We start from the raw sequence: 55,000 nt of genomic DNA, 5'->3' as shown, positions 1-55,000 counted from the left end.
GTTAGCATTAGGGTTAGTATTAGGGTTAGGGTTAGGGTTGGAGTTAGGGTTAGGGTTAGCATCAAGGTTAGCATTAGCATTAGGGGTAGCATTAGCATTAGGGTTGGGATTCAAGTTGGAGTTAGGGTTAGGGTTGGAGTTAGGGTTAGGGTTAAGGTTAGCATTAAGTTTAGGGTTAGGGTTATCATTAGGGTTAGCATTAGCATTAGGGTTAGTATTAGCATTAGGATTAGCATTAGGGTTAGGGTTAGGGTTGGAGTTAGGGTTAGCATTAGCATTAGGGTTAAGGTTAGCATTAGGGTTATGGCTAGCATTATGATTAGGGTTAGGGTTAGTATTAGGGTTAGGGTTAGGGTTGGAGTTAGGGTTAAGGTTTGGGTTACGGTAAATAAATGGACAGTGTGGAGGGACTCGCCTCCTGAAGGACTCAGTAAAGGCCACCTCAGGAGCCTTTTCTGGGCCCCCCAGTCAGGCTGGAGAACCTTCAAACAGCCCAAAATGAGCTGGATCTTTGCTGCCATCTCACCCTGCTGCACCTCAGTGCTCCACCTGAGCTGAGGGGCAGCTGGGAGAAGGTTCCCTGAGCCTCCCTGCTGAAGTAACCAGGAGGGTTAGGGTTAGGGTTAGGGTTGGAGTTAGGGTTAGGGTTAGGGTTAGAGTTAGAGTTAGGGTTAGGGTTAGGGTTAGGGTTAGAGTTAGGGTTAGGGTTAGGGTTAGAGTTAGGGTTAGGGTTAGGGTTGGAGTTAGGGTTAGGGTTAGGGTTAGCATTAGGGTTAGGGTTAGGGTTGGAGTTAGGGTTAGGGTTAGCATTAGGGTTAGGGTTAGGGTTGGAGTTAAGGTTAGAGTTAGGGTTAGGGTTAGGGTTGGAGTTAGGGTTAGGGTTAGGGTTGGAGTTAGGGTTAGCATTAGGGTTAGGGTTAGCATTAGGGTTAGGGTTAGGGTTGGAGTTAAGGTTAGAGTTAGGGTTAGAGTTTGAGTTAGGGTTGGAGTTAGGGTTAGCATTAGGGTTAGGGTTAGTATTAGGGTTAGGGTTAGCATTAGGGTTAGGGTTAGGGTTGGAGTTAAGGTTAGGGTTGGAGTTAGGGTTAGGGTTAGCATTAGGGTTAGGGTTGGTGTTAGGGTTAGCATTAGCATTATGGTTAGGGTTAGCATTAGCATTAGGGTTAGGGTTAAGGTTAGCATTAGGGTTAGCATTAGCATTAGGGTTAGCATTAGGGTTGGAGTTATTATCAGGGTTAGCATTAGGGTTGGGGTTCGGGTTGGAGTTGGGTTAGGGTTGGGGTTCAGGGTTTGGGTTACAACTTTCTGTGCACTGGCCTACTGATCGGACTGATGGCAAGGTGTGCAGGTCAGAGTTGTCTCTCAATAGGAGTCAGGGTTCGAGGCCGGGTGTGGGTGGGGAGGGGGAGAGGGGGAGGAGGAGAGCAGGTTAATCCAGTCAGATTATAAATAAAATTAAAATTAATATAAATAAAAATAAATTAGAAATAAAATAGAGAAAACGAAGTTGTGTAATAAAAGCAGGGTAGAAGATAAATAAGTCGATCAATAGGTAGATAAGAGACTGGTTCGGCTTGTAAGAATATTAAGTTGTTTAAATTGGCTGACTGGGAAAGATGAGTTCTATGGGTGTTCATTGAGGCCATGTGGTGTCTTTGTGCCTAATTTGTTGATCCATATGCGTTCCGCTCTCCTCCTCTGTCCCACTGTCCAGCAGTTATTGGTTTCCAGCGCCGAGATAATAAGGTGGCTGACTGGATGTTCTTGGAAGTGCCGGACAAGGGTGGTGCCAAGTCGACTTCCTGCTATATTGTACAGGTGCTGTGTTAAACGGGTATGTATGGAATTTTGTGTTTCACCTATATAATGTTTGTTGCAGAGGGTGCATGTGATGATGTAGACTACGTTGGTGGAATGGATGGAAGTGAGGCCTAGCGTGGGGAACCCTGTACCAGTGTATGTGTTTTGAATGAATTTTCTGTTTCGGTAGTGTTGGCTATGTCTGGGTCGGGGTGTGATGAATTGGTCCGGGAATTTGGATGTGGTGAGTATGGAATGGAGGTTTCTGTTTTTTCTGTGTGCTAGGATGATCTTGTGGTTATGGAAGGCCGGATGTTGGTGTAGTATGGTTGAAAAGTTTTGTTTAATGGTGTACTGTAGGGTTGTGGTTCTATGTGAAAAAGTAGAAATGAATGGTATGATTTGTGATTTCTGTGGGAAGGCTGAGGTCTGTGGGTCCGGGACTCCCCCTGAATTGTCCTCTATGTTTGTGGGTGTGTTAGGGTTAGGGTTAGGGGTAGGAGGGGGGTTGGGGTGAGGGTTGGGGTTAGGGTTAGGGGGGTTGGGGTTAGGGTTAGGGCTGGGGGGTAGGGTTAGGGTTGGGGTTAGGGTTGGGAAGAAGGTGGGGGTTGGGGTTAGGGTTAGGGTTGGGGGTAGGGTTAGGGAGAAGGTTAGGTTTAGGGTTCAGGTTAGGGTTAGGGTTAGGGAGAAGGTTGGGGTTAGGGTAAGGAGGGGTGTTGGGGGTTAGGGTTAGGGAGAAGGTTGGGGTTAGGGTAAGAAGGGGTGTTGGGTTAGGGTTAGGGAGAAGGTTGGGGTTAGGGTAAGGAGGGGTGTTGGGGTTAGGGGTTAGGGAGAAGGTTGGGGTTAGGGTAAAGAGGGGTATTGGGGTAGGGGTTTGGGTTGGGGTTTGGAGGAAGGTGAAGGTTGGGGTTAGGAGTGGTTTTGGGGTTGGGCTTGGGGGTAGGGTTAGGGTTAGGGAGAGAGTTGGGGTTAGGGTTAGGAGGGGGGTTGGGGTTAGGGTTAGGGTTGTGAAGAGGGTGGGGGTTAGGGTTAGGATTGGGATTGGGGTTGGGGTCAGGAGGAGAGGTGAGGTTAGGTTTATGGGAAGTGATTGTGATGAGGTCAGTGACTGAGTGTAGTGGTAGGGAGATAGGTGTTGTAGTGAGGTGTCCAGAATGAGTGGGAGCGAGAGAGGCCAGTGTGTCGTACTTAGGGTTAGGGTTAGGGTTAGGGTTGGAGTTAGGGTTAGGGTTGGAGTTAGGGTTAGGGTTAGCATTAGGGTTAGGGTTAGTATTAGGGTTAGGGTTGGAGTTAGGGTTAAGGTTTGGGTTAGGGTTAGGGTTGGAGTTAGGGTTAAGGTTTGGGTTAGGGTAAATCACTGGACAGTGTGGAGGGACTCGCCTCCTGAAGGACTCAGTAAAGGCCACCTCAGGAGCCTTTTCTGGGCCCCCCAGTCAGGCTGGAGAACCTTCAAACAGCCCAAAATGAGCTGGATCTTTGCTGCCATCTCACCCTGCTGCACCTCAGTGCTCCACCTGAGCTGAGCGCCAGCTGGGAGAAGGTTCCCTGAGCCTCCCTGCTGAAGTAACCAGGAGGGTTAGGGTTAGGGTTAGGGTTAGGGTTAGAGTTGGAGTTGGAGTTGGAGTTGGAGTTGGAGTTGGAGTTGGAGTTGGAGTTGGAGTTAGGGTTAGGGTTAGGGTTGGAGTTAAGGTTAGGGTTAGGCTTGGAGTTAGGGTTAGGGTTAGGGTTGGAGTTATGGTTAGGGTTAGGGATGGAGTTAAGGTTAGGGTTAGGCTTGGAGTTAGGATTAGGGTTGGAGTTATGGTTAGGGTTAAGGTTAGCATTAAGTTTAGGGTTAGGGTTAGTATTAGGGTTAGGGTTTGGGTTAGGGTTGGGGTTAGGGTTGGGGTTGGAGTTAGGGTTAGGGTTTGGGTTTGGGTTGGGGTTGGGGTTAGGGTTGGAGTTAGGGTTAGCATTAGGGTTAGGGTTGGAGTTAGGGTTAGGGTTAGAGTTAGGGTTAGGGTTAGGGATGGAGTTACGGTTATGGTTAAGGTTAGCATTAAGTTCAGCATTAGGTTTAGCATTAGGGTTAGGGTTAGCATTAGGGTTAGGGTTAGGGTTGGAGTTGGGTTAGCATTAGGGTTAGGGTTAGGGTTGGAGTTGGGTTAGGGTTGGGGTTCAGGGTTTGGGTTACAACTTTCTGTGCACTGGCCTACTGATCGGACTGATGGCAAGGTGTGCAGGTCAGAGTTGTCTCTCAATAGGAGTCAGGGTTCGAGGCCGGGTGTGGGGGGGGGGGGGGGAAGAGGGGGAGGAGGAGAGCAGGTTAATCCAGTCAGATTAAAAATAAAATTAAAAATAAATTAGAATTAAAGTAGAGAAAACGAAGTTGTGTAATAAAAGCAGGGTAGAAGATAAATAAGTCGATCAATAGGTAGATAAGAGACTGGTTCGGCTTGTAAGAATATTAAGTTGTTTAAATTGGCTGACTGGGAAAGATAAGTTCTAGGGATGTTTTCATCGAGGCCATGTGGTGTCTTTGTGCCTAATTTGTTGATCCATATGCGTTCCGCTCTCCTCCTCTGTCCCACTGTCCAGCAGTTATTGGTTTCCAGCGCCGAGATGATAAGGTGGCTGACTGGATGTTCTTGGAAGTGCCGGACAAGGGTGGTGCCAAGTCGACTTCCTGCTATATTGTACAGGTGCTGTGTTAGACGGGTATGTATGGAATTTTGTGTTTCACCTATATAATGTTTATTGCAGAGGGTGCATGTGATGATGTAGACTACGTTGGTGGAATGGATGGAAGTGAGGCCTAGCGTGGGGAACCCTGTACCAGTGTATGTGTTTTGAATGAATTTTCTGTTTCGGTAGTGTTGGCTATGTCTGGGTCGGGGTGTGATGAATTGGTCCGGGAATTTGGATGTGGTGAGTATGGAATGGAGGTTTCTGTTTTTTCTGTGTGCTAGGATGATCTTGTGGTTATAGAAGGCCGGATGTTGGTGTAGTATGGTTGAAAAGTTTTGTTTATTGGTGTACTGTAGGGTTGTGGTTCTATGTGAAAAAGTAGAAATGAATGGTATGATTTGTGATTTCTGTGGGAAGGCTGAGGTCTGTGGGTCCGGGACTCTCCCTGAATTGCCCTCTATGTTTGTGGGTGTGTTAGGGTTAGGGGTAGGAGGGGGGTTGGGGTGAGGGTTGGGGTTAGGAAGGAGGTTGGGGGTGGGGTTAGGGAGGAGGTGGGGGTTAGGTTTAGGGGGGTTGGGGTTAGGGTTAGGGCTGGGGGTAGGGTTAGGGTTAGGGTTAGGGTTAGGGTTAGGGTTAGGGTTTGGAAAAGTGCTGGGTTTGGGGTTAGGGTTGGGCTTGGGGGTAGGGTTAGGGAAAAGGTTGGGGTTAGGGTTAGGAGGGGTATTGGGGTTAGGGTTGGGCTTGGGGGTAGGGTTAGGGAAAAGGTTGGGGTTAGGGTTAGGAGGGGTATTGGGGTTAGTGTTGGGAAGAAGGTGGGGGTTGGGGTTAGGGTTGGGGTTAGGGTTAGGGTTGGGGGTAGGGTTAGGGAGAAGGTTAGGTTTAGGGTTCAGGTTAGGGTTAGGGAGAAGGTTGGGGTTAGGGTAAAGATGGGTGTTGGGGTTGGGGTTAGGGTTAGGGAGAAGGTTGGGGTTAGGGTAAAGAGGGGTATTGGGGTAGGGGTTTGGGTTGGGGTTTGGAGGAAGGTGAAGGTTGGGGTTAGGAGTGGTGTTGGGGTTGGGCTTGGGGGTAGGGTTAGGGAGAGGGTTGGGGTTAGGGTTAGGAGGGGGGTTGGGGTTAGGGTTAGGGTTGTGAAGAGGGTGGGGGTTAGGGTTAGGATTGGGATTGGGGTTGGGGTCAGGAAGAGAGGTGAGGTTAGGTTTATGGGAAGGGATTGTGCTGAGGTCAGTGACTGAGTGTAGTGGTAGGGAAATAGGTGTTGTAGTAAGGTGTCCAGAATGAGTGGGAGCGAGAGAGGCCAGTGTGTCGTACTTGATGCTACGAAGGAGGCGTTTTGAGTACCCTCTTGTGCGAAGGCTTTGAAAGAGTGTGCTGGTGGCATTATGGAAATCAGTTATGTTTGAGCAGATGCGATGAAATCGGATTATCTGAGATTTAACTATAGCTTTAAAAGTGTTTTGGGTGATAGCTAGATTTATGGAGAAGGGCGTGAGTGTCTGTTGGTTTGAAATAAACTTTTGTCTGTAATGTTTTGTGTGTTGCCTGGGTGATGTTGAAGAAAACAGTGGTGTCCAAAAAGTTAATTTCTTGCGTGTCTATTGTGTGTTTGAGTTTGATGGATGGATGATGGTTTTTGAGGGTGTTAATGAATTCCATGAATTGTGGGATGGTATATGTCCAGATGCCGAAAACATCGTCCAGGTATCGGAGGTAAAGAATTGGTCGGAGGGGGCATTTGCTGAGGGCTTCTCGCTCCCACTCACTCATGTAGAGGTTCGCGTATGAAGGGGCAAATCTTTGGCCCATGGCTGTTCCATGTGTTTGTAAATAGTATTGTTGGTTGAATAGGAAGTCATTGTTCTTGAGGCAGAGTTCTATTAACTGTAATAATTCTTTGTCCGGTCTAGTGGGGTCTGGATGTTGGTTGAATATTCTATGTAGTGCCTGTAAGCCAAGTGTAGTGTCTATGTTAGTGTATAAACTGTCTATGTCTAATGTAAAAAGGATGGAATGTGTCGGAACAGCCATGGGTTGAATGGTGCTGATGAAATGGTAGGTGTCTTTGATGTAACTGGGGTGAAGGGTGGAGAGGGGGCCTAGAAAATGATCGATGTGTTGGGAGAGATGATATGTGGCGCTATTGCAGTCTGAGACGATTGGTCGGCCGGGAGGAACCTCAAAGGGGATGGTCCAGGTATCCGGTGGCTTGTGAATTTTCGGGAGCAGGTAGAAATATCGTGGACGTGGATTGTCTGGTCCAAAGAGGTATTGTTTCTGTTTGGCAGTGATGTATCTTTTATTGTAGAGTGTCTGAATTATAGTTCTGAGTTTATGCTGTATTTGGGGTTGGATTGTATCTGGCAGAGGTGTATAATGGTTTCTATTGGCTAGTTGTCGGTTCGCTTCCGTGAGGTATTGTTGTCGGTCCATGATGACCACCTTGCTTCCTTTATCGGCTGGTTTTATGATGATGTTGGGGTTGTGAGAAAGTTGTGTCAGGGCTGTGCGTTCTAAGTTTGATATGTTATCCTTAATGTCTGTAACTAGTGTAGTGTGTTTGAGGGCTTGTGTGTTTGTATGGATGAGTTTCTTGGTGAGGTGGTGTATTGTATTTGATTCCGGCCCCCAGTGTGACGGGTAAGTGAATTTAATGGGGTTGTTTTTGGGGTGGAGGTGGAAGTAGTCAATTAATTTGATTTTTCTGTGAAAGTTGTATAGGTCCCTTTGAAGCTCCTCCCGGTCGAACTTGGTGGGGTGGGGAATGAAAGAGAGGCCTCGTTCTAAAAGTTTTCGTTGGTGGATGGATGGGGTGAAGAGGGTGGATAAGTTTAAGATGTTGGAGGAGGAGTCCCAGCCCAGGCCTATTCTGTTCACTGGTTTTGTTTTGTTTTGAGGGTTGGGATTAGGGTTGGAGTTAGGGTTAGGTTTAGCATTAGCATCAAGGTTAGCATTAGCATTAGGGTTAGCATTAGCATTAGGGTTGGGGTTAGGGTTAGGGTTGGAGTTAGGGTTAGGGTTGGAGTTAGGGTTAGGGTTAGGGTTGGAGTTAGGGTTGGAGTTAGGGTTGGAGTTAGGGTTGGGGTTAGGGTTAGGGTTGGAGTTAGGGTTAGGGTTAGGGTTAGGGTTAGGGTTAGTAATATTAAGAAAGGTCTAATGTGCATGTGTGTGTGTCTGTGTGTGAGAGAGTGTGAGATTGGGTTAGGGTGCACTTACGCACATACACGCGCACTTACGCGCATACACGCGCACATAAGCGCACATTCGCGCACACTCGAACGTAATGTTTTTTAACATAATATTTAGAAAGGTCTAATGTGCATGTGTGTGTGTGTGTCTGTGTGTGAGTGAGTGTGAGAATGAGTGAGAGAGTGTGAGATTGAGTGAGTGTGTAAGTGAATGAGTTCCTAAAGCACACACGCGCGTCACTGACTCCCCCACTCGGTTGATAAATGTTAATGGGGCTGTTCTTGCTGCAGTTTGCTGCCGCCTGGCGTCAGTGGGTCGCGTTGCCCCAGCGGGAACCCTTCACGGAGTGGTGGCGCCACCAAACACAGTCGGCACGGACTATCTCGCTTACTGGACCCACGGCTGCTTTGGCTCCGCCCTTTAGTTCGGGACTCTCTCCTGTTCGCTCTCGCTCTCTCTCTCTCTCTCTCGCTTTCTCCCCTCGCTCGGAGAAACGGCGCTGACACGTCGTGGTGCCGCCGAAGCGACCACGGAGTTATTGCCTTCATTTTAGACTCTTAACAGCGTGTAAATTGTATCATCAACCTATATTTACTCTTTTTAGGTTTTGTTTCTTTTCGTTTCTTAGTTGACGTTGTGTTGTTTTAGACGATCTGGTCTGGACGATAAAGTCTCTTTACTCTGCATTCGCTGCTACTATAATTCAATTTCCCCACGGGGATGAATAAAGTCCATCTTAATCTTAATCTTAATCTTAATCTTTTTCTTTGTGGACAGGTGCTGTGGGCCACGGCGGGGACCCAACCCCTGGTGGAGGGCGTTTTCATCACACCCCCCGTTTGTGGTTTTGTTTGCAGTAGCACGGGTGTTTTTAGTTTGTTTATCTCCCCTAATTGAGTTTTACCTGCTGGTGGGGCCCCAGCCCTGTCCACCCCTTTTGTTAATTTAACTTTTATACAGCCGAGTTATATTTTGTTGAGTATTGGATGAAATAAAATTGTAGTGCATAACCCTCGATCCCGTCTCTGCCTCTGGAATAGAACTTATCTGCGCGTGCCTGTTCTCCGGTTAATTCCTGGGGTGAAATTCCCCAGGTGGCGTTGTCGTCACCCGTTCCACCTCTCCCCACCCCGCCACACATGGTTGCACGTAATGATTTTTAACGTAATATTTGGAAAGGTCTAATGTGCATGTGTGTGTGTCTGTGTGTGAGTGAGTGTGAGATTGAGTGAGTGTGTAAGTGATTAAGTTCCGCAAGCGCACACATGCGCACTTACGCGCACATAAGCGCACATGCTCGCACACTCGAACATAATGTTTTTTTTAACGTAATATTTGGAAAGGTATATTGTGCATGTGTGTGTTTCTGCGTGTGAGTGAGTGTGAGAATGAGTGAGAGAGTGTGAGATTGAGTGAGTGTGTAAGTGAATGAGTTCCTAAAGCACACGCGCGCACATAAGCGCACATTCGCGCACACTCGAACGTAATGTTTTTTAACGTAATATTTTGAAAGCTCTAATGCGCATGTGTGAGTGTCTGTGTGTGAGTGAGTGTGAGATTGAGTGTGTAAGTAACTGAGTTCCTAAAGCACACACGCGCACACGTGCGCACTTACGCGCACATTCGCGCAGACTCGAACGTAATGTTTTTTAACGTAATATTTAGAAAGGTCTAATGTGCATGTGTGTGTGTGTGTCTGTGTGTGAGTGAGTGAGTGTGAGAATGAGTGAGAGAGTGTGAGATTGAGTGAGTGTGTAAGTGAATGAGTTCCTAAAGCACACACGCGCGTCACTGACTCCCCCACTCGGTTGATAAATGTTAATGGGGGCTGTTCTTGCTGCAGTTGGCTGCCGCCTGGCGTCAGTGGGTCGCGTTGCCCCAGCGGGAACCCTTCACGGAGTGGTGGCGCCACCAAACACAGTCGGCACGGACTATCTCGCTTACTGGACCCACGGCTGCTTTGGCTCCGCCCTTTAGTTCGGGACTCTCTCCTGTTCGCTCTCGCTCTCTCTCTCTCTCTCTCTCTCGCTTTCTCCCCTCGCTCGGAGAAACGGCGCTGACACAGGAAAGTTTGAGAAGTAGTCAGTGACCACTATGTAGCTCTTTCCATCCCAGTCGAACAGATCAGTTCCAACCTTGTAGTAGGGTCTGTGGGTCACTGGATGAGTCATCAGCGGCTCAGCTTGTTGTTTTGGTCTGTAGATGCGGCATAGTTCACATGATGCCGTTATCTGGCTAATATCTTGATTTATTCTTGGCCAGTACATTACTTCCCTAGCTCTACGCCTACACTTGACCTCTCCAAGGTGGCCTTCATGTATCTTTTGTAGCATCAGTCTACGTAGAGAAGAAGGAATAACAAGCTTGCTCCCTTTCATCACGATGTCATCCACCACTGTGAGCTCTGCTCTACAATTCCAGTAATCTTGTATTTTAACAGGGCAATTCTTTTTATTGTCAGGCCATCCTTTCAATATTGCACTCTTGAGTTCTGTCATTGTTTCATCTGCAATAGTCTCTCTCTGTATTTGCAGTGTTTTGTCTTCAGTCACTGGCAGAGATGTGACAACCATGTCCACGTATGCCTGTATTTCTATGCTTTCCTTACTGTCTGGCTGTTCTTTCCTGTCTACTGCCCTAGACAGAGTGTCGGCTGTGTACATGTATTTTCCTTGAGTGTATATCATGTGCACGTCGTATTTTTGCAGCCTGATTAGCATTCGTTGTATACGTACCGGACAGTCATTTAATGGTTTGTTCATAATGGACACCAGTGGTTTGTGATCAGTTTCCACTTCAAACATCTTGCCATAAACGTACTGATGGAAACGTTCACATGCATACAAGCTTGCCAACAACTCTTTTTCAATTTGAGCATACCTGGACTCGGCGCTCGTCAAGGCTCGTGATGCATAGGCAACAGGTAACCACTGCTCTTCATGTTGCTGCAGCAGCACTGCTCCTAAACCATATTGTGATGCATCTGCCGAAATTCTGGTGCTCTTCTCTGGGTCGTAGAACCTCAACACAGGTGCCTGTGTCAGAATTTCTTTCAGTTTTAGGAAACACTGTTCTTGCTCGTGAGACCAGACCCATTCAATCTTTGCTCAAGCAGACTCCTGAGAGGTGCTGACTGTGTTGACAGTTGTGGGACAAATTTGGCTAGGTAGGTGACCATCCCAGGAACCTTCTGACCTCATCTTTGTTAGTTTGGTCTCTCCATGTTGTTAATAGCTGAAGTTTTTCTCGGGTCGGGCTTCACCCCCTCTTCACTCACAACATCTCCCACAAAGGTAAGTGATTTGACTCCAAACTCACATTTGTCTTTGTTAAGTTTCAGATTCACCTCCCTTGTCTTGTCCAGCACTTGTCTCAGTCTTCTGTCGTGTTCTTCTCGAGTTGAGCCCCAAACGATGATGTCATCCATCATTGTCTCAACTCCAGGAATGTGCTCAAAAATCATGTGAATAGTCTTATGATAGACCTCAGGTGCCGACAAGATACCATATGGCAGACGAAGAAATCTGTACCTTCCCTCTGGAGTGTTGAATGTGCACAGACGGGAACTCTCCTCATCCAGTCTCATCTGCCAGAAGCCTGACGACGCATCTTATTTACTGAACCATTTAGCTCCAGCAAATTGTGCCATGATTTCTTCTCTGGTTGGTAACTTGAAGTGTTCTCTTTTGATAGCTTTATTTAGATCCCTTGGATCTAGGCACGTTCTCAGGGCACCTGTTTTCTTTTGCAGAACGACAAGCGAGCTGACCCATTCCGTTGGCTCGTCAATTTTCTTGATGACTCCCAGTTTTTCCATGCGCACCAGTTCATCTTTTAGTTTTTCTCGCAGAGCAAATGGAATTTTTCTGCAAGGATGCACAACAGGAGTCACACTTTTATCCACACGTATCTTATGTCGACCAGGCAGGCATCCAAGTCCTTCAAAACAGTCTTTATATTCCTCCATAAGTGATTCCTGAGTATTTGCAGTATCTGTTGATGTCACTACAAACACTCTTTTGACCAGATTGAGCTTTATGCAAGTACTGAGACTCAGGATTGGTTGTACACTCATATCCACAACCAGTAGTTGTGCTCTTATCTGTCGACATTTGTGTTTGAAGGTTGCAATACAACCACCTTTCACAGGAACACGTTCTCCGGTATATCCACTCACTTTTGTTTTTACCGGATGAATTTTGCTCTTTACTGTCAGTTTTTTGTAATCTTCTAAGGATATCAGATTTACATGAGCACCTGTATCTAGCTTGAAAGGTATTATTGTCTGGTTGAGTTCTATTGGCACAATCCATTCCTCTTTCTCGGTTGCACTAGACTGCACCATGTTCACTATGAACTCATCATCCTCCTCTTCTTCAACTGTGTGGACTTTCTGTCTTGAAGCCGCTCTGCAGCATTTAGCATAGTGATTGTTTTTTCCACAGTTATTACAAATCTTTCCAAATGCAGGGCAGGATTTAGGCTTGTGACTGCCTCCACACTTACCACATTTAAACTCCTTAGATTTCTCTTTTTGTTTGGCAGATGTTATCTTCTTTCTTTGTTCTTTGTGAATGGCATGCACCGATGTTTCACCTCTCCGCAGCTCTTTTGCTTGGGCTCTTGTAGTTTCTGCTGCTCTACACATACTGACACACTTATCCAATGTAAGTCCTGTTTCTCTCAGCAGTCTTTCTCGAAGTGCATTGTCCATTGTCCCGCAAACAATTCTATCTCTCACTAGTGAGTCTCTAAGAGTGTCAAATTCGCACGTTTTGCTTAGCGTGTGAAGCTCTGCCAGGTACTGGTCAAAAGGTACTCCTGACTTTTGCTCGTGTGTAAAAAACTTGTACCTCTCGAAGGTCACATTTTGTCTTGGTACAAAGTATTCTTCAAACTTTGCCATTAGCTGTGCTAGAGTCAAATTAGCTTCCTCTAGTTGAAAACTATTATATATATCCAATGCATCTTCTCCAATGACATGCAGAAGGATATGAGCTTTCAGTTTCTCATCATTACCTCCGGCTCCGCTTGCTGCCAAATATATGTTAAATCTTTGCTTGAAACGTTTCCAGTTTTCTGCAAGATTACCAGTCAGTAGCATGGAGCTAGGTGGGCTTAGCTTATCCATGACCGCACGTGAGGTAAATTACCGTGAATCCACAGCTCTTTCTTGTTAATTCTTTCTTGTAATTTCCACTTTTGGCAGGAGATCCTCTTTTACTTGTGTAATCGTCCTGGTCCTCCGCTTCACTTTACCGCCGCTTGTAGCCGGTCACACGCCGCTGCGAACTCCTCCGCTGTTGCTTCATTAGCACGTCTCCTTCCCGCGACTCGAGTCTTCTCTTTTTCCTTTTTTTTTTGTGGTTCATTCGTGGCAAACGTTCTATCCGACGCTGCTCACGATCCCACTTCTGACACCATGTGTTGTCTTGTTATTTTATATGACAAAGAGACGAGACCTGTTTCTAAGTCAAGCGTCTTTACTTGTTCCCTCACCTCAGCCTGCTACCAAGCATGCTGGGTAATGTAGTTGTCCTTCTATTAAACACATAACACCACATCCACCCCTTTTGTTAATTTAACTTTTATACAGCCGAGTTATATTTTGTTGAGTATTGGATTAAATAAAATTGTAGTGCATAACCCTCGATCCCGTCTCTGCCTCTGGAATAGAACTTATCTGCGCGTGCCTGTTCTCCGGTTAATTCCTGGGGTGAAATTCCCCAGGTGGCGTTGTCGTCACCCGTTCCACCTCTCCCCACCCCGCCACACATGGTTGCACGTAATGTTTTTTAACGTAATATTAAGAAAGGTCTAATGTGCATGTTTGTGTGTCTGTGTGTGAGTGAGTGTGAGATTGAGTGAGTGTGTAAGTGATTAAGTTCCGCAAGCGCACACATGCGCACTTACGCGCACATAAGCGCACATGCTCGCACACTCGAACATAATGTTTTTTTTAACGTAATATTTGGAAAGGTATATTGTGCATGTGTGTGTTTCTGCGTGTGAGTGAGTGTGAGAATGAGTGAGAGAGTGTGAGATTGAGTGAGTGTGTAAGTGAATGTAAACGTGAATGTGAACGTAATGTTTTTTAACGTAATATTTTGAAAGCTCTAATGCGCATGTGTGAGTGTCTGTGTGTGAGTGAGTGTGAGATTGAGTGTGTAAGTAACTGAGTTCCTAAAGCACACACGCGCACACGTGCGCACTTACGCGCACATTCGCGCAGACTCGAACGTAATGTTTTTTAACGTAATATTTAGAAAGGTCTAATGTGCATGTGTGTGTGTCTGTGTGTGAGTGAGTGTGAGAATGAGTGAGAGAGTGTGAGATTGAGTGAGTGTGTAAGTGAATGAGTTCCTAAAGCACACACGCGCGTCACTGACTCCCCCACTCGGTTGATAAATGTTAATGGGGCTGTTCTTGCTGCAGTTTGCTGCCGCCTGGCGTCAGTGGGTCGCGTTGCCCCAGCGGGAACCCTTCACGGAGTGGTGGCGCCACCAAACACAGTCGGCACGGACTATCTCGCTTACTGGACCCACGGCTGCTTTGGCTCCGCCCTTTAGTTCGGGACTCTCTCCTGTTCGCTCTCGCTCTCTCTCTCTCTCTCTCTCGCTTTCTCCCCTCGCTCGGAGAAACGGCGCTGACACGTCGTGGTGCCGCCGAAGCGACCACGGAGTTATTGCCTTCATTTTAGACTCTTAACAGCGTGTAAATTGTATCATCAACCTATATTTACTCTTTTAGGTTTTGTTTCTTTTCGTTTCTTAGTTGACGTTGTGTTCTTTTAGACGATCTGGTCTGGACGATAAAGTCTCTTTACTCTGCATTCGCTGCTACTATAATTCAATTTCCCCACGGGGATGAATAAAGTCCATCTTAATCTTAATCTTAATCTTAATCTTTTTCTTTGTGGACAGGTGCTGTGGGCCACGGCGGGGACCCAACCCCTGGTGGAGGGCGTTTTCATCACACCCCCCGTTTGTGGTTTTGTTTGCAGTAGCACGGGTGTTTTTAGTTTGTTTATCTCCCCTAATTGAGTTTTACCTGCTGGTGGGGCCCCAGCCCTGTCCACCCCTTTTGTTAATTTAACTTTTATACAGCCGAGTTATATTTTGTTGAGTATTGGATTAAATAAAATTGTAGTGCATAACCCTCGATCCCGTCTCTGCCTCTGGAATAGAACTTATCTGCGCGTGCCTGTTCTCCGGTTAATTCCTGGGGTGAAATTCCCCAGGTGGCGTTGTCGTCACCCGTTCCACCTCTCCCCACCCCGCCACACATGGTTGCACGTAATGATTTTTAACGTAATATTTGGAAAGGTCTAATGTGCATGTGTGTGTGTCTGTGTGTGAGTGAGTGTGAGATTGAGTGAGTGTGTAAGTGATTAAGTTCCGCAAGCGCACACATGCGCACTTACGCGCACATAAGCGCACATGCTCGCACACTCGAACATAATGTTTTTTTTAACGTAATATTTGGAAAGGTATATTGTGCATGGTGTGTGTTTCTGCGTGTGAGTGAGTGTGAGAATGAGTGAGAGAGTGTGAGATTGAGTGAGTGTGTAAGTGAATGAGTTCCTAAAGCACACGCGCGCACATAAGCGCACATTCGCGCACACTCGAACGTAATGTTTTTTAACGTAATATTTTGAAAGCTCTAATGCGCATGTGTGAGTGTCTGTGTGTGAGTGAGTGTGAGATTGAGTGTGTAAGTAACTGAGTTCCTATAGTAACACACGCGCACACGTGCGCACTTACGCGCACATTCGCGCAGACTCGAACGTAATGTTTTTTAACGTAATATTTAGAAAGGTCTAATGTGCATGTGTGTGTGTGTGTCTGTGTGTGAGTGAGTGAGTGTGAGAATGAGTGAGAGAGTGTGAGATTGAGTGAGTGTGTAAGTGAATGAGTTCCTAAAGCACACACGCGCGTCACTGACTCCCCCACTCGGTTGATAAATGTTAATGGGGCTGTTCTTGCTGCAGTTGGCTGCCGCCTGGCGTCAGTGGGTCGCGTTGCCCCAGCGGGAACCCTTCACGGAGTGGTGGCGCCACCAAACACAGTCGGCACGGACTATCTCGCTTACTGGACCCACGGCTGCTTTGGCTCCGCCCTTTAGTTCGGGACTCTCTCCTGTTCGCTCTCGCTCTCTCTCTCTCTCTCTCTCTCGCTTTCTCCCCTCGCTCGGAGAAACGGCGCTGACACAGGAAAGTTTGAGAAGTAGTCAGTGACCACTATGTAGCTCTTTCCATCCCAGTCGAACAGATCAGTTCCAACCTTGTAGTAGGGTCTGTGGGTCACTGGATGAGTCATCAGCGGCTCAGCTTGTTGTTTTGGTCTGTAGATGCGGCATAGTTCACATGATGCCGTTATCTGGCTAATATCTTGATTTATTCTTGGCCAGTACATTACTTCCCTAGCTCTACGCCTACACTTGACCTCTCCAAGGTGGCCTTCATGTATCTTTTGTAGCATCAGTCTACGTAGAGAAGAAGGAATAACAAGCTTGCTCCCTTTCATCACGATGTCATCCACCACTGTGAGCTCTGCTCTACAATTCCAGTAATCTTGTATTTTAACAGGGCAATTCTTTTTATTGTCAGGCCATCCTTTCAATATTGCACTCTTGAGTTCTGTCATTGTTTCATCTGCAATAGTCTCTCTCTGTATTTGCAGTGTTTTGTCTTCAGTCACTGGCAGAGATGTGACAACCATGTCCACGTATGCCTGTATTTCTATGCTTTCCTTACTGTCTGGCTGTTCTTTCCTGTCTACTGCCCTAGACAGAGTGTCGGCTGTGTACATGTATTTTCCTTGAGTGTATATCATGTGCACGTCGTATTTTTGCAGCCTGATTAGCATTCGTTGTATACGTACCGGACAGTCATTTAATGGTTTGTTCATAATGGACACCAGTGGTTTGTGATCAGTTTCCACTTCAAACATCTTGCCATAAACGTACTGATGGAAACGTTCACATGCATACAAGCTTGCCAACAACTCTTTTTCAATTTGAGCATACCTGGACTCGGCGCTCGTCAAGGCTCGTGATGCATAGGCAACAGGTAACCACTGCTCTTCATGTTGCTGCAGCAGCACTGCTCCTAAACCATATTGTGATGCATCTGCCGAAATTCTGGTGCTCTTCTCTGGGTCGTAGAACCTCAACACAGGTGCCTGTGTCAGAATTTCTTTCAGTTTTAGGAAACACTGTTCTTGCTCGTGAGACCAGACCCATTCAATCTTTTGCTCAAGCAGACTCCTGAGAGGTGCTGACTGTGTTGACAGTTGTGGGACAAATTTGGCTAGGTAGGTGACCATCCCCAGGAACCTTCTGACCTCATCTTTGTTAGTTGGTCTCTCCATGTTGTTAATAGCTGAAGTTTTTCTCGGGTCGGGCTTCACCCCCTCTTCACTCACAACATCTCCCACAAAGGTAAGTGATTTGACTCCAAACTCACATTTGTCTTTGTTAAGTTTCAGATTCACCTCCCTTGTCTTGTCCAGCACTTGTCTCAGTCTTCTGTCGTGTTCTTCTCGAGTTGAGCCCCAAACGATGATGTCATCCATCATTGTCTCAACTCCAGGAATGTGCTCAAAAATCATGTGAATAGTCTTATGATAGACCTCAGGTGCCGACAAGATACCATATGGCAGACGAAGAAATCTGTACCTTCCCTCTGGAGTGTTGAATGTGCACAGACGGGAACTCTCCTCATCCAGTCTCATCTGCCAGAAGCCTGACGACGCATCTTATTTACTGAACCATTTAGCTCCAGCAAATTGTGCCATGATTTCTTCTCTGGTTGGTAACTTGAAGTGTTCTCTTTTGATAGCTTTATTTAGATCCCTTGGATCTAGGCACGTTCTCAGGGCACCTGTTTTCTTTTGCAGAACGACAAGCGAGCTGACCCATTCCGTTGGCTCGTCAATTTTCTTGATGACTCCCAGTTTTTCCATGCGCACCAGTTCATCTTTTAGTTTTCTCGCAGAGCAAATGGAATTTTTCTGCAAGGATGCACAACAGGAGTCACACTTTTATCCACACGTATCTTATGTCGACCAGGCAGGCATCCAAGTCCTTCAAAACAGTCTTTATATTCCTCCATAAGTGATTCCTGAGTATTTGCAGTATCTGTTGATGTCACTACAAACACTCTTTTGACCAGATTGAGCTTTATGCAAGTACTGAGACTCAGGATTGGTTGTACACTCATATCCACAATCAGTAGTTGTGCTCTTATCTGTCGACATTTGTGTTTGAAGGTTGCAATACAACCACCTTTCACAGGAACACGTTCTCCGGTATATCCACTCACTTTTGTTTTTACCGGATGAATTTTGCTCTTTACTGTCAGTTTTTTGTAATCTTCTAAGGATATCAGATTACATGAGCACCTGTATCTAGCTTGAAAGGTATTATTGTCTGGTTGAGTTCTATTGGCACAATCCATCCTCTTTCTCGGTTGCACTAGACTGCACCATGTTCACTATGAACTCATCATCCTCCTCTTCTTCAACTGTGTGGACTTTCTGTCTTGAAGCCGCTCTGCAGCATTTAGCATAGTGATTGTTTTTTCCACAGTTATTACAAATCTTTCCAAATGCAGGGCAGGATTTAGGCTTGTGACTGCCTCCACACTTACCACATTTAAACTCCTTAGATTTCTCTTTTTGTTTGGCAGATGTTATCTTCTTTCTTTGTTCTTTGTGAATGGCATGCACCGGATGTTTCACCTCTCCGCAGCTCTTTTGCTTGGGCTCTTGTAGTTTCTGCTGCTCTACACATACTGACACACGTATCCAATGTAAGTCCTGTTTCTCTCAGCAGTCTTTCTCGAAGTGCATTGGTCCATTGTCCCGCAAACAATTCTATCTCTCACTAGTGAGTCTCTAAGAGTGTCAAATTCGCACGTTTTGCTTAGCGTGTGAAGCTCTGCCAGGTACTGGTCAAAGGTACTCCTGACTTTGCTCGTGTGTAAAAAACTTGTACCTCTCGAAGGTCACATTTGTCTTGGTACAAAGTATTCTTCAAACTTTGCCATTAGCTGTGCTAGAGTCAAATTAGCTTCCTCTAGTTGAAAACTATTATATATATCCAATGCATCTTCTCCAATGACATGCAGAAGGATATGAGCTTTCAGTTTCTCATCATTACCTCCGCTCCGCTTGCTGCCAAATATATGTTAAATCTTTGCTTGAAACGTTTCCAGTTTTCTGCAAGATTACCAGTCAGTAGCATGGAGCTAGGTGGGCTTAGCTTATCCATGACCGCACGTGAGGTAAATTACCGTGAATCCACAGCTCTTTCTTGTTAATTCTTTCTTGTAATTTCCACTTTTGGCAGGAGATCCCTTTTACTTGTGTAATCGTCCTGGTCCCTCCGCTTCACTTTACCGCCGCTTGTAGCCGGTCACACGCCGCTGCGAACTCCTCCGCTGTTGCTCATTAGCACGTCTCCTTCCGCGACTCGAGTCTTCTCTTTTTCCTTTTTTTTTGTGGTTCCATTCGTGGCAACGTTCTATCCCGACGCTAGCTCACGATCCCACTTCTGACACCATGTGTTGTCTTGTTATTTTATATGACAAAGAGACGAGACCTGTTTTCTAAGTCAAGCGTCTTTACTTGTTCCCCTCACCTCAGCCTGCTACCAAGCATGCTGGGTCATGTAGTTGTCCCTTCTATTAAACACATAACACCACAACCTGCAGGACTGAAATGACGCTTGATCAAAGCTTTCTCTCTTTAAATCCCAAAAGCACCTCCTGACCCCCCTCACAACAGGCCCAGGCCACGGCACCAGTATGAATCCGTCTGGAGATCCCAGTCAGGCTCAAGCTGACGTGAGTGAGTCCGTTCCATCACTTGATGGCAGTAGCGTGTCTTGACTGTGAAGCAGCAACCTGTAGATTGTTGGGGACGGCTGCTAAATTGAGCAACTGCGCCTGCTTCACACGCACACACGCGAGATCGCCGTGGACATTGCGCAACGCTTCCTTCCCTTGTGTGCTAAGTGACACTGTGTGACACGCAGCTGCGATGATGCCGAGATCACTTGCACATGTCGTGTCGTGCTGGGGTGCAAACGTGTTCTCATTTCGTTTGGCTTTAATATGGCGACACTCGTTGATGCAGCTCTGGGGCTTTTTCTGTGAGGAAATGAAGCAGGATGCAACATTCTGCGTCTTTACATTAACTAAAGCGGTTGAATAATGCGTGACACTGCCCATAATCTTATATACCGGATCCAGAATGCTGCGTGGTTGGAGACTGTGGTTGTCGGTGGTTTATGATGAACGTGGATAGTCATGTTTCCTATAGAAAGCGTTTACCTGGTGCAGGTGAGGCCCGGACATGTTTGAGCAGAATGTCGGTCAAATTGCAACCAGAGGCTGAACTTTTACCCGTCACTCCTGTTTTTTTTCTCCAGCAGGAGCGTATTTGCTTGTGGTGGTGTGGAAAACAAACAACTGTGAATGAACCTCCGTGAGTCACGGCCGCGGCCTGTTGCAGCACGAACGCATGTGATGAATGGAAAGTAGGTAAATGGGAGCTGTCACGTAGACCCACAGCCGGGCCCATCCAGCCGGGCCCAGACCCACAGCCGGGCCCACTGTCTCCTGGAGACTGTGTGTCGTTTGTGTCTGCTCTTGGGAGCTCGCTTGTATACAACACAGCTAATGTCATTAGCAAGGATTCATAGTATAATTGATTAATCAAATATATTAAAAAGCCACCTTACTGCGAACCAAAATACCGAGTAAAAGCTATTTAGAAGGCTTTATCCCCCTTTAATAGTTGCCAACAGAAAGGCAATTAAATTAGATATAAACTGAAGGAAAAGTAGAATCCCATGGTGACGAGCAGAACAGGAACAGGAAAACAGGCTTCTGAAGGCCGATTTTTGCCAGTGGAAAAGTTTCTGAATCAGTGATTAGAACACTGATGATGGTGATGATGAAAGAGCTGTAGGTCAGGTTTTGATTGTACGGGAGTGAGCAAAAGCTCAGCAATGTTACTGGTAGCACTTGTTGAGAGAAGCTTCTGTCACTGTCACAAGTGAGTTCATGTGGGGCAACTGTACGCGAATCTGTTCCTAATCAACCTGTTGCACAATGAAGGGGAAGAGTTTCATAACTTTCAAAGCCTTCCGTGGAAATTCACCACTAAATCGACTTCGTATTAAACATTGATTCGGAAATCATGCGGAGGCTCTGGTGTCATGCGGAGCAACGAGTTGAACAATTGCTGTTTTTTTTCTCCTTTCCTTCAATGAATGTGTTTAACATTCATTTTTTGCTGCCTTTTTTACAGCAGGAACACTTTTTAAACCTCTTGGGGTTGTTTTACTGGACCTGATCAGCTCAAAATATTCCCATTAAAGTGCAGCTGATCTGCTGATTTTGAGTTGATTCCCATAAATCTCCCCGAGACGATGGTAAGAACTTTGAATGGGTGTGAGAGGCACCGTTCTGAGATTCTTCAGTGGTGACATGACGGCAGCGTGCGTCAGCTGGTAAAGAACACAGATGACAGCCTTTAAGGGCAGGTATGAAGCGAGTGAGGAAAGGTAACAGCTCAGCTCAGAGGACGTGATCACTTGCAACTTTATTCTGGGTTCCAGTTTATTCATTTATTTTGTTTTTACTTCAAACCACCGGTGGTCTCTTGCGTAGGCGAAAAAGCATCCAAGAGAGACGTCCTCGTAATAAAACAGTAATTTATTTCTGACTGAAAACTAAAATCATCTGAACAGCACATTACAAGGGCAAAGACCCCCCCCCCCCCCCCAGGCTCAGTGATCACTTTCATACAGTACACTTGGCATGTACGCAGAATCTCCTTCAAATGAAAGAACAGAAACAAATACGCTCAACAAGAGACAACATAAGCCCATTTCAAAGGAGAAAAAGAAAATCCAGAACCCATCCAGTAACAAAGAAAGATTGTACAGTTACTAAGTATTTTGGTTTGGTTCTAGGCCACGCAGTTGGGCGCCGGGTTGCCAGGCAACAGCAGACAGCGGCGCAGGAGGCACAACAAATCTGACAAGCAACCGAGATCCAGCTTTAAAGGTGTGAACAAAGATTCCACTGTTTTCTAACAGGATCGAGGTGGCTACTTGGTGCTCCCCCCCCCACCCCCAAGCAAAGGTTGGTGGGGGTGAAATTACAAGTGGAGTCTAAATGACATTTGTTTATTACAATAAAACCTGTAAGGTGACAAAATCTTTCCTCTACAAATGAAATTTAACAGCATTTTGGTGAAAACTAAAATGGCTCCTTGTCCGACTACAGGTCTCCGCAGACGCCTCCCCTCCAGCTCACTTCAGTTCCTTTCAACCTGGGCGATCCTCCGATGGGACTGACGACACTTCCTGCCCACGTTGTTCCCTTTCACTTTCAGAAATCCTTTAACAAGCATTCAGACTTACAAACAAAAAAAAAATAAGAGTGCTAGATAAAAATATGAGGTACAAAAGTGGTCTGATTATAGATCATGCAGAACATGCAAAACAGGGACCAAATATATATAGGACGGGGGGGGGGGGGGGGACTGAATGTCTTTTAAAATTGGAAAAACTTACACACCTTTGCATCTTTGGTTTTAAAGTAGGTTTAACCATCTTCACAGCTTTTAACCCCAACCTGACCCCTAAATTTCATTTTTTATTTGTTCATTTTGACAAAGAAATTCTAAAAATGAGTCATTCAATCTTCCGTATCAAAACAATCTGTCACAACTTAATAATAGGCATTCTCTTGTACAAGCCCCTTTTAATATTTAATACTTTACAAAATATACATTCATCCTGAATTTCACCTAATGGAAGCTTGGCTTTAGTGTTAGCGCTATTTCATGAGGAAACACTTATACAATAGAACTTATTGCCTACTTAATGATTTCTGCGTGTCGCCGGAGTCGAATCGATGCGACACCGGCCGGATTCTAAAACACCAGAAGAGAAGGTTTTGTTTCCGTGACATTGTTCATTTACATTAACAAAAATAGCAGCCCCGAAATAAATAAAAGCAAATACTAAAACTGATGAAAACCTATGGTGATTGTTGTATGGTGGCTCTGAGGAAACAACACGAGCTACTGCTGCAGCATATAACAAAGCCGAGGCTCTCGGATCGCCCCTCTCAGGCCGAAGCGGCCGCTGGCGCCGCTCCTCCGCTCCTGGAGGGAAAATAATCATTCTTTAACCCCCTCCTCATCTCCCTGGTTCTGGGTGCAGCGACAGTCTGCTGGGTGCTGGGGGACCCTCTTCGTGCCGCCCTCCCTCCTCCGTATCAGCCCTCTTGCAACACAGGGGCGACATCGACGGGTGGCAAATGTCTTACTGATGCGTCCACGGCCGCTCACGCCGAAGACGCGGTTAATGTTTCCTCCGGTGGACCCGGATCCAAACCTTTTGCTTGGCAGAGCTAAGGGAGGGCCGGCAGTTGCATCGCTAACAGGACGTCCCACAGCCGTTGGGGAGCGCTACGTGTTTTAGCACATGTCCTGTTGAGGGGTGAATCACGCAGAAGTGATGTTGGGCTGATGGCGGATAGTCTGACTGCCCTCGGGCTGCGATAAGGGGGCGATGGCGGGGGGCTGCTGCGGCTGAAGCGTCGGGCTGCTGCTGTGAACGAGTTGGCTGGAGAGCTTGCCGAGCTGCTCGGAATTAGCCAGCGACTTCAACACGGCGTTCTCCCGTTCCAAGACAGAGTTCCTCTCGTACAGCTCCTTGATGTGTTCTTTCAACACCTCCACCTCCTCGCGAACGGCGTACATCAGGTGACTCTTCACCAAGTCCTGAACAAAGAAAAATAAACTTTAAAGACGGGAACTTCAGAGCCTTCTTTTGAACACACAATTCTCTGATCCTGAGATCGCCGAATCCGAGAAATGGCATCGTGCAGGAAGGGGAAACAAGCGAGTAACTGATGTACAGTAACTGTGTCAGCTAACCACACTCACCATCGCCTGCTCAATCTTGTTGTCGATGGCGACGACGCTGGCACCGGATGCGCTGTGGGGAGAGAGGAAAATTAACCACAAGTCTTACCAAGCACCCTCGCATACCGAGCAGTTTAGACCGATGTCAGCACTTCTGCATTCAGCAAAGCGGCAAATCAGCATCGTGAGAAAATAAACGCGACCTCAGGGGAATTCTCCTGTGACACAGGTTAACAGTAAAAGCCCACCTGCTGGGATCAGAGCCCCACCAACGTTTACACCCCCGTAACAGTCAAATACACAATGCAAAAAAAAAAAAAAGGTAAATATACTATGAAGAAAAATTTCTATTGCAATCTGGGCGTTTTGAAAGCGAGTCAAAATCCAACTACTTTATGATCTCCCCGTTTGTCAGCGGTCAATTACGGCGAAATGAAGGCGATTTTCTCAGGGAGAAAGGGCTCAGCTTATCCTCCCCCCAAAGAAAGCAACAACCCTCCCACCTTTTGGTGCGTCTCACACGGATGGTCCTCACGCAACCACCGCCAACATTTACCCAATTTAAGAGTTTTAAATATAAAACTCGGGTAAAAACACAAATGTAACCACGATATTATTAACGGTGATCTGCAGTATCTTTATAAAATGCTGAAGTATTTGTTAAATGGTTTATGATCTCCACGCCAGCTTCACATGCATGTTTTTTTTTTTGTTTTTTTAAATCATGTGTTACGCTACAACGGAATTTAAGACCTATTTAACGCAGAGCACTCTGGATTCGGCGTACAGACGCGCGTCCATGCGCGCTGCGTGTCGGTGGATTAAGCAGAGATGGTGGGGGTCCGCGCCTCAAACGCATGGCACAACACAAGAACCGACCGTATCAAACTTTATCGGACCACAGGTCACATATTCAGACCGGATTTCAACTTGAGCCCGGTTCGCGTAAGCAGCGCGCGGACTTCGCGGAAGAAAGAGCGGATGGATTACCTGGCGCATCTGGCCCTGTACGACACCAGGCGGCCCGAGTATGTGGGCGAGGTTCCGGGCGAGCAGGGCAGGCTGTAGCTCATCTTACAGCGCATGTTCGCGTCTCTGTCACGGTCACCAACCTAATGCTGTCTGCCTTCCTTCCTCTCCGCGTAAAAACAAGACGACTCCCATCTGAGCCGCGGCCGACACTTTTAAAAGTGGCCCGAGTCACGTGGGCTACGACACGGGGGCGGAGCCTCAGCATTCCCCTCCCCTTCCCCCAGGTTTCCTCAGACGGTTTCATTAAGTGCGCGAGTAGCTGCCAAAACCATTGCACAATGCGCCTTAATCAGGGAATAAGCCAACACAGTCACCGTTTTTAAGGTGCCGTGACTGGATGATCCGATTCTTTTACCTCAAGAGTCCGAACTGGACAAACTAATACGTAAGCAGCATGAGTTGCGTTCCTGGATCAGAGGCTCATCCTGTTTGTGCAGACTGCAGATAAAGAAGCTACATGCAGGGCAGGCATTTTCCCCATGTTTTTGCACATCTGTTGATGAGGCAAGACTGAAATATCGGTACATGGAATCCACTCACAGAGCTGACCTTATAGGAACTGCCAGGGAGGAGGAAGAACCTAATTGGTTTGTTGTAATTGTGTCCAAAGAAAACACAACAAGTGCTCCATTTTATTCAAGGAGGATGACATGTGGTGGTTTATGTAAGGACCACTCGCTGGCCTGTCCTTGCAGGCTGCAGCAGTGCACACATGCTCCCAAACAAAAGCTCCAGGACCTCAAGGCGGCAAATTCCATTTTAGGACACCTCCGGCCCCGGGGCCACTGCCTTTGAACCGGGACATCTGTGCTACAGTCTCCATCACGCTGGGACAGCGTGCGGTCAAAGCCCAGGACTTGAAATCAAAACAGTCCTGTAAAAGCCAAAAGTTTTTGTTTAAATACCAGTGAAACAGACTTTGCGAGCACAAAACCATGCGTGTCAGCAGTTCAGGAGACACAGAAATTTAAGACCTCTATTAAGGTGGACAAGGACCGTGTGCAGGAGGAAAGTGTGGTCTCCTGCTTCCCAGAGGGTTGATGGATGTCAGAAAAAGAGAAGTTACATGAACAATTTATTTTGTGTCAGACAAATCTAGCCCTGCAGTCGACTGCGGTGTCATGCAATTTAAAAGGTCAGAGGCCGGCTACTAGGTCAAGTAAGGTTAGCAATCAATGAGCAGCTTCAGACTGTGGAGATGTGGTGTAAATTCTCCATTCAGCCTGATTCTCTGTACAACATTACAGCCATCCAACGTGCCCTCAACCATTTAACACTCTTTGAAATTTCAAGGCTTAATCCATGTTACAAAGTACCCTCTTGCACATTTTTGTGCACCAGTGTGAGTCACAAACACCACGAGGAAATGAGGAAATGAGAAATGGACTGAGAACAAACTGCCTGATGGAATATGAAAAGTGGAAGACCCCCAAACACAGCAGCCGGCTCAACGCAGCACAAGTGGTAAAGATAAGTTTACGTCAACGTAGCGTCCGTCGCTAAAAAAAGGAATTCCAAGATGTCAGAGCACAAAACAACGAATACGATGTATTTATTCAACTGTGGACCCAGGAAGAACATTCACACAAAGTCTCTGAGTATTTCTGATATGCTTTTGTCCATTTCTAGATCATATACATAAGTCATAACATGTACTGTATATAATGAACACAAGAGGGTAACTTGCATAGTCCCATTGTTTGATGAGAAGAGTACATTCTGAACAGGTTGTTCTTCAGAGCTATGAAACTACTAACAGTGCTTGCGGGTATTCACAACTGAGTGTTAAAGGGAGGGCTGGGATGTACATTTGTTCTTTCTGAACACTTACGAATGCATGGAAATTCAAAATATGTCCGCACCTCACCTGGAAACCTGCGAACGCTATAACGTGCTTTTAAACCTGGTGCATGTCTTGGATGCTTATTTGGCGAGATGTGCTGGCCAAATGAGACTAAACACGAGGCAGAGGTCACGTCTGGAGAAGAAAGTTAGATTTTAGTCTGCACTAAATCAGAGTCATGAGTAGGCGCGCCTGCTGCCAGCAAAGTTCCCTGTAAACAGACCAAAGGAACTGTCCCACTTGCTTCCCCGCCTGTTACATAAGTTCCAAACTCAAACAAATATGGGTTCACATGGTCCTATATGATGCAGTCAAAGCCCCCATTTGGAGTCTTTGTGGGTCATTCAGACAAGGAACAGGGGGCAATATCAGAGCCTGAGCAGGGAGACAAGGAGACTGTTAAAAGTGTTGGAGAGGATTGTCTCAATTCACTACAGCATATTTCTACAGATAAGAGTGCCTGACATCAAGCCACAGACGTTAACAGCAGGTGTTGCACAGTACATGTTCCAGGACTGCCTGTAGCAACACCAAAATCCACCAAAACAGCATTGATCCTTTTACAACCCAGCAATGTTATTTGACCCTTTCTTGGCCTTATCTGATCCAAGCCGTTTGTCAGCAGGCTCTAAAAAGAGAAAAGGAGGGTTGTGAGCTAATAGGCAGTCATCTGAATACTGCTGCATGCAGCTACCGCTGGAAGAAGCAAAGACCTGCAAGCAATATCTGTTAGACTATTAATACTGTGATGAAACCAAAACCAAATCTTCAGCATTGTACTTGTGCCTCAATGCTATTGTTTTTGGGTGATGTTAGCTGCTACGCCTTTGGTACTCCAGTTACTCCAGGCTCTATTCTACCAAGCATTTAGCAGGAGATCAGAGGCTCTCTGAAGTGCAAAGTTTCATTGGTGCTAATGACACTGAAAATGCTTTAGAGACTCTTTACATTACATTGCAGCGAACCCAAAACTTTAGTTGAAGTGGTTCTATACTATGTCCCTGGAAAATAAAACACATCATTTAGTTTTTTGAAGAAAAAGTTGACAACATGAAGGTAATGTTGCCACCTAACCCGTTCCAGATAACCCTGTTATCTGGAACGGGGTTAGGAGATAATTGATGCCGATGCAGCAATCATCTGGATCGCACTGTTGTGTACCTCACTCCTGGTGACACGATGGATGATGTACGCCGATGTTTGCCAGCACGTGTTGTAGAATCACTGGCGGTGTCACCACACGGTCAAACTCTGCATCATACTCTAGTTTATTAGCATCTCATGGCACGGCCTCCAATGAACTCATAAGCTAGCTCAAATTGTTCTCCTCGAAATTACATAAGAGCTAAAAATCTCTTAAATGTAATAATCCTCATCCATCACTTCCTCAAAAGGGGCTTATGATTTATTTTTCTTCTGTACAATGTCAAGTCTTGTCCTGTCCACCAGGGCTCAGCATATTTGGCTGGAGGGAACAACTGCCACAGTGTACAAACAAGTCAGCTTTTCAATATTATGTGCTTAGACCTCTGGGTGGTTCTAAGAAAGAGACTGGAATTGAATTAGCACAACGTTTGGAGATATGCGGCCAAATAAATATAGGCAGTGGTGACAGAGAGGCGGTTTAAATCTAGTTGATACAAAAAAGTCTATTTACCAAAAGGTGGGCTTGATTTCGGAATGGTAGGTGCATATTGTATTGAAAATAGTGCCAGTTAATGAAATGTATTTATCCGCCTGCACCATTAAAACCATTTGCATTAGTCTGGACAACTGGCTGTGGAACACAGAACCACTCATCAGCTGAATTAAACTGGATAGTTCAGGTTGCTGTGCAGCAACAACCGATTTAAATGGGCTTCTGTTGGTTTAGGTGGGTCCAATCACAGTCTCGCTGCATCCCTTCACCACTCCAACTAATTGCTTTCCTGGAATGTTTACAGAATCCTGGTGTTTTCCTTTAAATTCATCTGTGCTGCATGGATCTAATAATGCCTCTGCCTGTAAATAAATCACTGAGTATATGCCAACCTTTACCAACACATGGAAACCTCAAAAATGTGTTAAAAGCACAGAAATTTATGAACTCATGCAAATAATGTTCTACACAAGATATGCATCATATTACATGATATTTTACAGGAATGCTGCCCTTGTCCTGCCCTTAAACTGTGCATTATTCCTGCTTGACTTACAACAAGTCTGTCCATGCAGATTTACAGAATCTATGACATTTTACACATTTAACTGGAGTTCTTTGAAGTATGTAACATGCGCTAAAGCTAGACAATTACAGAGCCCACGGGCAATCAGGATTAGCAGAAAAAACAGAGCTTAATCCTTTGCAGCCGTGATTTAACATCATTATTTTAATGCTACTGCATTCGCCCTCAAAAAAGACAAAAAGTCTCTCTAAAATATCTAGTTTGACTTTGGCAAATGTGCACGGCAGCAGGATTGAGATGTATGTCATACTCCGTGCAGTCGTATATATTTTTTGTAGCCCTATCGATTCATCTAGAACATTCTTTTCTGTGACTAAATAATCTAAAGTAAGAATTTTTCACACATGACTTTGTTCCTTTGGCTTAATTTTAGATAACATTTCACTGATTGCGATGTTCTTTTCAGCTATTTTCATCCAATGAGCCGACACGACGGTGAAATGTTGCTTTGAGCAAATAGCTGCGTTAATACCCGAGTAAAGGAGGTCATGTTTGGTATGCATATGCACAATTTGACCTGCCATGTGAAGCCATCACCCCTGTTATATTGAGACGGTGCTGAGGGCTCACACGCACCCCTCCAGCATTAAGTCCCAGTAACATATTTTCATTTGCATTGAGTGGAAAGGTCATTAAAAGAAAAAGTAATAAAAGTAAACTACGATAAGTAAAATAGAAAACAAATGAGACGTTTTGTGCAGCCGGAAGCCTTTAACTGCTTCCAACATGTCCATGGTCCCGCCCTCAAGGCTGGAGATTAAAGCTAGTTAGATGTTATTAAATAATTAAAAATTGCAACATCTGTCTGACTTCATATTCACAATGCAAAAATGCACCACGATTAAGGGATGAAGCACGTGCTACTTACATCCACAGAAAAGCAAACTAAGAGTTCTCACACATGTCAAAACGTTGGCATCAAAGGTTTAGGAGGCTACTTAATTTGATTGATGACAGCTAAGTCATAAACATAAAAGACGAGGAACAAATGTGGGATTAAAAAAAAGTTTGATTAGTTCAGACTTGTTCTTACTAAAACAAGTATACCCAGGACGGCGCTGAGCAAATTCAATAAATACACTCCTCGGGTCAAGGGAGATGGTTCTTGTAAGTTTTTGTAAAGGGAAATAATTAAATTGCATTTATTTGAGCTACTGTCAGGGTAAAAAGACAATACTCAGGTATACGTTAAATGCAGGGGGGGGGGGGGGCAAAGAAGCTAAACATAACAGTGGTGAAGAAGTTGTGGGAAAGAGCAGCAAAGACAGAGGACACGACCCTCTATGTGGGTCTAAGTCAGCAGTCCGAGCCCCGGCGGTGCCGCCAGCCACCAGGGACGACCCACAAGATAAAAAACGAGCGATAGATCAGTGAAAGCATGTCGCACTGCTGTGAACATTCTTCTGAGTCTAATTCATACAACCAGGAAACGTTCTTGTGCTTCAGTCAGTTGGGACCTGGGGCAGTTGTAGGTCGGCCCGGCTGGCTTGACCATTCCACTTAATACGAGTTAGGATCTTTAGGAGTGATGCTCTTAAATTGTGATGAAATTCACATTTGCCAACAAAACATCACACTTAATGATTAGCAGAAACACATCTGGGACAGTTGAGCTTTTTAAATCCCAGGTCACAAAACAAGAGGTTTGGACTGGAAATATTAAGCAAAAAACACTAAATTCCCTCGCTGAAACTACATTATGTATGAACTCATTTAGTTCCAGTTCCCATCATACACAAACACACATGTACGTATGTGTGTATGTATTGTGTTTTGTTAATTTAAATTCCTTTTCTTAATACAGTTGAAAACCAATTTATCAGGCATTAACATTTAGAAAGGTTCTCGGAAGCTTGTCATTCATTATTTAAGAAGCGATGGGAACTTACAGGTTACACATCGCCTCACTCCTTTTTGAATATGTTTTTGTTTGCCTTGTGTTAAATATTTTGTCTTTTATATTTAATATAAAAAACTCAACGAGCATATGTTCTTCAGTTCTGCCCTGGTTACACATAATTACTACTTAGAGAAACGCTGAGTCGGCGCAAGTCTCCGTAGGGCAATTAACTTCTTGATGGTAGGAATTTTGCCAATATCCATCAATCTCCGTGTGCTACTTTTTGAGTACATTCTTTGTGACCTTTAGGAACTGCTTCTGGGAGGTGAAGAGAAACAGATGACATGTCATGAGAAATGTACAAATATTAAAACGCTACGATGCCGCAGGTGTCCCAGAAATTTGGCTATAAAAACAGTGGCAGAAAAGGTGAGCGGACTCGTGACATTTGAGTTACCGGTAAGTAGGGATAACGTTTGTTAAGAGAAATGTGACTTGAGTTTTCAGAAAAAAAGAAACTCCAGGAGACAAAACGGCTAAATGGTAAGGATGTAAACTTCTGTGTGAAAACCGGTTCAACCGCATCTCAACGCAAATAACTAATCAGCCAATCACATGGCCACAACTCAATGCTTTTAAGCATATAGACATGGTCAAGACAACTCAGAACGGGAAGAAAGGGGATTTACATGATTTAAAATGTGGCATGGTCCCGGACTGATCCAACCTAAAAGCACACCTTGTGTTGTGATCCATACAAAACAAGACAGGTGGTTGCCACCTTTCTGGTTCATGGACATGGTGGTGGATGCAATGAACGAGAGGAGAAGCATGTCTGCTAGGCTATTGCTCCTCTTCTGCTGGGCCCTGCATCACATCGTGCTCCATTTTCCACCAATTGTCACGAGTAAATCTCAAGCCACACCCAGGAGTTTTTCTGGGTGGATCCAAGTACCTACCCTCGAGCAGGGACTTAGTTAGTTCCTGGAATTGGCTGTTGGGCAGGTTCCTGCAGTGGAAACACACCTAAGGGTCCCAGCCCCATGTACAATTATCCCAAGGTTTCTGCAGTGGAAACACACCTATAGTCGTGCGGCTGACAAATCTGCAGCAGTTGTGTGATCCCATCATGTCAGTGGATCAAACTCTGCGAGGAATGTTTCCATCACCGTGTTGAAAGTATGCCACCAAGAATTAAAGCAGTTCTGAAGGCAAAAGGGGGGGGGGTCCAACTTTTCACTGGCATGGTGGAATAGAGATGGGTACTGACACCAGGTATCGGGCCGGTACCAGCCAATTCAAAGTATCGGCTGCCTCCGACAGTCAAGGCAAAGGCAGATCAATACAAGCACATGCAATAAAAGGACTACTGGTAGGAGCAAGTACTCAAAAACAAGTACTCGTACTCTGTCTGAAAACATCCCAAAGGGGGACCTAATAAAGTGGCCGGTGAGTGTTTAACAGTTTCTATCCAAATGAATAACTACATTGTGCACCCCTGTTTAGATTTCAACTCGCAACACTATTAATGTTTTGAAATTTATACGAGGTAAATGTCACAGTGGAATCTGAACGGATGGCTTTTCCTGCTAGGTTCAAGTTCATCTCTTCTCTCAACACCCAACGGTGAACAATGGCGGTGCACAAATTCCCCAAGTGAGCAGGTTGTGCACCAACAACGTTCTCGATATAAAAACAGCATAGGAACAGCACTGTTTACCCTCTATTATCAAATTGCTGAGCTGACAAGAGTGATTTAAAGGCAGGTTTCTGTATCTGAGGCCAGGAAAAATTTATCTCCACCACTCCCTCCCCAGTTCAACTGGTGGCGTCGAGGTTTTCTGATGCTCCAGTGAATCCTTCAGATACTAGAATTTTAAAGAGCTGACTGACTGCATGCTTCAGCAGCAGCTGGGACAAAGTCTCTGTCAATCAATCAAAATAGCTAATTTACAAGCCCAGGAAGAGATTCTGTAGCCAAGATGTATACTGGAGGTTGAAAATACACCACGATGGAGCAAAGAAGTGAGTAAACCTAAGTCGGAAAGCCAATTATCAGAAAAAGAAAGCAATTCAGGACTTCTATAGTTTATCACAAGAAAAAAAAAAAGGGTCCTAAAATAAAAAAAATACACTATACTTCCAAAATCCACCATATGTAGAAAGGTTCTGTGTCCAGAACCTGGAATCATGTCCTGATCATTCTCTCACACCATTGTGAAGGAATTCTGTCACGCTGCTTTACAGTGTTGCTTCAGTTGAAGGAGGTTCGGGGTCATTTGGGCACAGTGCACAGCACCGCGAATGTTTCGCCACAACATTTCGGGTAGAGGTCAGTGCAGCAAATTCTCTTCAATTGTTGGTATTTTTTTTAGCTCTGCTGATTCATCTACAACATTTTCTGACTAAAAAAAAAAAAAATTCTAAAATCAGATCTTGATTTTTAACGCATGACTTCCTCCCTTTGGCTTAATTTTAGATTAAAAGTTCAAACTGATTGCGAGGCAAACCACAGCCTAATTTCGGTTGTTTTCAGCCCAGGAGCCAACACGGTGCTAGCAATGCTGCCGTGAGCAAATAGTTGCATTCACACCCAACTACAGTATGTATAATGTGACCCTGTCATACGTGTGCACCCATCATCCCTGTGATTTATACGCAATGTGCCAAGGGGCTCACGTGCACACTCCAGGGTTTTGTTTTTTTTTCTTTTCCTTATACCACCATCACAGGGCCCATGTGAGCATTTGAAGGTTTGGTGGTGCTCTCAGGATGTTCTGGCACCTCCCTCTGTCCCCTACAGACTGAGCTACCACCACCCCAAGGTTTAAAAAAAAACGTGAATAAAAGTAAATTAGTCAGAGCAACCAGAAATAAAGGTGAGATGTTTTGTGCAGTCAGCAGCCTTTAACATGTCCGTCATCACATGGTCCCGGTCCTCAAGGTGGGAGGTTAAATCAGATGTTTTTAAATGATTACAATCAAATCAAATCTAGTGTGTGGCCTCATACTCACAAAGCAAAAATACACGAACACACCACACTTTTCTTTATTTCTGATTTGGAAGAATTCCCTGAGGTGCTGTCAATCAGTACTGAGAAGAGAATTCTGCTCTCAACAACATGACTGATGGGGGGATTAAAGCAGACGCCATTTATGTCCACAGAAACGCAAACTTTAAAGATTCTAACACAAAGGGCCCGTCAACGCAAAAGTGCCAAATTGTGGCATCAAAGGTTTAGGAGGTTACATAATTTGATTGATGCCAACTATGTCAAGGAACACAAAAGACAGGAAAAAAACAAGAGTCTGATTTAAAAAAAAAAAAAAAAGTTTGATTAGCTCAAACTTGTTCTTACTAAAACACGTACACCCAGGAGGGCCCTGAAACCAGGAGAGGGTTATCCTGTCATGACACATATGAACAGAAGAATAAAGAATCCACTGAGACTTTCACAGCAATACTAATTTAATTCTAGAGCCCTCTGAAAATAGGCTGCTGTGTGGATCCAATAAATACACTCCTCGGGTCAAGTGAGGATCGATGGTTCTTGTAAGGTAAAGGGAAAAAGGAATTGCATTTCTTTGAGCCGGTGCCGAGATAAAAATGCAATATCGAGAAGGGGGGAGGGGGGGGCAAAGAACCTAAAAATAACAGTGATGAAGATGTGGGAAAGAGCAGCAAAGACAGAGGACACGAGGGACACGACCCTCTATGTGGGTCTAAGTCAGCAGTCCGAGCCCCGGCGGTGCCGCCAGCCACCAGGGACGACCCACAAGATCCAAAACTGAGCGATAGATCAGTGAAAGCATGTCGCACTGCTGTGAACATTCTTCTGTGCTCATGGTTTTCACTTCTACCCTGGTTACACATAATTGCAACCATGAGAAACTGAGTCAGTGTGAGTCTCAGTGGGGTATGGTTGGTTAGTTGGTTGGGTGCTAGGTGACACGGTTAGGGCAGTTACCACCCTGCCCGAGTCGTAGCACGAAGGGACAATAAGAGCTGTGGGCAATCTCAGCCAGGTAAAGTTCCGCAGAACTCAACAGGTGAATCAAACTTACATGGAACAGTTCTTCCGTTTGTTATTGTCGTTCTGCCATGTGACATGCTCCCTCTCACTGTTGTTTTCCTGGTTGTAGGGAACAAACTAACATATTCCCGTGACAATTCACAACCGACTACTTTTACATACCGGACAAAGGGTGTGACTGGGAACGTTACAGTGAATAACCTAAAGTAAACTTCAATTTCCACACAGGGTTCTTTCTAAATTTAAACAGCACAGTAAACTGAAACAAATCCATTCTTTGATAGATATAAGGAGCATTTTCCAGACTGCAACAGTTGCACAAACATCTTTAGAAACCCTTTACTTCACTGCCTTTGGGCAGCTATAGATGGCTGGTGAGAGTCAAACCGAGAAACAGAAAAGGAACAGCAGCTGCAGACGGTAAAAGAACAAAAAAAAACACATCAATTCAAACAGGAAATCCTTTTTCTCCAGTAAATACACAACTTTCACAATTAGAGCAACCTATGCCCGTCTGTTTGTTTAATACGACAATAAATGTGAATAAAACAATTCTCTGGCTCCTGCCATATATCATCTCTTTGTCTCCAAGTTGACAACACCCGCTGAGCGTGAGCAAGAGCAGGGAGATTGGACGAGTGACTCAAATGCAGCTGCTCGCCACGCTTTCCACACATCCTCATTACTCATTATTCTGTCATCCCGGCCCTGGGGGTCACAGGCCCCTCATCTTCCACTCCACATGGTGAATGACTGCAACACAGTTCTACATTCTCCACCACAAGACTGCAAACAGCCCCATATATAGCTTTTCCAAACATGTCCCTCACACACAGATTAACCTGGCTTTGCAACATCAGATTGACAGGCAAACAACAGATCTTTTTTAAATTAGAGTATCTATATGTAATAAGTTTGCAAATAACCAGCAGCACCCTTGCTATATATTTCAGTAAAAGGTTATAAGATGCAAGGATATGAAGAGACAAAAGGTTTCCCCTTCGGTCAAACGACTATAAATGAAATCAATATTTCAGTAGCCGCCCTAAAATATTCTGAGATAACAATATCAAAAACCAAAACAGTTTGCCTTTGGTCTTCATTGCAATAGTAGCAGGACTTGCATATTTCAGGGCGGATTCAACAGCCTTGCCTCTGGTACCAGGGGTAGTTTTGGTCGGTCACCAAAGGCACGGCTGTTTACATGCTTTAGCAGGTCCACTCTAATTGGACGACAACTAGCTGGGAAAACAGGCTTGGTCCTGTTGGCCTCCACAGGTCCAATAGTGCTTGTAATCCACTTTGTAACGAATGTGAGGGGCGCTGCCAAGAACATCACAAATTAGCACAATGTTTTTACACCTATGGCTCTGTCATAGAACAATTAATTTACTAATGGACAATAGTTAAAACATCAGTACAGAAAGTGCACATTCAACGACTCTGCTCTGTGACTTCCTGTGTAACTTGTGTGCTTTAATGAACAACTCGACTGCAGAACATCTGACAGCAGTTCCCACTTACCAGAACTGAAATGGGAAGTGATATTCAAGCGGGGGTCTGGAGCTCTGGACGTCCAGCCTTTACGTGAATGTCACAGTGCCGACCTAACCCAGTCTTTTCGCTTTCACCATACAAACTCGCACAATTGAACTCGCATCGGTCTCCTGAGCTTGTCGCGCTGTCTAACGCTGTTGCTGTCCGTGACGTGACCTGTGTCAGGTTTTTGTCTCCCTCCTGAGTCAACATTAGCAATGGATTGATTCATCTGCATTAATCTGTTGACAAGAGTTGCATCAGTCAGATTAGCCCTGAAATACAGCAACAATGAAGGAGTAGCCAGTAATGCACAATTAATTAGCTCCCAGGACATTAGGTCGTCTACGAGATCACCATCTATACGCCATCACAGGCCCTGCATATGTGGAAACTGAGCCAGTCTTTTATACATCAGAGAAATCCAGATTAGTTTATAATCGAGTTAAGAATTCGGTTAAAGGGGCTAATTGTCAATTATATGTTAATGTAGACAAAAGAGGGTGAGAAGATGTTATTTTTTAAATGTAATTTAACAGCATTTAGATGACATAAAGCCTATAAGGCAACATTGCCTTCGATTTAATGAGACATTTCATTTTGAAAAACCAACGTAATTACGGTATAGTCCTTACTGCTGAAATTGGGTCAAGTAATTTTAATTAAAAGTGAAGTGTTGAGCTTTTATAGAGAGTTTTGTAGCATCCATTGCGCTTAGAATTTGGAGTTCATGTACAGGAGAGTTGTGGCAGCCATCCTGGATAAAGTAGCCTCTCATTACTGGCCACCAGTTATTTTGCAAAGACCAGCATACTAAACTGAGACAATAACTAATTCAAGATGAGAGGAAACCCGCTCTGATGTCACAACCCCACCCCGCAATGCTTTGTTTCGTACGCTGATTCAAACCAGATCCAACTAATGAAAGTTGGAGCAGATTCACCAACGAGCATAAACTTTGGCACGAGCAAGACAACTCTGGACGACACAGGAGTGAAAATATGTGCTTCCTACGGTGGGGTGGGGAACTGCTTTTTAATGTGTACTTTTCCGGATAAATTGGTTGTGGATATATATTAATGACCACTAGTATAGACTTAGAATTTAATTTATAATGTTCAAAAATATACAGTAGGATTTAAAATCTACTACAAGTCACTATATAGTTTCTCCACTTAAATTAAAATCAATTTAAATACCTAAATCCTCCTTTAAATTGAGTAAAGTGTTTTATTTTTCACTAACAAACAATAGTAATTGATACGATTCCTTCCGAATGCTGAAACCCTGTTTTTGGAGCGTTGCTCTAAAGATGCTGTTCTGGAGCCCTGACCGGCCCTGAACATGTGCTAGCAGCTTAAACCAGTTCAGGACCCTGTCAGCAACAAGTCAACACTTGTTTGGACGATATGTCAACATGGACGTAGCCAGAACTACAGGAAAGAGAGGCCCTTTTGCACAAGGGTTACGCAACAGCAGTATCAGGATATGTTTAGGCCACATCCTAATTAGAATTCCGACAAAACATAGCTTCACTGGAACCATAAATCCGTTTATGGTTTTAAAACATGAGCTGACATAGTCGGCTGACAGTCACAGACGTGTCATGCCAAGGTGTCATAGTTTACTTATTAAATGTGTATTTTGTGATGACAAGTTCTCACTGGCAATAACTTGAATTGTGCTTAGTGTGAGCATACGGACCCAAGCCCAAAGAGTTCACCTTCCACATCCACAACATTTAATTCAGTCATCCCGATTGTTCGTCATTGGGTTAAATGGACAACTCTCACAAAAAAACGTGCGTCAGGATGAAGCAAAGCCGCGCGTCTCAAATGATGATACAATGATGCATGCTTTTTATGACAGCTAACTGGCCGAGTCTTGTGCAATCTGTAGGACTGAAAGGGAACGGTGGCTGGACAATCCTGTTTTAACAAGAGAACATATAGCATTCAGTAGCAGCTAAACACAATGGCTATATCCCTGCCAGACAGGCACAGCCACATGCGTGACGCTGTCAAAGTCCTCTCCGGCTGGAGGACGTGTCACAGCCTGGACAGGATTTGCCGAGACCTGTCCTGTCCTGCTGCTAGCATTGCCATAGCTACATAGACAGCCCCTAATGTCACTCCCATCTCTCCTTTACTCAAACAACAAAACTGCACATGCGGACCACTACAGATTCAGGTCATACAAAGCAGACGGCATATTATATATGTTGGAGCTATACTGTCACCATACAAAGAGCTGCTATTTACAGTGTTTACAGTTGTCAGAGCAAGAATGCTCAATGCAACCTCAATATAGACAATAGAAGTGAAGTTACAACTCTCTTAAAAAAACCCACCACTGTGAGGAATGGAAGCAAGTGCTTGTCAACCCCCCCTTCAATAAATGTATCCAAACAGCCTAAATGTGTAAAGGTCTGAGGAAGGTGGCTGTGGATTTCAAAAGAGGCAATATAATTGTTTTACATGACTATTAAATGAAACATGCTAGATATTCCCTATTCTTCTGTCAGTCTCTTACTGCCCCTTGACATTAACTGCTCAAATGTGTGTTTCATAGTTTTAACACAACTAAAGTCGCTACGTTACCATGGGCCTAATTGGGGCAATAGTGAGAGGAGCTGCAGTCCACACAGCATAAAATATGAACGTTATGTACATTGCCACAGGAATGCCCAATGAGGGTAAACTTCCAAATATCATCTAGAAACACGTATTTTCCTTCAGAACCCTGTGAAACATCAGATATAATTGCAACTGATTAATGTGAGACCGTGTCATGTCAACCTAAGGTGCATTATAGCCTCTTACCTGTCCTCATCCACATTCATAGCAATGGAGATGCCAAAGAGACTTTTGACCGAGGGAGTTGGCAGATCGAGACCGTCGCTGATGAAAGGCTTTACATGATCTCTCCCAGACATCATGTTGGCACCAAACTGAGGCAGGAAATCGGACCTGTGTTTGATATCTTCCATCAGAAAGCCAGAGGGAAGGCCCTGGGCGATTCCTCCGTAGGTACCCTGAGGTTGGAGAGGTCCTCCACCCAGAGAGGTAGCGGTGGTATTGGGCACTGTGGCTGGTGCGTTTTCACCATTACTGTGAGAGGTGGAGGTGGTGACAGCCGTCACAAGGGTAGCACCTATCCCTCCTAAAGGCTGTGCTGGGCTGGTACGCTGTTGCTGGTCATTTGCTTGAAGGATGGAGGTCACAACTGGTGCATTGCCCCCTTGGAGCAGGAGGCCCTGTGCTGAGCCAGCCTCTCCACTTAGCCCTTGGGCTCCTGGACTACCACTGGTAATCGGAGACGAAGGTACCTGGCTGGGTGTTAGCCCAGACTGAAGGGCACTTGAGCCAAAGTGCTGTTGACGATGCTGGGTCTGGGTGGCAGGAGACATGATGGGAGAAGTCTGCACAACGCCGTGGTGCAAACCGTGGCCGTTAGAATGGAAGTTCTGTGGTGCAACAGGTTGAATGTTAGCATTAGCCTGTGTGCCCATCAGCGTTGACGTCGCTGAATACCCTGTGGGCTGAAAGGCACTTGTCCCACTCCCAAGCTTGGAACCCAAACTGAGGAAGTAGCCACTGTCGGTGGGGTTTTCTGAAGCCTGGGTAGAAACAACAGTGCTATTAAGCATGGAGTTAATGGTGGCCCCTAGCCCACTGTCCCGATCTATACTGTGATCAAGGGTCACGGCAGGCTTTATGCCGTCCAAGGTCCGACTGGCGTTTGAGTCTGAATCTCTCTCATAGAACTCAGTACATGTCCATCTACCACGTCTGAAGGGTTCTCCTGTGCCATGGTCAAGTTTAATGACCCTGAAACGAGAACTGCAGCTGGTGCTTACAGGAACCGTGTGAGCCGCACCGGGTGAGACAGAGGCAGCTGAGGGTGAACTGATAACGGTCAGAGGATGAATGGCCGGAACAAAAGGTTGAGCCTTAGTGGGCAAGGGTGTGCTTCCTCCCGAGTTAAGTGGGGTGACAAGACCAGCGCTGATACTTGGGTACGGCAGTACCCCGTTGAAAGGTCCAGCGGCGTGGGGAGTGCCCTCTTGAGGATCTCCTACATTGTTTAAGGTTTCTTCGGACGAACTCCTCTCACACGCGTCGAGATCAGCTCGAGAAACGTCAAATATTTCCGAAGACACGTCCTCCGTCCGGGATTCGTCTGGGTCGTCAAGACTCTCGGTGTCGTCGGTAATGGTGCTGGCCGCCACTTGAGCCTGCGTGACGCTCGTGATCTGGAAGCAACTTTTCTTCTTCGCTAGCATTTTCGACATTTTCGTATCTGCGTCAAGTCTGCCAAATGACGGCTGAGACAATGTCTTGCGGAGCGGTTCACAGCGGAAATGTATGACACAGACACGTACCGTCACAAGACATTTCCACGCCGTGGGTCGTCCTCCCTATTCACAGAGAAAAGTGCCACAACCAGGACCACAGCCTACGAACACGACCCGAATCGTAGCGCGATGTTACTTCACAGTACAAGGGCACCCCAGCCTGTAAAACTCGGTCGGCCTTTCTTGTGTCCGGGCTGCAGGAGTTGAAATCAGGCCCTTGTCAAAGTTCTTGTTCAGCAGCTGCCGCCGGTACTTTAGTCTGAGGCGGACTCGCAGCCCGCTCCGTTGTCTCAGCTATGTGTCTATTTCTCGAGCTGGTTTAGCTGTTGTTAGCCAATTATTTCTACCTCAATACCCGAATATGAGACTCCATAGTCTTGGAAAAAGTCCTCGTTTTCAAAAAAAAAAAAAAAAAGTAGAATTAAGCAAAAAAACAGATCATATGCCTCAAAGTTTTCACTCTCGTCCTGTAGATAGCTCACTTTTGGCAGATGCTACTAGCATCTAGCTGACAGACCACTGTTCTTAGGGGCATTAAGCTAACAGGAAGCTAATTTTTGCCTGCCGCTCAACTAGACAATATGGCAAGCGCGAAATGCATCATGGGTATTGTTAAACTACTTTCCCGGAACCTCAAAATACAGTTTTATTGCTCATATGTGACAGATAGTTCTTTTATTTATAGTTTATAGAATCGCTACGAATGTCGACAATGATTTTTAAAAAATGATTTTACACCCCTTCACGTAAGCTGAAGCAACGTCATTTCCGGTTAAGGTTCCGCCGCCCGTCTCAGCTGAGAGATATCAGCTGTCGCGGTGTGAAAGGTTGTGCTGATTAAATGCTTCAGTTTTATATTAAACGTCTGAATGTAAACAGCCTTGCACGTATTCATTTCACGTTAATGTCTCAAATAAAAACGTCTTGATTAATAGCTGCCTGCGTATGCCTCTAAGCCTTATTTTAAGTAGGCTGCTCTTGCACGAACTAAAGTTCCTGTCAGGGATAAATGTGTGTAAATACGCACTCCGCAATTTCCCTTCAAGTCATTATTAACTTCATTTTTCACATAGGTACCAGATGCAAATTGAAATCTAAATATGCCCTGGTAATGACGGTATTTTTATTCCCTCGAGTCCTTTCACGTAAACGTCCATAAATGCAGTTTCACTTGAGGCGTTTGTGTGTGTGTGCGGATTTTGTTTTGTTTTTTGCACTTATATTTAATTATGATAACTACATAACAAGTTCCGCGCCTAAACAACGTATAAAGACTGTGTAACCTTTTGTATAAATTGGCATGTCCTCCTTATCTACTTATTTCTTATTCATGAAAACGAGAACGCATTAATGTGACCATGAAGCATAAATGTAAAGTAAAAAAAAACAGTCAATGAATGGATTAATGGTGATTTTATGAATGAGTTCATACCATGGTGCTGGCTCATGGGCTCTAACTTCATGACCATGCAATAACAACCACTTCAATGGCTTGTGCTGACATGTTTAACACAAGATAAACACGTCAGCACAGAGAGAGAAATAGGTCATGGAAATGTCTGATGACTGACTGACTTTTAATTCATATACCACAATTTCATTTCCTGTTGATTCTGATCATTTCAATACATGACCTGCTACATGTACCATCAACGACTTGTGGCACTACATTATAACTACATTTCATTAGAAAGTGTAGTCATAAACTTTAACCTTCATGTAAAGGTCAATATAAAGGACCTAGCAGGTCAGGCTCTTGCGTGTATTTTTAGCATGTTCTGAAAAATCCCACAGCTGTTTTTAGGGGTAAAAGCTATAAAAATAACCTCAGTATTTTTGTAAACTTTATTAAATCAGTGACAAACACACAGGAGGAAGACCCTATTATTCATGCGACACGACTTACCAATTATTGAATTGCACAGTTATATAAATTCCTGGAACCAATTCACAAAGTCTGCCTGACGAAAACAAGCTTATGTAGCCTTGAAGGAAAACGGTTTGATTTAATTATTAGACAACTTGCACCAGAACACAACAGGTTACTAAATGTGTACTTCCCTTTTTTCCCTTGTAAATGAAGGTGGATCACATCTGCAATAATAATAATCAATGAAATCAGACATAAAAATTGACCTGCAATTGCATTTCCACACACTCTCGCTGCAACTATAATGTGAATAATGTAACCTGTTTAAAGGCCGCTCATAAACTAAACTATAATGGATAGATTTAATGTATGTTTAGAGGGGATTCTAGTTATTTTTGCCGTACTATTTCCTCTCCAGGTTGAGAAATCAAGTCCAGCTCTGTGAAGCTCAGACCTGTGAAAAGGTTGTTGTTTCATTAGAATTAGATTAGCATCGTGTTTTGAGACGGTTTGGGACAAACGAGGATGAAACCCTCCGCTGTCGAGGTGACTGCTTGTCCCAACAGTATGAAGAGCCCTAATGCATGAAGAGAACTGCACGTGTTAACAGGCCTCTGTCGCCATAGCAATAAGCACCCGCAGGTAAAAAGCAGTGGTTGAGATTTATTGTCAGAATGTAAACTGATGCGTTGGCACGAAAACAATGAGACAGCTAAACTGAACCAGAAGAACCACAGTGGTGCTGCTGGTGAGCAGGAGCAGGGATGTTATAGGCAGGAGGAGGTGGCGTTACCAAGGAGAACATGAAAATACAACACAACAATAACAGCCAAGTTTCTCCTTAGCTGATCTCGCTAAACAGAGCGAAGTACGAATCCCTGGAGAAACAATATGGCAGGATCAGCCTCCTCTAAGCCCACCGTTACAGCGGGCTGTGCCTGGGCTTTCCTGTACCTTCTTCTGTTTGTTTACTCTGGTCCGAGGATGAAGACTACCTGGTCCACCCGCTGGCTCTACATTTAGCGTGGCCGCCCCGGCAACAAGCCCAGGGTTGTTCTTCCATATTTTAGAGCACGGGGGGAAAAGTTGGCGGTTCCATTTACCAGCTCAAGCCAGGAGACCTCTGACCTCTATAAGCACCTTGAGGTCTGAGAGCACACAGACTGACCAAACATCAGCCTGCCCCTGCTAAAAGAGGGATTTCCCTTTAAAGAAAAGCACAAGGTGTTGGCTCAGGGCAGGTTAGCCAGGGACTGAAATAATGACAAATGCACGTGAGCCTGGTGCAGGCCTTCAGCTTTAATGGGCTCCTTTTCCTCAGAAAACACAGACTTGTTGTTTTTGCCCTGGTACATTTATTTAGCCACATTTAACTGCCAATAAAAGGCTGTTTAAGAAAGTTAAATCACTGTCACGTGTGTGACAGAGAAAGAGAGACAGAAAGAGGGTGTGTGTGTGTGTGTGTGTGTGTGTCTTTTTTCCAAATATACATGATTCACAGACCAAACTCTTGGTTAAAGTCTGCTGTATTTTCGAGGATCACTGGGTGTTTGTGTTTCTGCTGAGCTTTGCATACCTTTCCTGACACTTTGAATTCTTCACTCATGAATTCTTTACTTATGGGGGGATTCATAGTTCAATCATGACACAATATCCTGATACTCTGTAATGAGTTCTATCAGAAAAATATGTCTATAATGTGATGAGTCTGTAGGGTTGAAAAGGGACAAAACCCACATCTAAAGATGTAAACATATTTTATTATAACACACGCTCATACAGTATATGTTGGGATTAATGCGCAGATGACCTAAAACAGAGCTCAAAGAGAAATTTAACAGGCACAATAAGCATTACGGGGATTTGGTCTTTATTGTGTTTGGCTCAGGAGTGGAACATCAGCAACATTATCATGCAACATCAGCTGTGATTCATATGTGACTAACGCACAGCTTCACATGTGGATTCCAAACATTCACATCATCTGAACCTTTCGCAAGAGGCAGAATTCAGCTCTGCAGCTGGTTTGAAATGATGATTTATGATTTTTTATTCTTAGTTATATAAATTGAGTTTATTGGACTTCCTGAGCTACTGTAGAAACAGACTAATGGTCTCACCATAAAACAACAAAGGGGGCTTTGAGCAGCAGCCATGAATGTCAATCACAATTAATAATAAATCACTTCAGCTAAGAGATATGATTCAGCTCACATACCTGCAGTGTGTGTGTGTGTGTGTGTGTGTGGTGTGTGTGTGTGTGTGTGTGTGTGATTGCACAATATTAATGACATTTTTCCGTCTGTGACTCATATATGCGGATACGTGACGATAATCACGTCAACAGTTATGTGCAGCTAAACATATTTTCACAGGAGTGTAAAATGATAGAAACTTTGACAAAGGCGAGGTGACATCAGCAGACCCTCTGTTTTTTATGTTTACAGTTTTACCGAAACTATGTGATGTATCACCAGGAGTGGCTGTTCATGAGCATGAGGGATAAATATGTCCTGTCTTTCTCATTCTGTATCCTATCAGGTCAAGCTATGTTTTGAACATGGTTGCCACGTAACAAGTATGTAAAAGATGAAGAGAACTTCATAGAAGTATGATTTTGTTTGCAAGGTGTGTATAAATACAATGTTTACACTTTTGCATAAAGAGGAAAGTTCAGTTGTTTTCGTCAACGCAACTTTAAAGGTCAAACTTATCAATTTTAATTCTGTACACTCTGTTGTTGCCCTGAAATGTACAAAAAAGCTTTTGTTGGCTCGCCAGTTTGTCATGGTAACAGTGTTTGGGGCGATGACAGGGAAAGCGGTTTACAACAGTCCACAGTGATGAAGTGCTCATAAACCTGCTTCATCTCTGACGGTGAAATGTACACATCATCTCTATGAACTGCATGTCAAAGCGCGCGCGCGCCACACACACACACCAACATGTGGCAGTCTGGCTGCATTTCTGGCTCTACAGCGCCACCTGTAGAATAATATGCTCGACTTCACTTAGTTGTAGTTCTCTTTGTCGCCACAAGATGTCACTTGCGAGCAGTGAATCAGCCTTGCAACAATTCTACTGTACTTATAATTTTATGGACAAAGTTGTGTCATTTATAAAACATTAAATGGAATTTACATGAGCATAATTTATTTAAGAGGAAGTACGCGCACGCTTACACAAACTGTTGGAATTCGTAATCAAGAGCAATTATTGGTTTTGTTGTTGGGTGGATTTTTTAAAAGTGCAGCTTTTTCAAGCTTGTGATGTGAGTTCTGTACGGTGTTTGAGAACTGGGCACATGTGTATCTGCAGCTGTGGCTGTTTCCTGTATGATCTGTAAACACGTGTGCAAAGTATCAATAGGTGTGATGGTCAAAGGTCAAACCAAACGTTGACTGTTGAATGGAGTTCATTATTGAAGGATGGAGGAAAAAACCCTCGGCGCCATGCTGCCACAAGCAGTCGCCTTTGGAGTCATTAGCACCTGACTGTTGGCTTTTGGACATAAATTTATTGTCGAAGGCTAATTAACTGGCATAAGATAAATAAAATACTATAGTGCTGTCTTGCAGGATGAATAAATATTTCCCAAGTGCTTTTTGAAGACACTTTAGAGCTGCTCCAAATCACATTCACAGATTACATTTTGAAATGTTTGCGCGAGTCGCTACATATGATATAATATTTATGTTAACTGCTGCGCTGTGTTTGTGCAACTAAAATGTTTATTTACCAACATCAGTAAAAAGGGAGGGTCTATATTTGCAAACTTTAATGGGACCCTTTCATCAAAGTGGAAGGGTATGGTACATATCTTATACTATTTTTTTCTTTTTACTTTATTATAATTAAAGGAATACAGGTATATTTTTGTCAAAGGTTTCAGAAAGCCACAAAATGTTGTTTTTGTTTAGCAGCTGGCATAATTTAAAAACACTTGTGATCCACAGAAATGATGTGGTTTACTTTCTGACTGAAGAGTATCAACATGTGGTATAAAACCCATCAAAACAGAAAGTGTAACTGTTTGTATAAGACAGGTGAGAGGATGTGACCACACGGACGCCGCCATGAACGTCCACCATATTTGCATCACCACCATCAGATCAGGAAGGTCTGGCGGACTGAAACGTGTCGCATCTGTTGCCATGGCTGAGATATGATGCTGAAAATATCCCAAGTGGCGCTGATCGGGGTAAAAAGGCTCGGCAAGTTAATCTTTCACTCTGAATCATGACCATTCATCCCAGTGGAACAGTGGGCCTTTATAACCAGTCTGTACTTATCACCCCAGTCTACCAGTTGAAGAAGCCGGTCACTCTGTGGAACACAGCTGAAAAAGGCTTCAGAACAAAGTTCACTTGGACTTCCTCATTACATACTGTATGTGGAAGAGCTTATTTGCTTTTAGCATAAATTAGCCTAAAAGAAGAGGTGATTATTGGGTGTTATTGAAGACAAAGAGGAGATGTATGGTTTGTTTTCCTTCCTGCGAGGGCGTCTGCTCGCATCATTGCTATTCAAACCCATACACTGCCGGCAGCATGTCATGGGTTTGCATAAGCTCAGCCTATGTGACTGACTAGGTGTGCGGTGACAATTTTGTACTTTTAAACGCCCATGTGCTGCCTGTTTATTGGCGTAGCAAAAATACAAACATTGGTGTTTAGTTTAGAGTTGATTTGCATCCAGGTGTGTGTGGCACCCCCCCCCCCCCTCATGGTTCGGGGCCCTGATCTCCTGACTGAAAACACGCCTCCATTGTTTGTCGTTAATGCTTGCGGGCTTGCTCAGCAGATGGACGGACCTTCGACCTCCCGCGACGCGCTTCTTCCGGGGACAAAGATCACTGATTCAGAGGAGCCGGTTGTTGCACCAGAGCTCAGCATTGCAACACACGAAGATGTGTTAGGAAATTATAGTGCATTATCAGCGCTTTTTGTTCAACATCCTAGAGGGGATGCATATAGCTAGTCAGAGGGTTCGACCACATCTCTCCAGTGGTGTGCATCATCTGTGTGTGGTGTCCCCCTTGCTTGGGTATTGATTTCCTTTGGGTGTGACAGGCCCAGGATCATGCACGAGTCAGCGCCAGTACTCCATCCTTCCTACCTGCTGCTCCTCAATATTTAATGTGTCTAATCCAGGCTGTAATGAAGATGGAATGCTTGGCTATTTTTGTGATTTCGTGATGCTGCCTGATCTGAACGGTACAGTGTGAAGACCTTCACTCGTTATGATCGGGGTTAGTGAGATCCGAAGATAAACAGTCAAGGCAAATAATAATGTATGCCTTCTGGGAGTGGTTCGTGGGCTAAAATCCAGAGAACAGCAAGGAATGAGAGTGAAAATCTTTCTCAATACGTTTCATCAGCACCAGAGAACAAACGTATTAAACCAAAGCGTATCGAATGTATCGGCAGAGATTATCTGTGCAGATTAAAAATAGATACAAAGAACAAAGAGTGAACTGACATCATGAATAAATAATATCCAAATCCAACTGAGGTGGGGAAAAAAAGAGAAGACTGTGTTCAGACGACAGAACAAAACGGTTCCTCCAGAAAGAAAGGAGAGCAGACTGATAACCTCAGAGATAGATAACGTCACACCCACCCAGAGAGCCAAGCCTCTGAACTTTAGACAGTGTTGCAGACGGATCCTAGAAGAATCTATCTGAGCAGTTCAATGAAATAATGACACTGTGCACAGCTTCCATTCCCTGATTTACCTACATGTTTGCTTCACTGTGACATAGAAACACCAACAGCCATAGTTGCAGCAAAGACAAAGCTAAGGTTTTACCAAAATTTTACATGAAGCACGTGTAAACGTGCACGAAGCAATGAGATGAATGTATACATTGTTTTCAATGTCACGAACGGCTGGATTTTAGCTCACTTAAACATGTTGAGGTCATGCAGCGTGTGACTGTTTGCACGGCCCTGTTTTAGTGAATCACGGGTCTTCGACGTACAATACCGCCTGTCAGCAGCTGCAGGGCAAATGTAGTTTTTCCACCAGTCATTACTTGTACTTTGTTGTGTTCTGAGCCCTACGCGGTGCAATTAGTGATTTCCTGAGACAGGAATATTAACGTGTGACATTTCAAAAATGGCATTTCAGAGTGTCACGGGTCCACGACTGAAACAGGCTGCACTTCAGCTTGTTGGTGTAAAATCCTTCACAAGGATACATGGAGCTTATTACGGACATGTGGAGAACAAGAATCCCCCCCCTTGATAATGATAGAATATTAATAACAACCCCGATGACCTTTCAGGTATCTGTTGATCCCTTTTAGCCGACTGCTTTCAATAACAGCCCTGCTTGAAATTCCTTGTAAAGGAAATATAAACTTCTACTTGCTGTCAGTTTTGTACAGCTGGTTTGCTGGTGGTAGAAGTAACCTAGAGTTAAATTATAGAATGTTTTTTAGAGAAAACACAGATTTCTCTTCATCTCAGTGACTCACGAGACATCTGAGCTGCGCTGGTAACACTGTTTTGTCAGAGCACAACTGCAAAACAGAGGTGGCCATGGAAACTGACAGCACCCAATAGGAGCCTGCTTTTAGGGTGTGGACAGCAGATTGACATGTGTTTCTTATCCGGTCACTTCCTTCTTCCCGGTCAATTAATAAAACCTCTCAATAGTCATTTATTTGCAGGAAGGGGAGAAGAAGACATATCTGGAACTTTCTGTGGTGACATTGAAGCTGTTGCATAATGGCCCCTTCATAAGTCTGAAACAAGTAAGCGGCGTGGTTTATGCAAAAGAAACTACACAGCTGTGTTCAACATATTTAAGTAAAACAAATTGAATCAAGCCACTGGTTTCTGTTTTGTTTTTGACTCTTGTGTATGCATTTCTTTTCCTTCTTAATGTGTTATATTTTAGTGGCTCCCTCCTACCATTCAAATTTGATCATTTACAAATGTTTTCAAAGGGTGGGAGCCATCCCATAGTCCACATGGAAACATGAACGTAGAATCTTGGAAGGATAGATAAGAAAAAAGGTGCTGCACATCCATGCAGCTGAACATCGACAGCATAATTAGTGATTCACTTAAAATACATTACGTGGCTTTATGTTTTGTAAGTTCTGACCTCTTTTGTAGTCCTCCGAATGAAAATACATTTTAAAATGGCTTTTGCTGAGTGGGAATTTTTCGCTAGCAAAATAAATTCAGTATACATTCAAGCATTTATAAATGTATTTTTTTGAGTGTTTATTCCCGCAAAAATCGCTTGAACGATCATCGATGATGATGATCAGTTCATATTGTGGTGGAACTCTGCTGTATCGCTATGACCGGGGTGTATTCATCCGCAGCGCGGTATATTATGCAATGATGAACCGGGGCGAACAACGACCCAGGCGGAGTGATTTAATAAGGACTACACCCATGCGCCTGTCCGATAGCAGCAGCTTCTCTTCATTGCCGACCAGAAGAAAGCCGGGACGCTGCTGTGCCGGGGGGGATTTGTTTGCTGGAGGCCCGTCAAACCAGTGATAAAACCGCTTCCTTGCCGTCAGTCTTCGCCGAAGAGACGTGTTACCTGACCCTTCGTTATATCCTCATCTTAGAAAAATAATTTCACAAACATGTCCTGGCAAAGCTACGTGGACAACCTGATGGCTGATGGCAGCTGCCAGGACGCGGCCATTGTTGGGTTTACGGACGCCAAATACGTCTGGGCATCGTTTGTCGGCGGCGGTACCTTTGCCAACATGACGGTGGGTATGATTTTTTGGGGTTTTCTTGTAACCGTTCGTGTCGTTAGACTGGATGGGTGTTGATTTTATGCATCCCAGGTCGTCAGTCTGTCTAGCCAGGCCTTTAGGAAAAGACGGCCAGTGTGGTACACATGGTATCCGGTGGTCGCATACAAGATGCTTTGGCACAAATAACATTTAGCGTCCGCTGCAGGTCGCAATAACTCATTTCCTTCATCACAGTATCCTGAAAAACCACGTCGATGTGTGTTTTGTAGCGGTTTTGATTTGGGGAATACCCGCCCAACCGGCCAATGATGGCTCGAGGTAACGATAACGGTACGGCGAACTAGCTTAGTAATGCTAGCCAGCAGGTTAGCTTCAGCCTAGCTTGAGGATGCCGGTTAGATACGGGGAAAAAGCGGACAAAGCCTAGTCGTCTTCGAGATTTTATCCCAGAACACGACCTCAGTGGCGATTGTGCTTTTGAATTTACAGCCCCATCATTTTAACATTAATTATTTTTTTTGTCGTTTGAAGAACGCGTTTCAGCGGCAGGGCTCGCAGTCAGCCGCGGCCACCTTTCACGAACAGACTTTCTCCCCCCGCATTCGGGGCAAATTGGGCTGAGTGGGAGCGCCCGTAGCGCCGCGTCCACGGTAGCCGCACACGTGTTGGCGAGCCGACGGTCATTCTCCTTTCCCCCGTTTGTCTTCGGTGGATCACCTCGCTGCCGCTACCGCCCCTTTTTCCAAGATGGCGGACACCCTCCCAGTGTCTTATTCATCTGGGCCAAGACGCTCGCTGCTGGAGCAGAACCGCGGCCGGGGTTCGTGCAGGAACGCGTTCGGCTAAACAACGCGTTCAGAACGGACCCCGGGTAGTTTGTAGCACCCGTCTCTAGCTTGGGGTAACAAATTTCGCGTGCTTCGCCGCACCTCCATTTTGTATGTTAAATTAATTATTATAAATGCCCGTCGGCGACGCGCTGTAGGGTAAAACCTATATAAACCGCGCTATTGTAGAAAGAGACGAGCTTGGCTGTTGCAGGAGACGGAATGCTGTACTGTGCTGCCGCTAAGCCGGGGGTGTCCGCTAGGTTAGGTCGTTGTTCATTATAAGGACACAAAATGTTTAAAGGTTAGACGGTCTTATTGCGCGAATAGGTCAGTGAGGAGTCAGGAGTTCGGCCCCTCCCGGGTGAATAACCCGGCGTTGATTTCTTCTTATTGTGGTGGTGGTGGTGGGGGGGGGGATCCTAAAGAAATTCCAGCCCGTTTAGGGATTGGTGAATAACGGTTCAAATTCCATTCGGGAATAGAATAGTTGCGTGGAGAGATGGGCCGTTCAGTCGGCTATAGGCGCCGCCTGCAGTTAGCAACATGCTAACGTCGCGTTGGGAACTTTTCCTGAGTCATGACGGTGCTGTTTTTCGGATGGTGAAGACGTGTTCCGTACCGATTTGAAGGAGAAAAAAAAAACAACCTTACAAGATTTCTTTCTTTTCCAGGTTAAAACCACCTTTCCCGTATTTCTAACCAGGAGTGCTAGGGAAGCGAGCGTTAGCGGTTGTCAGCCGTCGCAGTCACTATTGGGATTTCAGTCGTTGCTCGTAGAATGCAAACTTTAACAAAAAAAAACTTTAAATGGTATTTTTTTATTATTAAAGTACCATTTTGGTTGCATAGCAGAGGTGTGGAACACTTATCACTCTACTTGATTTATTTCCTTTAGCATGACAGCTTGCTGTTAACGGAGATATTCGAATAATTGCTAAAATATAGCACCAGATACAAAATCAACCTCCTGCTGCAGCATAATAAATGAATGATTACACTGAAGCATCCTGGAAACCCCCACCACCACCCTTTCTTTGCATGTGATATAACTTGGGTAGAGGCCTCAAACATTGCAGAGGTGGGTAATTAATAAAGAATGTTGCATGCCAATGGTTCTGTCCAGTTTTCCTGGAGACGGTCTGGATTAGAAGCAGAAGATGAGCAAACCAACCCTTCTCGTTCACTCCCATGTCTACTTCAGCGATTTGTAATGATCCAAATATAAAATGCAAAACGATGAAAGGGTTACATTCATGTCACTAGATGATCCCGGTTGGGCTTCAGCACAGTCTCATTGTTTTTACCCCCCCCTCAAAGATAACATGAGCTCAGGCTAAGACTGGCAGCAGACAACTATATAAACCCTAAACCACTCTGGTTTGCTTTTATCCAAAATATGGCTTCTAAACATTAACTCTTATAGTTTTGAGATGTCTTAACACACTAGGTGACCTCAGAAGTTATTGATTTATAGTAATATTTAGGATGGAAGTTACTTAGCAAACTAAAACATTGTCTTTGCACTGAAGTATACCTGTGATATGATCAATTTCCTGCATTTTCCCCTAATTTAACATGATCTTACATCTTCTCAGGACTTGTGTCTCATGGATATATTTAACACACTGCAGAGTTTTGGTCTCTGGGGAGTAACGTGTCTCCATGCCATAGACACGTTGGCTTAAGGCTGCTTAATTACCGCTGTCGTATGTGCTTGCAGGGACTCCGATTTCTGCAGTACATTTGGTGTATAGAACAAATTAGGGAATCTGCACCCCTGGCACGGACGTGCATTATTACAGTTGGAACAAAAAAGAATCTGGTCTTATTTTAAGGTGTTTAGCATAAGTAATGGTGACTGGAAGACGTGATTACATGTGGGTGGTGACAGTAAATAGGATCCCTCCTAAAGTGTCCACAGTTTTACTTTTAGGTTCACTATACATGCACAAGAATTGTGTTGAAGTACAAGAAACAGTGTCGCCTGTGGTCAAAGTTAGACCACAGTGCTGCATCCTAAATGGAAGCTGTAGAAAGGTGAATTAGCATGATCTATAGTCAACGTGGTTTTTCTTGTGAAGTTAATGTAGGCAAGATAAATTGGGAGGTCACTAATCTGTGGTTTTGATCTTCAGCCTGAAAAGAAATCGACGTGTTAACAGGGAAGGATCGGGAAAGTTTCTTCACCTCTGGAATGACCCTAGGCTGTAAAAAGTGCTCTGTCATCAGAGACAGCCTGCAGATCGACGGGGACTGGACGATGGACATACGGACAAAGAGTCAAGGAGGCGAGCCGACGTACAACGTTTCTGTGGGCAAAGCTGGGAAAGGTGAGTTGGATGTGGGGCGCTGGCGTTCTTTAGCTCTACGCAGTGGAGCAGTAACCTGCAGCCTGCTTTTGACAGTGCTTTAGTTTAGCCGCGTGTAGATCCCGTGTTGTCCGTGCATGTGGGTAGATCCCGAATGCACCTTTCCTCAATATATGATGATAAAGTCCAGTGGTGCACATTCTCAGCCGAGGTGGTGTTCCATGGGAATGCCACAGGTTCTCTAGCTCAAGAGGATTTTCTTAGTCTTTCTTTGGACATTAAAGTAGAACATTTTAGTAGCTAGCTACTAAATCCTATAGGGGATACGTACGCCTGAGAGTTTTGCCAGTTTTCATGTTGTCTGTATGGGCCCTGGTTTTCTGTCCTCCCCACCTCTCCAGACATTAATGAATCCGAGGTATGCCTGGATCTGCTGCCTGGAATCCTACAGTTGTTCTCTAAAATGTCCCCTTGCATGCATCTTCTCTCCCGGTTAACCCCCCCCCCCCAGACATACTAGGCTGTTCTCCCGCTCACATGTTCTCATTGTGAGTCCTTTACATGTATTGAGGAGAGGTACCAGATGCATTCTGCACGTGCGCCACATTAGTCGGAGGTGAATGTTTATTTTCCTATCTGCTGCTGCTGCTGGCTGGTGCACGGCCACTGATTAATCACTACTCACACCCTTACGCTGATGAGACCATAGCTGCCACGGTTCTGCACCAGCAGCCCTGCTCGCCTAATTGTAGAGCCGCTGCCATGATCAGCCAAATGTTTCCAAGTCTTTGGACTCTTAATACAGCCTAATTGGCAGCTTTTAGGATTAAAGAAATATGGTAGCCACTGAAAGTGTTGCGTCTGGTGTAAAGTTCATGTTTGATTTAATCACAACATCCAGGTAGTTGCCCAGGGGTGTTTCTAGTCATTAAATGTAGCTTCTTTGGGGTCAGCACGCTTAAGTGGAAACTGACCCAGGATTCATATCTTTAAAACCTGTCTTCAGCCCCGTGAGGCAGTAAATATTGTAGCATGCATCCTCTGAAGGATGAGTGTGCGCCTGTTGGTCCGTGCACGCACTGAGCAGCTCTGCATGTGTTCTTTACTCTACTGTCACTCATCTTCCCAGTGTTACTGTGTGAAGTCTTGTTTTCACCAGCAGCAGCGTCGATGGGAAAATGTTCAGGCCTTGTTTGTGCTTTGTCCTCTAGCTGTTCCCATCTGCCTGCTTCTTTGCTTCCTCACTTGATCTCGGCACCTTCTAAATGTTCCTTCTGTCTCTTTTCTTTCAGTCTTGGTCTTGGTAATGGGCAAAGAAGGGGTCCATGGAGGCGGATTGAATAAGAAGGCATACTCGATGGCAAAATACTTGAGGGATTCGGGTTTTAGTGTAGTCTTGATGTAGCGTATGTGGTAAAGTTGAGGGAGGGAGGGAAAAACACAAAAAAGAAAACAAAAAAAACCCATAAAATTCTAGCAAAAACGACCAAAAAAAAGTCCAGCCGTAATGTCCCGTTTCTTGGTTTGATTATACTCGGTCCCAGGAGCATTTGTAAAAGCGCAGGGTCAAGACTCTTGTTTTCCGCCATGTTTGTTCATTTATTTTGTTTTTTCCTCCTTTGTTTACTCCAGCATTGGTTTTTGTGATGGGGAAGGAAGGTGTCCACGGAGGGCAGCTCAACAAGAAAGCATTTCAGATGGCTGAGTACCTGAGGAAGTCTGGATATTAAAGCACCCTACCCAGCCACCTAGCAGCTCCCTTACCACCCTGTTGCATTTCACACTA

General features: G+C 44.8%; 2 protein-coding genes and 1 long non-coding RNA gene across 6 annotated transcripts; 2 read left to right on the top strand and 1 right to left on the bottom strand.

Moving 5' to 3' along the window:
- The first annotated feature begins 1,270 nt into the window (after positions 1–1,270).
- Positions 1,271–8,489, top strand: LOC115248383 (uncharacterized). Of its 3 annotated transcripts, XR_003887286.1 has the most exons (4): positions 1,271–1,834; positions 1,991–2,044; positions 4,378–4,497; positions 8,428–8,489. It is a non-coding gene; the product is annotated as an uncharacterized lncRNA (long non-coding RNA). The 3 variants fall into 3 exon arrangements; XR_003887288.1 differs by lacking the exon at positions 1,991–2,044 and having other exon boundaries at positions 4,381–4,497; XR_003887287.1 differs by lacking the exon at positions 1,991–2,044.
- Positions 8,490–22,415: 13,926 nt separating this feature from the next.
- LOC115248371 (TSC22 domain family protein 2-like) lies at positions 22,416–40,572 on the bottom strand. The gene is made up of 3 exons (XM_029832087.1): positions 38,936–40,572; positions 23,625–23,676; positions 22,416–23,459 (listed from the first exon to the last, which is right to left on the bottom strand). The coding sequence occupies exons 1-3, from the start codon at positions 40,405–40,407 to the stop codon at positions 23,181–23,183; spliced, it is 1,803 nt and encodes a 600-aa protein (XP_029687947.1). The 5' UTR covers positions 40,408–40,572; the 3' UTR covers positions 22,416–23,180.
- A 9,177-nt stretch (positions 40,573–49,749) lies between these two features.
- LOC101065608 (profilin-2-like) lies at positions 49,750–55,000 on the top strand. Of its 2 annotated transcripts, XM_029832094.1 has the most exons (4): positions 49,750–50,087; positions 50,434–50,440; positions 53,050–53,235; positions 54,847–54,994. In XM_029832094.1, exons 1-4 carry the CDS (start codon positions 49,956–49,958, stop codon positions 54,942–54,944), a joined length of 423 nt encoding a protein of 140 aa, XP_029687954.1. In that variant the 5' UTR covers positions 49,750–49,955; the 3' UTR covers positions 54,945–54,994. The 2 variants fall into 2 exon arrangements, 1 of the variants encoding a protein (XP_029687954.1); XR_003887280.1 differs by lacking the exon at positions 50,434–50,440 and having other exon boundaries at positions 49,751–50,087; positions 53,041–53,235; positions 54,847–55,000.

Source organism: Takifugu rubripes, unplaced genomic scaffold (genome assembly GCF_901000725.2).
Source record: "Takifugu rubripes unplaced genomic scaffold, fTakRub1.2, whole genome shotgun sequence".
Classification (NCBI taxonomy): Eukaryota; Metazoa; Chordata; class Actinopteri; order Tetraodontiformes; family Tetraodontidae; genus Takifugu; species Takifugu rubripes.
This window is presented reverse-complemented; position numbering and strand designations above follow the sequence as displayed.

Bases quoted from the DNA above. Each gene is read 5' to 3' on its own strand.
- LOC101065608 (XM_029832094.1), top strand. From the start codon at position 49,956: ATGTCCTGGCAAAGCTACGTGGACAACCTGATGGCTGATGGCAGCTGC. The intron at 53,236-54,846 runs GTGAGTTGGATG...TGTTTACTCCAG, and splicing joins TGTGGGCAAAGCTGGGAAAG to CATTGGTTTTTGTGATGGGG.
- LOC115248371 (XM_029832087.1), bottom strand. From the start codon at position 40,407: ATGTCGAAAATGCTAGCGAAGAAGAAAAGTTGCTTCCAGATCACGAGC. The intron at 23,677-38,935 runs GTAAGAGGCTAT...CTCTCCCCACAG, and splicing joins ATGAATGTGGATGAGGACAG to CGCATCCGGTGCCAGCGTCG. The intron at 23,460-23,624 runs GTGAGTGTGGTT...TTCTTTGTTCAG, and splicing joins ACAAGATTGAGCAGGCGATG to GACTTGGTGAAGAGTCACCT.